This window comes from Microcaecilia unicolor, chromosome 2 (genome assembly GCF_901765095.1).
Source record: "Microcaecilia unicolor chromosome 2, aMicUni1.1, whole genome shotgun sequence".
NCBI lineage: Eukaryota > Metazoa > Chordata > Amphibia > Gymnophiona > Siphonopidae > Microcaecilia > Microcaecilia unicolor.
Window position 1 is genome coordinate 98,603,093 of NC_044032.1, and position 72,089 is coordinate 98,675,181.

The 72,089-nt window shown below is 44.8% G+C and overlaps 1 long non-coding RNA gene across 2 annotated transcripts; it reads right to left on the reverse strand.

Moving 5' to 3' along the window:
* Nucleotides 1-12,121: 12,121 nt before the first annotated feature.
* Nucleotides 12,122-45,736, reverse strand: LOC115462266. Of its 2 annotated transcripts, XR_003940796.1 has the most exons (4): nucleotides 45,671-45,736; nucleotides 44,827-44,867; nucleotides 21,286-21,356; nucleotides 12,122-12,536 (listed from the first exon to the last, which is right to left on the reverse strand). It is a non-coding gene; the product is annotated as an uncharacterized LOC115462266 (long non-coding RNA). The 2 variants fall into 2 exon arrangements; XR_003940797.1 differs by lacking the exon at nucleotides 44,827-44,867.
* Between the last annotated feature and the right edge of the window lie 26,353 nt (nucleotides 45,737-72,089).

Genomic DNA, 72,089 nt, shown 5'->3' on the forward strand with positions numbered 1-72,089 from the left:
GCAGATTAATACCTTTCGAATATTTGAATGTCTGTATCATATCACCCCTGTTTCTCCTTTACTCCAGGGTATAAATGTTCAGGTCAGTAAGTCTCTCCTCGTACATCTTGTAATGCAAATCCCATACCATTTTTGTAGCTTTTCTTTGCACCACTTCAAACATTTTACATCTTTAGCAAGATACGGCCTCCAACTCTGAACACAATACTCTAGATGGGGCCTCACCAAGAACTTATACGACTTGCCTTGGAAACTGTGGGGACAAGAATATGGACTGATGTTCCCAAGCTCCTGTTAGCCAGTCAATGGACATTTATTTTGATTTTGTTTCATTTTGACTTTTGTGGAATAAACGCTGGCATCTTGGAGCTGCACAATAGTGACTGTTTTACTGGAGCCACTGAATTGTGATCGCCTTAGTGAAGTATTGCCTTGGCCACTGCAGATATAACCCAACTTCTAATGAGCTGGCTGTGTTTTTTGTACCAGAAGTTTTTCTGTACCAGCGACAACTCTTCTACCTGGATCATTTTCTCTTTCCACACCACACTAGGCGTAACAATTTTCATTGTGGGTATCCTGAAAATCTGACTGCCTAGTTATGTCCTTAGCCACATGTCTTTTGGGTGATTCACTGAGAGTAGCTTGAAAGCAGGCCTAAACTAATTGGACAGTGGTGGTGGCACTGACTGCATTATTCATTATGGCTGGCTATGCTGCTTATTATAGAAGCACTATAATTGTTTCAGACATGCATAAACCAGCATTTATATGTTTATATTATATTAACTTCTAAATCTCAATTTTACAAAGCAGAGATACAGTATACATGTCTATAACTTTAAAATGTGCATCTGGCAAGGGGGTGTGTTTTGGTGGGACTAGGACTGGCCTAAAAAATAAACTTGTATTACCCACTTCAGGAAAAAATGAACGTCTATGTCCAAAAAGGTTTGGATTTACACCTAATTTCATCTTATTGAGCAGTGCTCCACTGAAAGAGGGAATTAGGAGAGGTTGCCTCCTTAACCTCCCAATGGTTGATGCCCCTTCCCTACTTCTCACCCACCCATATAGGACCCCTGGGCTACCATAATATCCCTAGTGGTCTAAGGGGTAGCAGGGTAGGAGCAAATCCTAGTCACTCCTGTCTATGCTGGCTTTGGTCGCAACACACACAAGGAGTAACATGGGCTGCACATACTGCAGCAGGACATGTTTATCCACTCCTACCCTAGCTGATATAATATTTAACCATCTCTCTGACCTCATGTGCATTAGTCACCTTACTTTCTAACTCCTCTTACTCTCTTACCTATCTATATGTTCCATCTTTGCTTATACCCTTCATTATCAATTAAAATGTTCTATTACGTATTGTGTTGACATTGTAAGTAGTATACTATCAGACTTATTTTTGAAAGAGAAGGGTGCCCATCTTCTGATACAAATCGGGAGATGGGCATCCTTCTCTCAGGGGCGCCCAAATCGGCATAATCGAAAGCCAATTTTGGGCGCCCTCAACTGCTTTCCGTCGCAGGGACGACCAAAGTTCATGGAGGTGTGTTGTCAGCGTAGTGAAGGCGGGACTGGGGCATGCCTAACGCATGGGCGTCCTCGGCCGATAATGGAAAAAAGAAGGGCATCCCTGACAAGCACTTGGACAACTTTACTTGGTCCATTTTTTCTTGCGACCAAGCCTCAAAAAGGTGCCTAAACTGACCAGATGACCACCGGAAGGAATCGGGGATGACCTCCTCTTACTCCCCCAGTGGTCACAAAAAAATTTATCCTTGCCATTTTCAGGGCACAGACCACAGACGTCTGTCCGGCACTGGCCTTATTCTCCAGCTACTGAAGCTGAATATGTTCAGCTTTGATCAGTGCAAAGACTATAGAAGTTTGCCCAGTACTGGCGTTGCTTCCCAATTACTGGTGTTGCCATCTAATCACTATTGAGCTTGTTTGGTTCCATGCTTTCTATACAGGCTTCCTTTGTGTTTATCACACGGATTTTTGAATTCCGTTACTGTTTGCATCTCCACCATTTCTCTCGGGAGGGCGTTCCAGGCCCTCTCCGTGAAAACGTTCTTCTGACATAATTTCTGAGTGTGCCCCTCTGCAACCTCAATTCATGTCCTCTAATTCTACCACCTTCCCGTCTCTGGTAAAGATTTGTTTGTAAATGAATACCTTTCATATATCTGAATGACTGCATCATATCACCTGTCTCTCCTTCCCTCCAGGGTATAAAATGCTGCTCTAAACACTGAAATCTCTTATACACTTAACTCCATTATGTTAAAAGTGTAGTCGATCAACATACTGTATATCCCAAATATGAAAGGAAAGGTACCTTTGTTCTACTCTCCTCTTTCCTATTGATAAATTACTCAGGCAAATGTAACAATTGTGTGAAAAAACCTATTTCTGAAAGAACACAATGAAGTTTTATAAATGGATTCTGAGACTGAAGGAAATGAGCTCACTGTTGGCTCATTCAGGCCTTGCTGGGTTTCAATAAAGCCTTGACATGAATAAAGAAGCACAGTATAGAATTAAGTAGCTTAGATCAGCTGAAGTTGATAGTAGAAATGATATTGAGCATAAGTTAAAATGTATAAAAGCAGTCAAATATGATGTTAAAGATTCATATCTTTTTGTTCATGTATCAGCAGGTTCAGTTTTCTACAGAGGTATACAAAACTGGAGTCTTATTTTCAAGGATTTCTCCTACCTTACAACTGTGGACTAAAGCCCATAAGGATTCTTGAGAGGAACAGTCAGAAATGTATTCTTTTTTACTTTTGGTACATAGAGGAACATTTTTGAAAGAACATTCAAGTCAGAATTGGGACATCCTGCTCATAAAGTCCAAAGAAACCCGTCCGTCTCACTGCCATTTTCAAAGAGGAAAAACATTTGGATTTCCTGTTTGAAAATACACGTGAAGGACGTTCTTGAGCTGAAGTCATCCAAAATGAACAGCCATTTTCTAAAATGAAATGTCCGAAATATGAATTCCAAAAAACCAGGCACAAAAACATGTCTGGCATCATTTGTTCAAAAATAGACACACTGACATCCCTGCACTGGTTTAGAATCATTGGTGGCTAGACCCAGACTGAAGGCTTTTGAAACTGTTTTAGACCTGTGGCAGTTTTTGACAATGTATGCATGTGTTGGAGGGGAGATATATATATATATATATATATTTATTTATTTTTTTTTTAGGGAGGAGGGTTGATAGAGATTTAAAAAATAGTTTTGGAAGTTTGAGAACTACATAGGGTCTGCAGTTAGATGGGTAAGCCAAAATGTGGCTGTGTCTGGTGATGCTAACATTCAGGTATTGATTTTACCTTCTATAAAAATTATCACCATACAGCTGTTACTTATGATTGTTTCAGCTCCGAGACTCTTTACAATTCTCTGACTTTTTCCTGTTGGTTTTGTTGGATTTTTCTTCTCTTTTGGGCTACAGTTTGGCAGTTCTGCATATAGCCATTTTTTGAAAGGCTATCATTTTCAGTGTCAGAAGATAGTTCCTTTGGCGCCCAACACAAGTAAAAGATTACAAAGGATGATAAATGATTGTTTTTTTTGTTGTTGTTTGATTTTAGAAAACTTATTTAACTGAGCAGAAAAAGAGAAATAGAGAGTATTTTTTTTACCTGAAAAAAATGTTTGAATTATAATAGGCAGTCTGCAGTATACTTTCAAAGATTGTTGTTCTGGGGTCTGATTGGCCCAGGAGCTCATTCTCATTTGGATTTTACTGGCTTTTCCCCCAGTCTTAGCCAGGAAGAGAAGAGAGTAGGATCTCTTTGCTGAGGCTCGGTGAATTATAAGTCCTGATCTTCCCAGGTACTTTTAGTACCTGGGAATGTTTAGATAGTTTTATAATTGATCCATATTTCAGTTACTTGTTATTGTTTGCAGATTGCACTTTTTTTTGTTCATTGTTCAATATTTTTAAGACAATAAACACTATTCAGTTTGTTGCCTTTGCTGTCTGGAATGATAAAGAAGCCTGGTGGTTTGTGTGTTGGGTCAGTAAGTGCTTCCTGGGAACTGTGGGACCACTGCAGTGTGGCCTCCAGTAACCTAGAAATCACTGGGGATAATTTGAGAGTGGGAGACTCACCTAGAGGTGGTTGTGACTCAGTTGGTGGGTACTAGTGTAGAGCACAAGCAGCAGGTGCAGGCGGACCTCAGCTTTACTGGAGATAGACCCTCTAACTGGCCGCGGGATAGCACCAGGCAGGTGACTAGACATTTTGTGACACTCCCCTTCACTTTGAGCCTCACAATACCAATTTTGCACTTCCTCCTATCACTTCCATTTGCATTTTTGCTTGCCTGATTATTTTACCAGCTGCTCTTAGCTTTTCCAGTTATTGTAGACTGCTATCTTCTTTCTCTGATCTCTTGTAGTTTATGAAGGCTAACCTCTTTTCCTTTACCCTTTCAACTACTACTTTTGGGAACCACCACTGCTTTTGTACTTCCCCCAGTTGTTCCCATCCAGCTAACAACTCTTTTAAATATTCCCCACATCTTGACAAAATTCTTTTATAGTCTAAAACCTTCAACTTTGTTTACCATGCCACCCAATTCTTTAGCAATGAAACTTAGTCATGCACACAAATAACCTTTTCTTAAATTACATACTGTCACAGAAGCGTCTAATAAATAATGTTTCTTACCTGTGCACAAATATCACCTAACTAAATCAAATACAACTTCTAAACATTTCTCATTACAAAAATTTGTCTCTTCGGTATATAAGTTACTTGGTGCTCATGTATTCATGTCTTTTTTTTGTATTAGAAGCTACTTGAAATTCAAGATGCTTTGTCCTTCAAAATACTAATCCTTAAGGCTTCCACCCCGGCCTGTGAACTCCGCTAAAATATGTTAAACTGTTCAATTTAATGATTTCACTTGATCTACATCTGATTGTTTTGCATTGGAAAAATAATCAGCTTGTTTCGCTTCATGAATGGTGGAACTTGCTGTGTTCATATAGGCGTTATGAGGAAATAGCTGCCGTAAAATTTGGTCATACTTCGTCCTTTCATAAAGCATGGTCACTGTTAGACAGCTATGTAGCTTTGTAAGATGGAATTAACTCCTTTGAAGTATACTGCATACACTGTTTTGCTTTACTTCTTACCAACCCACTGATATATTTATTTTTAGTTTGTTGTTTTCAGTTTAATGCTTTTTGTGTTTCACTTTAACATTGTATGTTGATGTATGTTCCTATAAGCACGTACTATTCTAAAATTAATAAATAAAGTTTGGCAAAAAAAGAAGTGAGTCCTATCGTTTTGCTCAGTCTTTGAAATTTTTTTTAAAAAATCTGTCTTCCCCAGCTTGATGCTTGCTTGCGTTGGCTAGCTCGCCTCACTCCCGGTGCAAGTGCATGTACTCTGCAGTCCTCCTCTTCACAGTGCTACTCCCTACCTTTAAATAACTTAAAAGGGAAGGAAACCCTAACATATGAATTCTGTAGTCACTAGATTATCACCAACTTCCCAATAATAATAATAATTTTTTTTAAATCAATAATTCAGTGTTCCAAAGCTAACCACCCACAATGATGCTGCCTGGTATTATCACTACTTCAGGTATTCTTGAGCACTGTTTCACTTTAGAAAGGGTATCGTAATTATTTACCCTTGAGTTCATTGCTAACAGTACTTTTTTGTTGTTTTTTTTTTTTTTTTTACAGCAGCAGCATTTCTTATTACTGAGGGTGAGAAGTGTTATTTTCCACTGCCATAACAACTCTCAGGCTATGTAGCTTGGAAGATTGCCTTCTGGAGGTTCTGTGGGCTGCCTCCTAGCTGGCAAAGAAATCTCTATCAAGCAGAGTAAACTGTCTTTAGCTAAACTTCCTGTAACGTGACTTAAGCTGCTCACAAGAGAAATAATAATTCAGCATTTTCAAACTGTTAATACTGAACATTTTTCCAGTCACCAGAGCTAATCTATTTTTAAACTGGCAGCTTAAGTTGGATTGAAACTGTTCCCTGCTAGTTAATTTAATAATTTCTAGCAGAAGTTGTTTTATATCAGTGTTTTTTTTTTTAAAGCACACACCTTTTCCCTGTAGAGCCTCCAAACAACTGCACTGGCTCTCTGACACCTAACTAATGCACCAACCTGCATTCAAACTCAGTCATACAACTGTCATTTTCTGATTTTCAGACACTTACCAGCTAACTAGGGGGCCCTTTTACTAAGCTGTGTAGGCACCTAGCACGTCAGTTTTGAGTTACTGCTCGGCTACCACGTGGCCCTTGTGGTAATTTCATTTTTGACACACTTCCACTATGCATGCTGGAAAATATTTTTATTTTCTGGTGTACGAGCGGTAATCGGCATTTTATGCGTGTAGACCATTACCACCCAGTTACCGCGTGAGACCTTACTGCTAGATCAATGGCTGGCAGTAAGGTCTCAGACCCAAAATGGACACGTGGCAATTTTCATTTTGTTGCATGTCCATTTTCGGCAAAATTTTTTAAAAAAAGGCATTTTCTATAGGTGCGCTGAAAAATGATTCTACGTATGCCCAAAACACGTGTCTACACTACCGCAGGCCATTTTTCAGCCGCCTTTGTAAAAGGGTCCCTAAAAATATTTTCATTAAAAATCATGACCAGCACAGACACACAGCAGATGTACACCCTACTTAACCAGGCTTACCCTCCCAACTGCCGCAACACTGTAGCTTGGAATCACATACTGTCATCCTGATGTTAGGTCCCAGGCTTTTACTAAGTGATATTGATATTTTCTCACGGGATTGATTCTTTATTTGTCACTGTTTTCATTTATCTCTCCCTTGTGGGTTATTTTTTTTTGTTTATCCTGATGACATCAACATCAGAATGTGTCCACATTAAAGCACAGTCACATTAAAGCCTAGCATTACCAAACTCCAGGTTACGTTTGAAAAAAATCCTATCAACGGATATCTTAATTTTGAACCATTCAGTGATCACTAGATGCCAAATAATCACCCACTGTAACATCAGAAACACTCTCCCCATTTGTAAGCATCAGGTCCAGTATGGCCCTATCTTGCATTATAGAGCAGAGAAGGAGTAGGGAAGATAGGGTCTTTCCAATCAGTGAGGGAGACGTATGGATGATAAAAAATTTATTGGATAACATCAAAAATGACTTGACACAGCTGCTGTGTTTTGGCGCCAAAGCACCTGCCTCAGGAGTTCTGGGCAAATGTAGTCAAAATCCTGGATTACCCCAGATTTTCCCTCCAGGCCAGGTCATCTTTTAATCCTGTGTCACCCCCACACTCCGCGTGGATTCGAGACAAAGCTTGTGCTGGGGAAAAGCCTCCATGTCTGCAGGAAACACACACATGCCACACACGAGGTGGGGGGAGGGGGCAGGCACTTTCTTTTTCACTTTTGCTGTGCATGGCAACTCTTGTTTCCTATATCCTTGGCCGACGACAAGCAACAGGAACGTAAAGGTGGGGGTGACACAGTTAACATGCATTTTTAATAAATAGGTCACACTTTAGCAAATCTAGCCTTACACGTGGTGCTACAATATAAATTTTGTTGGTCTTTACCACATTGTATTGAATCTCCAGTGAACACCTTTTTTTTTTTGTTACATTTGTACCCCGCGCTTTCCCACTCATGTCAGGCTCAATGCAGCTTACATATTATATTCAGGTACTTATTTGTACCTGGGGCAATGGAGGGTTAAGTGACTTGCCCAGAGTCACAAGGAGCTGCCTGTGCCTGAAGTGGGAAGTGGAATTCAACTTTAAAATATGGCGCCTGCTCAAATGTGTTTTTGCCTGGCAGTTTCCAGAAACTCTGGATGCTATGAATGTTTTCTTCTGACTTTGCTGCACCAGTACAAACATATTTCATAGTAAACAGTTTCAGTTGGATAATTGCTCAAAACAGGTTTCCAAGAAGCTGGTAAGCCACCTGTTCAAATACAGGTAGAAAACGTTTTGGGTCATGTTTCAGTATTATTGGCAATCAGCCTTACCTCTGGCTCTGCAGTAGAAATTCTGACAACTCTACACCTACACTGTTCTTTAAAATGTAATGTAGTCTCTGATTCATAAATTCAATATTCAGCACTACACTAAAGGGCTGCTTTTGTACTTATGAAAATGGTAGCGTCCCCTATAAGTTGGAATCAGAGATGTTTGATCACTGAGGCCAGCTTTAAAGAATCTCCGCTTCTTTTTTAAACCTCTAAATCCAGCACTAATCTGGGAATAATTCAAAGCATATCTTAGAGATGAGATAGACTTCACGTGTTTTGCAAAGTGCACAAACTAAAAACGCAATGCAAGGAAAAGTTAGAAAATAAGATTTCCATGTTTATGTTTTCATTAGGAAGATGTATATCCCTTAATTCTATTTATTTATTTATTTATGGCATTTGTAGCCCACATTATCCCACCTCTTTGCAGGCTCAATGTGGTTTACAATTCGTCATGGATACTGGAAAATAGCAGTGAAGATACATTTGGTTTACAGAGGGTTTTGTGTTACATGGTGGAGAAATACATGAAGGTGTCAAAGCAGAAAGACGTTATAAGACAGTCTGAAGTTTTAAAGATTATACAGTTACACATGTTAGATTATACCGTTACACAAGTTGATCTTTGTGATATATCTTGTCGAAGAGATAGGTTTTCAATAGTTTGCGGAAATCGGTCAGTTCATAGACCGTTTTCAGGTTACGTGGCAACGCATTCCAGAGCTGCGTGCTCGTATAGGAAAAGGTAGATGCATGCATTGATTTGTATTTCAGACCCTTGCACTTGGGAGGATGAAGATTAAGGAATGTGCGAGAGGATCTTTTTGCATTCCTGGGTGGTAGATCTATCAGGTCTGACATGTAGGCTGGGCCGTTACCATGGATGATTTTATGGACTAGGGTGCAAAGTTTGAACGTGATGCGTTCCTTTAGTGGGAGCCACTGTAGTTTTTCCCGCAGAGGTTTTGCGCTTTTGTATTTTGGTTTGCCGAATATTAGTCTGGCTGCTGTATTCTATAAACTTCTGCACTAATTTAATTGTTTATGTGGGTGCTAATTGGCATTGATAGCAAATAATGACTCTTACTTGGCATTAATTGGCACCTAGGGTTACCATATTTGCAGAGACAAAAAAAAAGAGGACACAAAAAATAAAAATGGTTGCTACCTTTGCTAAAGAAATATTTAATCATAGCAATTGTGTAAATGGCTTTTAGTTAATGAACACACATCAAACAGTGACTGACTTAGAGTACAGCAGTAGACAATAATCTACTGTTCAAAAACTTCTGGATTTGAGTTTGACCAAGTCTGAGCCCAAGTGTACTTATCAAAAGAGTGGATATTCCTCAACAACTTTGGCTGGCTTCTGAGATATGTGGCTTTGCATGACATATGCTTAAAGTCAGGGCCGCTGAGATGGGGGGGGGGGGGGGGACGACAAAATTCTCCGGGCCCGGGCCTCCAAGGGGGGCCCGGCGCCGGGGTCAGGCTGCTGGAGCTGCAGTCTTCGGTCTCACCTGCCTGCCTCCTCGGCTCCGGGCCCCCTGCATTCGAAGCGACAGTCACATATTGCCTCTCTTCTGGCCTTCCCTCCCTGTGTCCCGCCCTCACAGAAACCGGAAGTTACATCAGACGAGGGCGGGACACAGGGAGGGAAGGCCAGAAGAGAGGCAATCTGCGACTGCCACTTTGAATGCAGGGGGCCTGGAGCCGTGGAGGCAGGCAGGTGAGACTGGGGACTGCAGTGGCGGCGGTGCGACGGGGGCGGCAGCGGCGGGGGGAGCGACGGGGGTGGCAGTGGTGGTGGGGGGGGGGGGGGGGAGGCAGGGTGGCTTTGCCCCGGGCCCGGCCTAGTCTCTCGGCTGCCCTGCTTAAAGTTGTGCTACACAAACCAGCAGGGAAACAGAGTAGATCAGCAATGCCTTTCTCTCTCTCTTTAGTACCCCCACGTGTATAGACTGACTAATAGGCCAAAGATGGTTTCTCTCATTATGGGACACTTTTATTGAAGGGTTGGCGCGAAGCAACAGGCTTGCCGTGCGCCAATACAGAACTACCGCAGGAGCCCGGCAGTAGTTCTCTCCCCCAGTGCACACAGTGCACACTATTGGGTTAGCGTGGGAACCCTTACCGTCACACCAATGGGTGGCAGTAAATGCTCCCCCTGAAATGGCTGCACAGTAAGTGGTTCACTTACCGCACAGCCATTTCTTTGTGAGAAAAAAAACAGCCTCTTACCCATGCACCCTTTATAGAATTACTAGTGGAACCATGCCCATTTCTTCAACAATGAAACGGGCCCTAGGAAGGCTGTCATGCAAGCTTTTTTTTTTCTCTCTCCCCTGCCCTCCCCTCCATGTCCATCAATTCTTCCCTCCCCTCCCCTCCATGTCCAGTGATTCTCCTCTTCCCTGCCCTCCCATCCGTCCCGCAATTCTCTCCTCTACTGTCCTCCCATCCCATCCATGTCCATCAATTCTCCTCTCCTCTGCCCTGCCCTCCCCTTCCCCCCTCCCCTCGATGTCCCGCGATTCTCTCCTCCTCTCGATTTGTACCTGAACGTTCTCTGGCTGGCTGGCGCTGGCTTCCGTTCCGTTCGTAACATCCCTTCTGACGTCAGCTCGTCTCCAGCGTTCCCTTCCCTCTCACTGTTCCGCCCTTTGATATAATTATGTCTTGACACAAGGGCGTGACAGTGAGGGGGAATGGAACGCTGGAGGCTGGCTGACGTCAGGAGATGTTATGAACCCAGGCAGCCAGACATGGAACGTTGGAGGTGCAAATTATTATATAGGATGTTTAGCGCTGATTCCTGTGCCTAGCCTTGGCAGCTAGACTTACACCTGCTGAATCCTGGTGTAAATGCTGGTGCAGTATTCTGTAACAATGTGTGCAACTTTTCTGAATGTCCCTGATGCACCCATGGCCACGCCTTATTTGAGTTATGCACTATTAGAATTAAGCGCCATGCCTGATAAAATAGCATGCAGCGAGATACATGTGGAAATCGTAATTGATGCCAATAATTAATTGATTATTAGCGCTCAATTATTGCTGTTAATTGGCTCGTTAACCAATTAAGTTGCATGTGTATCTCAGGATCATACTCAAAATTTTGGTGCACAATTATGGGCGACCTTTATAGAATCTGGGAAGTTAATGATCTTTAGTAAAAAGGACCCTTAAAGAGTAGTTCAATAACTAGGTGTTCATGAGTGTGCACCTCTTTGTGCATGTATGTGCATGGAAAATAGTACTTTCAAGTGTAAGTACCCTAAGCACTATTCTATAAGGATACCTGTAAGTTCTATAGCATCCAACTGCAAGGGAGAATATAGTACACCTGGGTGTAGCATGGACAGGGCTCTGTTTTATATGAGTAACTTTTAGAATACTGTATATTCGTGTACCTTTTCTGCATTTAGGTGCCCACAGTTATGCCAGGTCTATTCCCATTAATACTGGGTTACATTATTCACTGTATATAGTAGGTATGACAGCTGCCACTATAGACCCAAAAATATTGGGATGCACTGGTATTCTATAATGGCATCTTGGCTTGCCATGTGCGGTAGCCCGTCAGTAGTTCCCACCTCCAGCGCACACCATTTCTGGTGCTACAAAAATATTTTCCATTTTTGTAGTGCCGGTGCTTACCTGGCACTAATCAGGCAGCACCACACACTGCCTGGTTACCACTGTGTTTGTGTGGGAGCGAGCCCTTACTGCCACCTCAATGGGTGATGGTAAGTGTTCCCCCTTTCCCCCTGAAATGGCCACACGGTAAGTGGTTTACTTACTGCACAGCTATTTTTTTTTTGTGAAAAAAAAGACAGCTTTTTACCCACTGTGGTAAAAGGGGACCTCAGCGCGTGATAAAAACACAAACAGTTTAGTAAAAGGACTCCTGAATCAGGGCGCTCACTTATAGAACTCCTGTTCCACAGGATCTTAGTGTTTAACATTTCATGTCTGAGATGTTAAACACTCGACTATTTTCATAATCATTTAAACAATATACATATCCACTTCTATATATCATAATTACTATTTATTGAATACCACATTCTCGCTCATAAACAATAGATCTCTCACATATACCATCAAACCTCCTGCAGTCTTCAATCATACGAACTGTGAAATACAAAAATGTCCCACAAAAAATGTAGTCCATAAGAACTCTTCTATATTACAACCCCACTGGTTGCTCGAACTGTGTGTTCTCTAGTATGTCTAATATCCACACGATGTATCAAAACTTCATAGTCCAATATCCATGCAATACAGTTCAGATGATGAAAACTCAAACAGTATAATGTTGTAATCACAATTGCAAACACCAGCATAAGTGAAATCTTCACCGATAAAATCGCAGCACAGCAAGGGGGCTTGTCTGGATTTGAATCACTCCTCTCAAGCAGGTTACAACCATCCATCTGGTCTCAACACAGGCCATGTTTCATTTTTCTTCTTCAGGAGACCTTTTACAAAACATCAACAATTACTCCTCATAACATACATCCAAAACCATCAAATAACATTTAATCAAATCAGTAACAATACCTTCAACAGCCTCATAGAACTGCCTGGTACACCACAGTTACCCTCTGTATACGGTATAGCCAACTCACACTAATCAGATGATCTTACATCTGATCTCCTTCCTCTTTTATAGCGTCATTAATAGTGGCCAATCAACCTCTTTATTCAAACCATACGGTTCCACAGTAGCCCAATTGTATATCATTCTTTGTTCTCTTCGAATGAGTTCCCGTTCAGAATTACTCCCATCACCTTTCCAGCATACTAATACCACAAATTTTAAATCCTCAACAGCATAATAGCCAGGCCCCCTGCAACCAGTCACAGAATCTATGACAAGGCAGAATTGGTGTGCAGAGCCTGAGCTCTTTCATTAAAACTCAGTACCCCCAAGTACCCCCTCAAAAAAGCCCTGCACTTAGGGGTCCTTTTACTAAGACACAGTAAAAAGTGACCTACAGTAGTGTGGGCACGTGTTTTTGGTGCGCATTGGGACATTTTTTACCTCAGTTGGGAAAACTTCTTTTTAATGGGGGACAGTAAATGGCCATGCGCTAGCATTAAAGGTAGCACACAGCTATTTACTGCCTGAGCCCTTACCGCCACCCATTGACCTAGCGGTAAGGGCTCACATGCTACATTTGCGGTACTCATGCAGCATGCACCAATGTGGCCGCATTGCTGATTACTGCTTGGAACGCCCCCTGCGGTAGAAAATAGAAAAATATTTTATACTGTGGGAAACAACCCGTGCCAACTTCGACATTACCACCAGGTGGTAGTGTTGATTTGGTGTGTGGTAGCCCCACTGCCGCTTTGAAAAGGGGCCCCTTAATCTTCCATTACCCCCAGGTACAAAAAAAAGGCAGAATATCAGATCCAAACCCCTTTACACTTTAATGGCACCACAGCCTCTTCAGTAGCTCGGCAGCCAGCGTCAGCTCTGCCTCTACAGATGATGTCACCAGCGGCGTACCAAGGGCAGGGTGGTGGGGGCGGTCTGCCCCGGGTGCACGCCGCTGGAGGGATGCAGAGAGCAGCCGCACGCCTGTTGGCTCCGCTGGTTCCCTGCTCCCTCTGTCCCAGAACAGGTTACTTCCTGTTCCGGGGCAGAGGGAGCAGGGAGCCAGCGGAGCCGAAATCCACATGGCTGCTCCCAGCAGCTAACAATGCACCCCGGGGGGGGGGGGGGGGGTGCGCATCGGCGATCCTCCCAGGGTGGCAGCCGACCTAGGATCGTCACTGGATGTCACTAAAACAAAAATAACTTTGTTAGAGAGGTGCATACAAGCTGAACTTACAACACAGTTTTTAAATATATACTTTTATATATAGTTGTTTCTGGGTTTCTGGGACTGCTTGGATGGAACGTTGTGGTGCACAGCCTCAAATGGAAACATCAATGGATTGAGTGACTGTTGCACATTAAATCATAACAAGTGTGAAAGCTTTCCATGAATTTCAATTACGTGTGAACACTAAAAGAATTATCTTTGCACATGTATAGTACATAGTTCATAGTAAATAGCACATTTTTGAAGACAACATGGTTTTACCAAAGGGAAATCGTGCCAAACGAATCTCATTGAATTCTCTGATTGGGTGAAAGGAGAATTGAATCAGGGACGAGCTATAGACGTAATCTACTTAGATTTCAGCAAAGCTTTTGACATGGTTCTCCACAGGAGGCTCTTAAATAAACTGGATGGGCTAAAGGTAGGACCCGAAATGGTGAACTGGATTAGGAACTGGTTGACGGACAGACGCCAGAGGGTGGTGGTTAATGGAATTCGCTCGGTGGAGGGAAAGGTGAATAGTGGAGTGCCTCAAGGATCGGTGCTGGGGCCGATTCTGTTCAATATATTTGTGAGTGACATTGCCGAAGGGTTAGAAGGTAAAGTTTGCCTATTTGCGGATGATACTAAGATCTGTAACAGAGTGGACACCCGGGAGGGAGTGGAAAACATGAAAAGGATCTGAGGAAGCTAGAAGAATGGTCTAAGGTTTGGCAAATATAATTCAATGTGAAGAAATGCAAAGTGATGCACTTAGGGAATAGAAATCCACGGGAGACGTATGTGTCAGGCGGGGAGAGTCTGATAGGTACGGACAGGGAGAGCGATCTTGGGGTGATAGTATCTGAGGATTTGAAGGCGACGAAACAGTGTGACAAGGCGGTGGCCGTAGCTAGAAGGTTGTTAGGCTGTATAGAGAGAGGTGTGACCAGCAGAAGAAAGGGGGCGTTGATGCCCCTGTATATGTCGTTGGTGAGGCCCCACCTGGAGTATTGTGTTCAGTTTTGTAGGCCGTATCTTGCTAAGGATGTAAAAAGAATCGAAGCGGTGCAAAGAAAAGCTACAAAAATGGTATGGGATTTGTGTTACAAGACGTATGAGGAGAGACTTGCTGACCTAAACATGTATACTCTGGAGGAAAGGAGAAACAGTGGTGATATGATACAGACGTTCAAATAGTTGAAAGGTATTAATCCGCGAACAAACCTTTTCCGGAGATGTGAAGGCGGTAGAACGAGAGGACATGAAATGAGATTGAAGGGGGGCAGACTCAAGAAAAATGTCAGGAAGTATTTTTTCATGGAGAGAGTAGTGGATGCTTGGAATGCCCTCCCGCGGGAGGTGGTGGAAAAGAAAATGGTAACGGAATTCAAACATGCGTGGGATAAACATAAAGGAATCCTGTTCAGAAGGAATGGATCTTCAGGAGCTTAGCCGAGATTGGGTGGCAGAGCCGATGGTGGGAGGCGGGGTTGGCGGTTGGGAGGCGGGAATAGTGCTGGGCAGACTTATACGGTCTGTGCCAGAGCCGGTGGTGGGAGGCGGGGCTGGTGGTTGGGAGGCGGGGATAGTGCTGGGCAGACTTATACGGTCTGTACCCTGAAGAGGACAGGTACAAATCAAGGTAGGGTATACACAAAAAGTAGCACATATGAGTTTATCTTGTTGGGCAGACTGGATGGACCGTGCAGGTCTTTTTCTGCCGTCATCTACTATGTTACTATCCAGCTCATTTTCGAATGTGATCGCCGGCCATTTTCCAACATAAATCAGGAGATGGCCGTCGATCTCGGAAAAGCGGCCAAATTGGTATAATTGAAAGCTGCTTTTTTGGCAACATCGCTGCTTTCCCGTATCGTTGCCGGCCAAAGTTCAAAGGGGGTGTCGGCGGCGAAGTGAACATGGGTGGGCATGGGCGTGGCTACCAGATGGCCGGCTTTCGGCGATAATGGAAAAAAAAACCCGGCGATAAGCAGTATATCACCGGGTTTACTTGGTCCTTTTATGTTCACGACCAAACCTCAAAAAGGTGCCCCAAATGACCAGAAGACCACTGGAGGGAATGGGGGATGACCTCCCCATACTCCCCCAGTGGTCACCAACCCCCTCCCATACTAAACAAATAAAACTAAAAACCTTTTTTGCCAGCCTGTATGCCAGCCTCAAATGCTGTACCCACCTCCATGACAGCAGAATGTGTTGTATCCTCCGACAGCCCTTCCCTGGTTGCGATGTGGCTCTCGGGTGAGTGTGACACCTTTTCTGTTAGGTGCCCTGCAGAGTCACATCAGCAATGCATTGTGGTGGGTGTAGGATACTGGGCTCTACTCCCACAGTGCTTTTTCCACCCTGCTAACTGGGTTCAGAGTGTGCCCTGTCTTGTTTCCGGTAGTCCATGAGGTAGTGGCCATTTTTGTAAACCAGTTTTAGATCCCTTTCATGTGTCACCCACGTTAGAGAACGTTATTACCTTGAATGTGGCTGAAAGAGGGAATTGTACACCATTCTGCCAGCTCTGACCTACTGCTAATCTCAGTACCAGGGAGTCTGTTTGCCAGTGGGGCACAACCTCTGATCTGCAGTTAACTGTGAGTAAACGTGCTTATTCAAATAAAGGACTTTTTCAAAGAGATTAGTCTTCAGGTGTCAACTGGTGTGCCAAGGTTATACAACAGCAACAAGTCCTAGAGGCCTGCATGTATGCAGGTCCCTGGAGCCCTTTTAGTGGGTACCGCAGTGCACTTAAGGCAGGCGGACCCAGGCCCATCCCCCCCACCTGTAACACTTGTGCTGGTAAATGGGAGGTCTCCAAAACCCACTGTACCCACATGTAGTTGCCCCCTTCACCCCTAAGAGCTTTGGTAGTGTTGTACATTTGTGGGTAGTGGGTTTGGGGGGGAGGGATTGGGGGGCTCAGCACCCAAAGTAATGGAGCTATGCATGTTGGAGGTTTTTCTGAAGTCCACTGCTCTGACCCCTAGGGTGCCGAGCTGGTGTCCTGGCATGTCAGGGGGACCAGTGCGCTACAAATGCTGGCTCCTCCCACGACCAAATGCCTTGGATTTCGCCGGGTTGGAGATAGCCGGCATTTTTTTCCATTATCACTGAAAAACAAACCCTGCGAACTCCAAGGCATTTGGCCGGGCTAAACCGTATTATCGAAAAAAAAAGATGGCCGGCCATCTTTTTCGATAACATGGTTCCGGCCAGCTGTAGCGCCGCCGCCAACATAGATCACCGGCTATCTATTTGGCCAGCGACGTTCGATTATGCCCCTCCACGTTACCCTGTGATTATAAAGTGAAATCTTAGCCTGAAATAGCATTTGACAGGTTATCTGCAGAGTAGGCGTGAATTTTGTTTCTGAGGGTTTCTCCTCACAGAGGGGCCCTTTTACTAAGCTGCTTAGGTGCCTATGCACGTCCCACGCACGTCAATTTGGAACTACCGCCCAGCTACCGCGTGGCCTGGGCGTCAATTCCATGTTTTACATGCGTCCGATACGTGCATCAGAAAATATTTTTTATTTTCCAATGCGCGGTACTAACCAGGCGGTAATCGGCAGTGTACGCGCTGATGATCACTGCCCGGTTAACGTTTGAGACATTACTGCTAAGTCAATGGGTGGCAGTAAGGTCTCGGACCCAAAATGGACGTGATCTAATTTTTATTTTGCCACATGTCCATTTTCGGCCCCCCCCCCCCCCCCCACAAAAGGCCTTTTTTACAGGCACGCTGAAAAATGGACCAGCGCATGTCCAAAACATGCGCCTACACTAGCGCAGGCCATTTTCCAGCGCACCTTAGTAAAAAGGCCCCATAATCTAATATAATAATTTGCTCCTCCAATATTCCAATGTGTCTCACTGGGATCGTAACAAAAAAACAGCACCACGGGCCTTTAAAAATGGAACACAGTTCTTTAATGAATGAGCCTTGACAAAAAGACCCGACACGGGCCGTGTTTCGGTGACTAGCACCTGCGTCAGGGGTCACAGTGATGACGTGGAAAACTTGGGGAATAACTCGAATATATTCCTCTACAATATATTATTCCTTACCCCACGTCTCATATAGTAAAAGCTACAAAGCACCAAGGCACTTTCACTTTCTGTATCCAAATGGATCATCCATTTGGATACAGAAAGTGAAAGTGCCTTGGTGCTTTGTAGCTTTTACTATATGAGACGTGGGATAAGGAATAATATATTGCAGAGGAATATATTTGAGTTATTCCCCAAGTTTTCCACGTCATCACTGTGACCCCTGACGCAGGTGCTAGTCACCGAAACACGGCCCGTGTCGGGTCTTTTTGTCAAGGCTCATTCATTAAAGAACTGTGTTCCATTTTTAAAGGCCCGTGGTGCTGTTTTTTTGTTTGGACTTTAGTTTGTACTTTGTTCCCTCTCTTTTGTTATATCCAAGTCACTGGGATCGTAACCACCTGTTGACATCACTCCTCCAACGTTCTCCTCCAACGTTCCAATGTGTGTCACTGGGATTGTAACCACCTGCTGACGTCACTCCTCCAACGTTCTCCGTCCCCCCTCCCTCACAGTTCCATGGGACCCTGGAACTGGGAGGGAGGGACGGAGAGACAGAGGGAGGAGGGTCCCTGGAAATGGGAGAGAGGGAGGGGGACACTGGAACTCGGAGGGGGGAGGGGGGCCTGGAACTCGGAGGGAGGTGGAGGGGGCAGGGGGCAGGGGAGAGATGCTGCACATGGATGGATGGAGGGGGCAGGGCACAGAGGACGTTGCTTGCATATGGATGAATGCAGGGGAGGGAGGGGACCCTGAGACTCGGAGGGAGGCAGGGAGGGGACGACCCTGGAACTCAGAGGCAGGGAGGGGATGACCCTGGAACTCGGAGGCAGGGAGGGAGGGAGAGGACGACCCTGGAACTCGGAGGGAGGGAGGGGGACAACAACCCTGGAACTCAGAGGGCGGGAGGGAGGGGGGACCCTGGCACGCACTCTCATGCTCACATACACACACTCTCTCTCTCACAGACACACTCACACCCAGTCTCACTCGCTCTCTGTCAGACACACACACTTGCACATTCACTCTCTCTCTCACACACAGTCACTCTCACACACACTCTCTCAAACATACACACTCCGAGGAAAACCTTGCTAGCGCCCGTTTCATTTGTGTCAGAAACGGGCCTTTTTTACTAGTTTATAATGTTTTGTGCTAAACATTTGAACAGGATTCTTCATTATATAATTAATGTTTCTGGCATTAGGCATTAGCAGGTCATGTTAAGCCTGTTAAGTATTAATACTAAGTATTGTATCCCATGTTAATGTCTAACAAAATAATTTAGCGGCAATGCTCAATGAAATAGAACAAATTAACATCCTTGATAAATATGCATTAGCATGTATTCATGCACATTTGTACATGGACAGATTTTAATCTTGATTTTTTTGATGTAATCTCAGCTATTTTTGAGGAGATGTGGTCACCCGGTACCTTCCCTATTGCTTTGCATTTTTCATAACACTGACATTCCCATCAAAATAAAAATAAGCCTCTGCGAAAATAAATCTCTGAAACTGTCTAGGCTGGCAGCCAGTTCTTAGTCAACAATATATGAATGATTTTCATATTATGTTTTTCTCAGAGTAGTTCTGAAGTAAACATGTGACTAATGAGGAAATAATTAATACGCAGAAGACCAATCATTCAGCCTAGGGAAACCTTATGTTAGAAAACAGAGTTTCCAACAATTAAGGGCAATGAAATTCAATTAACCATCCTAGAAATGAATAGTCTTTACAGCACTCAAGACCCCAGTCAGGCCTTTTTCTGCATGTGCACAGTTTCTCTATTTGGAAGTTTTATTATTAAAAAGATGAGAAATATTTGTTTTGTTTACTTAGCTGGGACCAATTAAAGTGCCACAGATGTTCCAGGTTCATAGACTATATTTTTGAACTTAATTTATTTGAATGTGTTTTGCTTTGTAGGAGAATATGAGGTCTATTTACAAAAGCACAACCAAATGCCTTTCAAAATGAGATTTAGAGAGCATTAATAGGGTGACATTATTCCGTCCGTGTGTAAAAGTATGGGTGCTAAAACCCCCCAGATAATGCGGTCTATGTTATGTTATATTTAGTTGTTTTATTGTACAGAAGGCTGACTTCTGCCTTCTCTATATACACACCGCCTGATATTCTAAGTGATTTAGGGGTCCTTTTACTAAGCCACGTAAGCTTCTAAATGTGCCTAACGCGTGCCAAAATGGAGTTACCGCCTGGCTACCATGTGGCTCTTGCGGTAATTTCATTTTTGATGTGCATCCTATATGCCCTATTTTCAGACACACGTATCGGATGCACGCCAAGTGGAATTTGATGCGCGTAGGTCATTACCGCCTGGTACCACGTGAGTCTTTACTGCTAGATCAATGGCTGGTGGTAAGGTCTCAGACCCAAAATGGATGCGTGCCAATTTTGATTTTGCTGCACGTCCATTTTCGGCAAAATTTTTAAAAAGGCGTTTTTTACAGGCGCGCTGAAAAATGCATATGCGTGAACCCAAAACACACGCCTACACTACCGCAGGCCATTTTTCAGAACACCTTAGTAAAAGGACCCCTTAAGCAGGTAGGTGAGGACACTGCCCGCGTAAATCGCTTGTGGCCACCTACCTGCTAATATTCAGCAGCACTTAACTGGGCAGTACCGTTGAATATCAGTGCAAAATGGCCATGTCAAAAGTGGGCAGGTCAGGGGCAGTAGGGAGGATCTGGCAGTTATGCAGGTGCCAGCAATATTCAGTGCCGGCACCTACTTAGCTAACTGGGCAAATTTAGGACAGCTTCAAAGCTGTCCTAAATTCACCAAGTTAGCTATGCAGGCCCCAGCACTGAATATCAACCAGGACTCGCATAACTAAAATGGTCCTGTGTCCTTCCGATCCTCCTTCCCTGCCCTCTGATGAGATCCCTAGATCCCAGGCTCTGATCCTCCCTGATTAGACAAGAAACCTCACCCTCCCACAGGTCCATAACCCCCTCTCATCCCTATTACTCATCCCCCACTCAACATAGGACCCCCTGGTCCTACCTGAAGTCTCTGGTAGTCCAGTGGGTGATGGGGGAAGGAGTAAACCCCACTTGCTCATGCCTCTAGTAGCTGCCTTTGCAAAATGGCTACCACAACCTCTAGAGGCAGCCTCATAGTACTTAATTAGACCTGCCATTGAATATCCTGGTCAAATTAAGCCTGTAGTTTTTAAACTTCTCACCACTGCTGGCTGAATATCAGGGGTCTAGTGGCTAGTATGATAGAGGGTAAGGAGGTAGAAAGTAATACTACTAGGGCAAAAAGCACTCGCAAATAGAGCAGGTAGTGAAAAGTATGAGGGATGCCCTTTACCTTTCATATTCCAGTCTATCCTCAGCTCTTGTTCCAGAAGAAGTAGTTCTCAAGGAAACAGAGAGGAGATCCTGTAAAGAAATCAAAGGTGTGAGGCATTTTGAGGATCAGCATTTTGCAGAAGGCCATCAATAAAGGTATGCCATGCTCCATCTCTGGCCCTATTCAAATCTAGGCTAAAAGTCCACCTTTCTGAGGCTGCTTTGAACTCTTAACCCCCTATCACTTATTCAATACTCATTTTGGTTTAACCATTCCCACAATAAAAAAATCCCTAATCCATTATTTGTCCTGTTTGTGTGTCTTGACTAGATTGTAAGCTCTGTTGAGCAGGGATTGTCTCTTATGTGTTTAGTGTACAGTGCTACATACATCTCGTAGCACTATGCAAATGACACATAGTAGTAGTAATAGTTATGGCATGCTTCATCATTTGCACAAACAGTCATTCAAGCTGGGATCAGGGGAAGGTGCTAATATTAGGCTAGTGACTCCAGTAGCAGCAGCAGAAAAGTTACAGAAAAGAGGAATTCAGACAATTGATGGGATTGGATAATTATATTCGGGTTTTGCTGCTGTATTGCCAGTTTAAAATATTTTATAGACAAATTTTGAAAGTTCCAGCTTATTCAACACAACCTTCAGTAGAGCTTATTATATTCTGGTTATAGCTCCAGTGGTCCTTCAGGGGATATAGAGGATGACAATCTGTTGTGGTGATTTCTTCTCCTTCACACAAGTGTAACTGCTTTGTTGGAGACATCAAAGGAAGAGATCTCTAAAAAGGAAGCTTTGTTAGTTTCTTACACTCTTGAGTCAGACAGGAATAGCACCTTGAGACTTTTCTTTAAGTACAGAGATACCACTTTTCTTGGCCAGAATCCTGATACTATAAAGCATTTCAATAGAGGGATAGATTATTTCTAGCTGAAAGGCAGAATGAGGTTGCTTTGGGTACCATTTTAAACTTAGAATTTGTTGTCTGCGTAAAATTACATACCAATGTGATTGTAATAATTTTTATTACCTGACCCAGCTTCAAAATTTTCTTCAGACTGCAGCTAATCAAGGGGTCCTTTTACTAAGCTGCAGTAAGCACTAATGGGTGGTTACCACAGTAAAAAAGGGCTGACCGCAAGCCACGCTGAGGTGTCCCTTGGTAATTTTTGCATGTGTGTATGCTGTCCACGTGATAAAAAAAAATAAAATTATTTTTTAGTGCTGGGATCAGAGAATGGGCATGTCCTGTACAGAAGAAAGCTTGTCTCTTCAACCAGGCCTTTAATGGAAGAAGCAGTGGTGTTCCTTGGTTGGCTGCCACCTGGGGCAGATTGCCACCGTGCACCCCCCTCCCCCGGTGCATCACCTTGAAACCCCCCCCCCCCAGGTGTACCATTCTTACCTCCTAGGGTGTTAGGAGCAGCCACGCGGCTGTCGGCTCCGCTGGTTCCCTGCTCTCTCTGCCGTGGAACAAGAAGTAACATCAGAGGGAGCAAGGAACCAGCGGAGCCGATAGCTGTGTGGCTGCTCCCTGCACCCCCCCCCCCTGCAGCATGCACCCGGGGTGGACTGCCCCCCCTGCCCTCGGTACACCGCTAGGAAGAAGTAAATGACACTGGCTGCACATACTATAGCAGAACATGTTTACCCACTCCTATCCTAGCTAAGATAATGTTCAAGCACCTTTCTGGCCTCATTTGCAACTTTCTTTAAATTAATCCTCTCATTTTCTTACTCCTGATAATCTATTATGTGTTCCATCTTTACTTATATTCTAGGCTATGAAAATGTTTTATCACGTATTGTGTTGATATTGTAATGTAGCATACTATAGGACTATTTTCAAAGTACTTAGGGCTTCTTTTACAAAGCCGCACTAGCGATTCCCACGTGGCAAATAAGAGGAAGCCCATAGGAACTGAATGGGCTTCCTCTCATTTGCCGCACCGAGAATCGGTAGAGCAGCTTTGTAAAAGAGGCCCTTAGACATACAAAATTCCATAGGTTACAACACGTAACTTTTAAAGTCTGAGTGCTTTGAAAACGAGCCTCCAAGCCATACTGCTGTAATTGTCTAATGCTTATGTTTGACTTATTCTTGCTGTACAGTGCCTTGAGTGAATTCCTTCAAAAAGGTGGTAAATAAATCCTAATAAATAAATATTCAGTTAGAGCTGCTACACTGCCATGCGCTAACCAATAATTTATTTATATTTTGCTCACATCTTTTTCAGTAGTAGCTCAAGGTGAGTTACATTCAGGTACTCTGGATATTTCTCTGTTTGTACCTGAGGCAAAGAAGGGCTAAGTAACTTGCCCAAGATCACAAGGAGTAGCAGTGGGATTTGAAGTGGCCACCTCTGGATTGCAAGACCAGTGCTCTAACCACTAGGCCACTCCTTCACTCTAGTTAGCTCATGAGCCCGTACCGCCTACATAATGGGTGGTGATAGGGGCTTCCACACTAATGGCCACATGTTAATGGCAGAATTAGCATATGTTATTCTAATACGTCAAAATATGATCCTAGCATTAAACTTGGTTGTTGTGGTTTTTAAATTATGGAAGAAAAGCCTCAATAGATATCGGGGCTACTCCATTGTGGACTGCTTTACCAGCTCCGTCAACCTTAAGGAGCCCCCTCACTCATCATGGGCATTAAAAACCTCCAGATTGAGCTAAACCTTAATGATAAGTCAGCTATGCCCTCCAAGACATGAGATGTACAAATTCAAATTTATCTTTGCAGCTGTTCAGTCTCGTGTACCCGCCCACGGCCGACTTTGGCCAAGGTTTCGGTTCCTGCATCAGGGTCTGTGGCGTACTTGACTGTTTCTACAAAAGAACATATTCAATCAGTGAACTATTCTTTACCAGTTTTCTTACCCCACAATCCTGTCTCAACACCTCACTTTTAGTGCTAAATTCTGTTCTCTCAGTCCGGAGAGAGATCCCACCGTAAAGGGGGATGTTTATAGTCCTGACATCACACGCCTTCAGCGCTGTCACTGTTTCTGATAGGTGAGACTTGGACTAAGCTCCACCTTCTTAAAGAGGTTTCCCATATGTTTTCTCAACACATTTTCTATTCAAAGCAATCACATACTAGAAAAATTGGTTCCATTCTATCCTCGTGTTTAATCCCTTAGGGTAAAGAGTACACAATTGGTAAATCCACCTCTGTTCCTGCTGCAACAGTATGAGTTTCCTGTCACCTCCTTTTATATGAAACTGCATTTGTTATAGTGCAACACATTTTAGAGGTGGTAAGTGCTCATGTGGTCATTTTTTTTAATGGCTGTGCTTTTATGGTAATATTAGTGTTGAAAACAATTGAAAAAAGGCATTTTTAAGGCTGTGGTAAAAATGGCCTCAGCACACAGGAAAGGCCAGTTCTTACTGCAGCTTAGTAGAAAGACCCCTGAATGTAATAGAGGAGTAGCCTAATGGTTAGTGCAGTGGGCTAAAAACCTGGGGAAAAGGGTTCAATTCCCACTGCAGCTCCTTGTGATTCTGGGCAAGTCATTTAACCCTCCCACTACCTCATTGCCCCAGATTAAAGAAAACAAGAGTGTGAGCCCCCTAGGGACAGAAAAAAGTGTTGGATTATTTGTAGTAAATAATTAGCAGATTTTAGTACACACAGCTTCAGCTTTAGAAATGTTAATTTCTTTCTTCATCTCTCTCTCATTCACCCCTGAATAATTCACTGCTGAGTCACTTTAAAGTTGAAGTAACAAAACATCTGTTTACTCACAGTTTGTAGTTAGATTATAATCAGACAGGCTTATATATACATATTACTATACATTTGTATTATCAGCTCCTTCCATGTGCTTAGATGGTAATGGATGCTCACACCACCATAGATCCTCTCAGGTTAGGAGAGATCATGAGCTCCATGTGCTCCATGTGCTGCATCTGCTGCATGTGCTGTGTCTAACCCCCACAGGAAGTTGCATAGCAGTGTGACCTCACTAAGTAATTCACATCAGAGGTCACAGAGTAATCACAGAGAAATAATAGGTGACAGGCAATGCATGTAAAATACAATTACATTCCAACAAACCCCTTCTCATGCATAACTGTCATGCAATTATTTATTCATACAAAGTCCAAGCTTTATACGCAGATTCACAAAATGTTCTCTGGGTAACGGTTTGGTCATGATGTCAGCTGTCATCTCACTGGTGTGACAATAGTGTAGACTGATGACCCCTTCTTTCGCCAACTCTCGCACGTTGTGGTATTTCGTTGCGATGTGCTTGGTGCGTGACTGAACCTTGTCATTCTGTGACAGTCGGATGCAGCTCTGATTATCTTCCATTATCTGGATTGGTCTCTTTTCAGCTATTCCGAAATCCAGCAAAAGTTTTTCAATCCACATCAGTTCTCTGCACGCTTCCGATACGGCCACGTATTCAGCTTCTGTAGAAGACAGACTCACAATACTTTGTTTATGACTGGCCCATGAAATTTGTACATTTCCATACATAAACACATATCCACTTGTGGATTTATAATTAGAATGATCCCCTGCCCAATCTGAATCACAGTAACATATTAGTTTTGGATTACTATTGGCTGAAATCTTTAATTTACAATCAATGGTACCCTTTAAATACCTTACCATCCTTTTAACTGCAGTCCAATCTGATTTGGTAGGTGAGCTGACCCTTCTGCTCAAAATTCCTACTGCATTTGCTATATCAGCCCTGTATGTGGTAGTTAGGTATAAAAGTTTACCTATGGCTGATCTATATTGGATGTTATCTGGTAAAGGTTCTCTTACTGTTTCATCCTTCAGAAAATCAGTGATCATGGGAGTGCTTACAACTTGGGCATCTTGCATACCTAAACTTTCAATAAGCTCATTTATTTTCTGCTTCTGGCTTAGAAGATAAGAACCATCATTTTGTTTCTCAATTTCTATACCAAGATAGTATGACACATTACCCAGTTCTTTTATCTCAACATTGAGGTTTAAACACTTTACAATGTCCTTGTACTCTTGCTCACTTTCGCTTGCAATGAGCAGATCATCAACAAAAGCTAAATGTATGCATATTGTCCATTTGTGCACCTAGTGTACAAGCATTTATCTGCTTCACCTTGCTTAAATCCTAAATTTGTCAATATTTCATGCAATTTTTCATTCCAACATTTTGCACTTTGCTTTAATCCATAAAGACCTTTGTTTAATTTACACACTAGCTGTCTTTGTTTTGTATTTATGAAACCTGTTGGCTGTTCCATGTACAAGTCTTCAGTTATATCTCCGTGAAGAAACGCTGTTTTCACATCAATGTGGTTGACTTGCATGCCTTTTGAGACTGCAATGCTCAGAAGTGTTCTTATTGTCGTGTGTTTCACTACAGGTGCAAACACTTCATCAAAATCTTCTCCATATTTTTGAAGATATCCCTTTGCGACTAATCTGGCTTTATACCTTTCCACTTTTCCTTGTGCATTCCTTTTTAACTTGAATACCCATTTGCATCCTATAGCTTTCTTGCCAGGAGGTAATTTTGTAAGAATCCAAGTATTATTTTTATCCAATGCATCAATTTCTTCTTGTGCAGCTTTATGCCATTCAGCAGCTTCTTCTGCTGGCATTTCTCAATCTCATCCCATGTTAAGGGCTCTTGAGCTTCTGCTGACTTTGTTAGGTAAGACAGTCTTGGGGGTGGAACACCTTTGTTTTCCCTGGATGAGCGTCTGACTACAGGTTGGTCTGACCTTTCCGCATCCTCTAAATCTGAGAGTTCTTCTCCAATTGATTCCCCTTCTCCAACTGTACTGTCTTCTTCAATGATCCTTTCTGTGTCTGCTTCCTCTGCCTGTTCCTCGTTAGATACAGATGAGTTGCTTTCAGACATCTGCCTTGGTATGGCATTTATATACACTGGCATGTCTATTATGGTTCTAGTTTCATATTCTGGATGATAAGGCTCATCTGGGATAATCCAGCCTTTATCAACCCTTTTGTTTTCATCAAAATATGTAACATGTCTTATGCCAACAATGCCAGTTTTCAGATTCAAAATTCTATATCCTTTGTGTCCTGGAGCATAGCCAACTAAAATGCCCCTTTCTGTTGTGGAATCCAGCTTATGCCTTCTTTGCTTTGGTATATGAGCATATGCTGTACTTCCAAATGTTCTTATGTGTGACAGGTTTGGCTTCCTACCATGCCATGTCTCATGTGGTGTGCGCTCAGCGCCTTTAGTTGGCATTCTGTTTTGTAGGTACACTGCTGTGAGAATGGCTCCCCCCATAGTCTTTTAGGGAGATTGCTATCTGACAGCATACATCTGGTCATTTCCACAATTGACCTAAATTTTCTCTCTGCAACAGAATTTTGCTCTGGTGTATAAGCTACTGTTGTGATATGTTGAATGCCTTCTTGTTCTAGAAATGTGCGCATGCTTTGTGAAGTGAACTCACCACCATTGTCGGTCTGAAGAACCTTTGGTTTTCTTTCAAATTTATTGCTCACCATGGCTACGTATTTCTTCAGCATGTCTGTGACTTGACTTTTTTCTTTCAGCAAATAGGCCACACAATATCTAGAGAAATCATCCAAGAATATTAGCATAAATCTGTTATTTCCCAATGATGGGATATTAAACGGTCCACATAAGTCACTGTGTATTAAGTCCAGCACTTTATTACTCCTATTTCCTGTGTATGCAGGAAATGAGGGTCTCACACCTTTTTGAGTAACACAGTCTATGCATTTCTCCATTTTACCAGCATCTGCACTTATCTGAATGCCGGTGGCCAGTTGCTTACTGTAAAGATCCTGGATCACCTTAGAATCACGATGTCCCAGGCGGCGATGCCAGATTTCCAGACTACTTTTACCATCATTCTTCCTTACTTGCGCCATATGTGAGGCTTCACCTGAAATGTTCAGCTTATAAACATCATTATGCATAAAAGCTTCAGCATACACTTCATCATTTTTAGAGATTGTGCACTTACTGTTTTCAAAATGAATCACAAATCCCTTCTTATCTAATGTAGATACACTAAGCATATTGCAAACTGCTTGGGGAATATACAAGACATCACTTACAGGAATTTCTTTAACTTCGTTAGACACTTTGCATTTTAAGAATCCAATACCTTTTGCTTGGATCTTAGCAGTCCCTGCGTTTGCAGTTTTAAGAATACCTTCCTCTGGACACATTTCCTGAAAGAAATCCTTAGAATTGGTTAAATGGCATGTGCTCCCCGAATCCAAAATCCAAGTACTTTCATTTGAATTATTATTTACCATAGTCAAAGATTTTTCTGCCATTAGAAAAGCCCTTGTGTTTATCTTTGTCCTTCATACATTTCCTGGTTTGAAAATTCTTTAGTTCCATTGGCTTAGGTGAGCTAGAGGGAGTGTTTTGTGTTTCCTTACACCATTTAGATACATGTCCCTCCTTTCCACATGAGTAGCAAATCAGCTTGCCCTTGGGTGGAGTTTTCCCATAGCTCCGCCTTCCTCTGTTCTTTGCCAAGAAATTTGTTTCATTTCTCTCTGACTTGCTTTGAGAACACATCTCCTCAGAATCATTTATTATGCATTCCTGCCTTAGTTTTGATGTTGCCTGTTCAAAAGATTGCCCTTCAATGGCCTCATTTACAGACCTAAAAACATCAAACTTCTTTGATAGTGAGGTAAAAAGAAATGCTCTTTTCAATGCATCACACATGGGAATTCCAGAAAGTTCTAACTTTTGAAATGAAGACATAAGATACATAATGTGATCATTACATTTACTTTTATCCCTTAATTTGGTTTCATTCAACTCTGCCAACCAAATTGGTTGCTGCTTTGCATATGTAGTTGCATACATAGTTCTCAGTTTATATAAAATGTCCTTTGGTGTATCTTTTCCCTCCACTAATATGGCTTGTTTCTCTGAGAGAGCTTCCAAAAGCATGCACTTCACATAATAGTTTGCATTGTCCCATTCAGCCATATTTTCAGCTGTTCTGTCTTGGTCTAAGCATATATTTAATCTTTTTGCTCGAAGGAGACATATGAATCTTAGTTCCCACTTCCGATAATTAAACTCAGTTAATTTAGGCACCTTGAGAGAATAGAACAATGGTGAATTTCTTCCCTCAGCCATTTTCTTAGCCTTCTGTCTGCTGTGTGGGGGGAGAGAGAGACAGACTGAATCTTTCCTTTAAAACTTAAGAGAAAAATGTGGCCTTTTTTTCTGCCTGGTAATATTTCTCTTCTTTTTCAATTCCTGGGCCCTGGGCCCTGGGCCCATAACCCTTTTGTTGGATTATTTGTAGTAAATAATTAGCAGATTTTAGTACACACAGCTTCAGCTTTAGAAATGTTAATTTCTTTCTTCATCTCTCTCTCATTCACCCCTGAATAATTCACTGCTGAGTCACTTTAAAGTTGAAGTAACAAAACATCTGTTTACTCACAGTTTGTAGTTAGATTATAATCAGACAGGCTTATATATACATATTACTATACATTTGTATTATCAGCTCCTTCCATGTGCTTAGATGGTAATGGATGCTCACACCACCATAGATCCTCTCAGGTTAGGAGAGATCATGAGCTCCATGTGCTCCATGTGCTGCATCTGCTGCATGTGCTGTGTCTAACCCCCACAGGAAGTTGCATAGCACACAGTGTGACCTCACTAAGTAATTCACATCAGAGGTCACAGAGTAATCACAGAGAAATAATAGGTGACAGGCAATGCATGTAAAATACAATTACATTCCAACAAAAAGTACCTGCATATGATAAATATAAGAACCCCCCCCCCCCCCCCCCCCCCAATATTCAGGCAGCAGCACTGACTCAGATATTCAATGCTGGCCACAACTGGTATTAAATATACAATTTCAGTTTTGACCGCTGCAACTTAACCGGCTAAGCAAATATTCATCACTAGCCAGTTAACTTAATAGCAGTTAAAGACAGACCAGCAGGCCTATCTAAACTGCTCTACTTAGTCAGTTTAGCACTAAATATTCGCACTTAGTCATCTAAGGGCCCCTTTTACCAAGCTGCGGCAAAAGGAGGCCTGCACTGGCATCAGCACGTGTATTTGACTCATGCCAAGGCCCCCTTTTACTGTAGCTGGTAAAAGGGTAGTCTTTTTTTTCTGCAGGACATGGCCATGCGGCACAGCTCTGGAACTCATTGCCAGAAGACATGGTAATAGCAGTTAGAGTATCTGGGTTTAAAAAAGATTTGCACAGGTTCCTGGAGGAAAAGTCTATAGTCTATTATTGAGATAGACATTGGAGAAGCCACTTCTTGCCCTGGGATTGGTAGCATGAAATGATGCTAGTAATTGGGTTTTTGTCACGTACTGGATTGGCATCTGCTGGAAGCAGGGTACCTAGCTAGATGGACCACTGGTCTGACCCAGTATGGCTATTCTTATGTTCTTATGCTATTTTATAATAGAAGGTGGCAAGAACATGATTAAAGCACTGAAGGGGAGAGAGGTGGTGGTTATTAGATCCAGTGCTTTGAACACTTGCTGCACCTGGTACTAAGAAAATCCCTGGGTCTGTGAATTAAGGAAAGTGGGAGTCCTGCCCTGAGACTACTGATCAATAAGTGAAGAAAAACAGCAGAGGACCACTCCAGTATCCAAAGGAGGTAAAACCAAGCACACACACCGAGTCATTATCTCATCAGTAGTCTACTGTAGTTTACTTCAATTCCTACACAGTCTGTCACAATTGTGTTCACACCTACTTAGAAGAACACATAATTATCATCCTTTTTAAAATTCAGCTATTTCCAACACACTTTCTATATACTGATAAAAATCCCTTTGTATCATGCAGTATTGTTTACAGTAACAAACTCTACACTGGTTGGCATTTTATTAGATAGAAGAATAATGTTCAGGAATGGTTTTCTGAATGCATCAAGAGAGCATAACAATATACTGTCCTCCTTTCAAAATGGCAGTGGTGGTGAAGGGGCAAAGGTGGAGGTCAATTTATGAAGTGCTGAAGGAACATAGTAACATAGTAGATGACGGCAGAAAAAGACCTGCACGGTCCATCCAGTCTGCTGAGGTGGAAGGAGGTGTTTCAGAGAGCTCTGCAGACTTCCAGTGGGAGGAGAGTGAGGCCTAACTCCCTCCCCAAGGATGTGGAGGGCCTCTGGGGAGCGTTCCCCAGGACAGGCCCAGGCCATGGGGCCTCTTGGGCTCAGGGACCAGAGGGTCAGGAAAAGCGGTCTCCTCCCTTGCAGTGCCGCAGGGAGGAGGGAAAGGAGCCCTGTGGATAGAAGAGGGCCAGACTCCAAGGGAGGAAGCCGGACTGGTACCCCCCTCGCGGCCGCACGACGTCCAGCAGGTGAGGGGGAGAGAGAGCTGGCGGAGACCCTAGAGAAGAGCTGGTCTGAGAAGGAAAGAGTGGTAATGGAGATCTGTCAAGAGGCCCTGCCGGAGGTGGAGGAGGAAAGCAGTGAGGATAGTGACGATCTAGAGGAGGAAGAGCTTGTGGACTACTGCCAGGATCCAGAGGACCCGGCCAGTGGCATAATTAAAGTGGTGAAGAGAATTAAAAGTACGGAGAAGGAGGTGGTGGACCTGGGGAAGCGAGTCAAAATGGCAAAAGCCCTGAGCAGGCTGGCCCCAGCAGAGCATCGCAAAACCTATATGAAAGAGGAAACCAGGCTGCTTAGGCTTCTCCAGAGAAAAGAACAGCTGCTGAGGGCCCTGAGGAAAGGCCCTGGAAATCCTCTGAGAGAACTCTATATCAACAGAGACAGGATGGCCTCGGGGGGACAGGCCCCGTCAGCCTCGGTACAGTGGAAGCAACAAACAGAGCAGGAAGGAATCAGCCCAGGCTTTGGACCCCAGAACATTGAAGCATCAGGGGAGCTGCCAGGAACTAGCACCCAAAATACATTGAAATTCATGCAATACCTTGCTAGTCAGTCAGGGCCTCTGCAGGCAGCTTCTGGAGTAAGCAGGACTGAAGGTGGGGCTGTGGAAGCCTCATTGAGAGCACCTGAGTGTGGGAGAACAGAACAGGAAAAAAACTTAAACACTAAGACTTTTCACATTGTTGAAACAGAGGCTGCAATTTCAGGAGAGAGACCTTTTTCCACAGAAGTGGTGGTGGAAGTTGAAACAGAGAACTTACCTGGAGAAGAGGAGGTTGTCCTGTTCCCATTGCCTGTAGTAAAAGCAGACGGCAAGGAAAAAATGCCTGGGAGGCCTCACCCACAAAGCTCTGAGGAGCAGGATGTTCCAGCCAATCAGCCTGCAGCAGGGCTAAGGACTGAAAGTGGAGATGTTCCAGCAGGGAGCTGCCTCTTAAAGGAGAATGCAGGAAGAAAGGCAGGTGAAGACAAGGAGTGGTTTTCCATAGAGAAAGCACAGGAGGCCACACAGTGTTCCCCACATAAAGGTTCAGAATGGCAAGGAACTGCGCTGCCGGGTGGCGGGATGCCATGCCCGCCCAGCACATTGGAGCAGGAGGCGCCAGCCAATCGGGCTGGAGGAGCAGGGATGGCCGCAGAGGAGAATGCTACAGCGCAGGAGGATTCCCATGTTTGGGAGAGCGAGTGGTGCTGGAGTGCGGGAAGCCACTCTTACTTTGCAAAACGGCAGAGCAGGAAGTCCCAACGAAGCAGGACGCCAGAGGGGAGACCAGTTCCCAGGAAAACAGCGGGCCCGCACAGGGAAAGCTGGAGCAGCACGTTGCAAGGAGGGACCCAGCACAGAGAGCAGGTTCCGGGGGGGAAGGAGGGGGGGAGGAGCGGGAGGTGTTTGCCTTGCAGTGTGCGCCAGAAGGAAACTTGACTGGTACCTTTGACTTTGCAGTTGGCCAGGCTGCGGGGGTGCGAGCCAGGGGGGAGTGTTCGGGCCGGGAGGGGAGGGTTGGCTCGGTGGGCGGGGGAGGGGGTCAGGGGCATTGGGAGGGGAACAAGTATTTAGGGGAACCTGCTCTCACTGTCTCTAGCGAACGTTTTGAAGGGGACAATGGCAGGTTTTTTGCTGCAGGGGAAATGGTACAGAAGCACACTGTGAAGGCAGGGGATGTGCAAAGTCTGCTGACAGAAGGGAGAGAAGGGAGGGAGGCTGAGAGGGGAGGCAAGAGAGAGAGGGGGGGGTACGGCGCAGCAGGAGCAGGGGGGGTCTCAGTGCAGGAGATGGAGGAGGGGGACGGTGGGGGGGTGCTCCATCCTTTGCGGCGGTAGTAGGTGGGAGGGGCGGGCGCAGGGGGAATGGGGGGGGCAGGAAGCATTGGGGAAGGATGGGGGGGAGGGTGGGGGGGCCAGGTTCCCAAAAGGAGGAATGTGATTCAGTTAAGGTGGGTGGGGGAGGGGGGGATGCCAAGTAGGGATGAGGCCCTGAAGTTGGTCTTGGGTTTAGGATTTCTCCCAGAGGACCTCTATGCCTGTATCCACCCGGTGAATATCCCAGAGTATGATGTTAGTTTTCTGACCCAGCGAGGCATAGAGGTCCTCTGGGAGAAATACGAGGGGGTAAGGGGGAAAGGGGATTGGAGAAACTTTAGGGCCGTACCGATCAGCAGACCTGACCTGGTGCAGGTAACCCTGCTGGTCCGAAATGAATCCATTTCAGGGGCGGACCTGGCCTTCTGGCTACAGCGGTACGCAGAATTGCGTACCCCCTTGTCCAAACTCCCTGACCCCAGTAGGGTGTGGGCGGGAGGATGGTGTGCGCAGGTTAGGCTGAAGCAGGCAGGACACGTGACCCAGCACATTCCCTCCGCGGCGTTCATTGGCAGGGATCGGATCCTCTGCTTTTACAAGGGGCAGCCGCGGCAATGTCACAAGTGCGGGTCATTCAGACATTTTAGTATGTCGTGCCCAGTACGGCAGTGTGGGAAGTGCGGGTCTAAGGAGCATCCTACGGAGTCTTGTGCATCTATCCGGTGTAATTTGTGTGGGGGTCTGGGGCATGCATTCAGAGCTTGCCCTTGGGCCTCCCATAACGGGGGAGAGGGAGGACATGGGAGGGGGCGGTCCAGTTCAGAGGGAGAGGGGGGGAGTGAATGTAGGGCGAGATCAGGTTCCCGGGGTGGGGGGGAAAGGAGCTGCGGAGGGACAGGGAGTGGGAGGTGGGGAAGGGTTGGGGGAAGGGCGGAAGCGGCAGGACGGGGCAGATGAGGGTTGGACGCGGGTGTCAAAAAAACAACGGAAGGTGACGGGGGTACGGGAGGAAGGGGGAGGGGAGGCAGGAATGGGGATAGAAGTAGAGAACAGATTTAGGGGATTGGAAGATGAGGAAGGGGGTGACGAACTGGCAGGAGAGGAAGGAGAGGATGGGATGAGCCGGCAGGATGGATTGGAAAGCATGGCAGACGCTGGAAAGGGAACAGCGGGTAAAAGGAAGAAGAAGAAGAGGGAGAAGGTTTTGAGGGACGAAGAGGAGGAAATGGTAGTGGAGGAGGTCGGGGAGGTGGGGGGCAGATTGGGGGGGGCTGAAGGGAGGGTGGGGGAGAAAAGGAGGGTAGGACAGGAGGCAGGGATGAAGGCAAGAGAGGAGAGGGAGGATGGGCTGGAGGCAGGATTGATGGAGGGGGTCGAAGAAGGGGCAGAAGGGGCGGGAGAGGAGGCAGGGGGGGGAGGGTCAGTGGACGACTCCCAAGAAGGGAGGGAGGTGGGCGAAGAAAAGAGGAAGAAGGGGAGGAAGAAAGTAAGGAAAGGGGGGGGGCTTTTTGAGCTAGGGGTCCGGGACTGGGCGGACGAGGAAGGGGAGGGTGAAGGGGAAGGGATCCCTGGAGGTAGTATGGAGCAGAGGGAAGGTAGCCAGGAGGGCGGGGGGTATGGAACGGCACAATGATGGCTGGACTGCTGTTAACATTCGCCACACTTAATGTGGCTAGTGTCGCCTCCCAGAGGGCGAGATGCTTGGCGTTCGATGGCCTCTCTGCCGTGGCGGTGGACTGTTTTCTTCTGCAGGAGACCAGGCTGCGAACGCTGGAGGAGGTTCGGCGGGCAAAGCAGGCCTGGAGATGGGGGCCCTCTATTTGGGGTCTGGCAGGGGAACGGTATGGGGGGATAGGCATCCTCTTCAAAACATTTAAAGTAGAGATCCAGAGGGTGGTGGAGCTGGGAATTGGGAGGTGTCTGGTGTTAGATGTGAGATTGCGGGGGGTGGCTTTGCGGGTGATTAACATCTACGGGCCGCAAAGCAAACGGGGAAGGGCAGCACTGTTTGGGAAAATTCGGCCGTACCTTTACACCTCACGGCAGCTAGTTTGGGGGGGGGATTTTAACACAGTCCTGAGGAAGGAGGATAGGGGGAGGAGGGCGGCGCAAGTAGGTTACGATGGGGTACGGCTAGCAGGGATCATGAAGGGAGCGGGATTGGTGGACGCGCACATAGAGTTTGGTGGTGGGACGCAGGGTTTCACTTTTGCCCGGGGCACTTGTAGAAGTAGAATCGACCGGTTTTTAGTTCGGGGAGGGGCGTGTGGGAAGGCACCAAGGGTGGTAGAGGTTGATTTCTCAGACCACAAGATGGTGCTGGTCGAGCTGGGGGGGAGGGGGGATTCACGGATTGGGGAAAGGATTGTGGCGTTTAAATCAGAAATGGTTGAGGGAGGGGGTGTTGTACCAGGAGTATCTGGAGTTTCTGGCAGACCAGGTATCCATTCAGGGTGTCTTCCCTTCCCTAGGGGACTGGTGGGAAGTTTTGAAACACCGCACCAGGGGGTTCTTTCTCCGTCAGGCGAGGAGGCAGGGGAGGGAGGTCACCCGGCTAGGAACTGCTCTGAGGAAGCGAAGGGACAATTTGATTTCCAGGGGAGGGAAGAGGGAGGACATTGAGGCCTTGCAGCAGGAGGTGGAACGGGTACAATACAATCGGTACTCTTCCCTCGTCTATGAGCGGGACTTCGGGAAGCTGCTCAGCCCGAACCCTTATGACTGCTGTAAGGAAAGAAGGGAGAGGAGGGTGGTAGAGGGGTTAAGGGATGAGGGGGGGACGCTCCAGCAGTCTAGGGAAGGTATCTTGCAGGTGGTGGGGACCCACTTTGGGCGGGCCTTTTTGGACCAACGGTTGGGGGAGGAGGCCATGGCGAGGTACATTGAGGAAACCCCAGGGGTGGGTAAGGGGGGGGCCTCATCTTCGGGCCTTGCTGCGGCCGTGGACGCTGCGGGAGGTACAGGAGGCCATTGGGGCCTTGCGGCGCAGGACGGCGCCGGGGCCAGACGGACTCCCGGCAGAGTTCTACCAGCAGTTTAGGGATCAGTTGGCGCCAGTCTTGTTGGCAATCTGGGAGGCGGCACGAACAGGGGGATCCTTGCCTGAGTCGATGGGGGGCATCAGCTTTGGTCCTTCTTAGCAAAGGCAAGGACCCCCAGGATGTGGCAAATTGGCGGCCGATTGCACTTCTGAACACCGACCGGAAGATCTTCGCTCACATGCTCCTTGCCCGCATGAGGAAGATCTCCGGGGAAGTGCTGGCAGCCCCGCAGGGGTGTGGGGTCCCGGGAAGGGGGGTGCTAGAGGCAGTGGCCTGGGTGAGGGAGGGCCTGGAACGTAGTCGGGTGGGAGAGGGCAGGCTGGTCGTGGCCTTGGACCAGGACAAGGCTTTCGACCGAGTGCAGTGGGGTTTTTTATGGAAGGTCCTAGACCACTATGGATTCCCGGGGGAATGGATCGCGCAACTTCAGTTATTGTATGCGGGGGCGCGATTCTTTCCCCTGGTGAATGGATGGAGGGGGGCGGAGGTGGGGATCTCGGCGGGGGTGCGGCAGGGGTGCCCGTTGAGCCCCCTGCTGTACGCTTTCGCCATTGATCCCCTGGTGAGGAGGCTGGAAGGGGGGGGGGAGGACGGGCTCAGAGGAGTGGAAGTAGGCAAAGGGAATGTGTTGCGAGTCATCGCCTATGCGGACGATATCACCGTCTGGGTGGCGGATCGCAGGGAGGGGAGGAGGCTGCAGGAGACCCTTGCAGCATACTCCCAGGCTTCGGGGTCTCGGGTAAACCTGGGCAAGAGCACCAGCTTGTGGGTGGGGCCAGAGGGACGGCGGTTTAATTTAGGTGGAGGGTTCCCGGATGGGATAGAGAAAATGAGGGTTTTGGGAGTGTATTTTGGGGGAGGGGATTACGGGCGGGAAAATTGGGAACAAAGGATAGCGGAGGCGAGGGAGAAGGTGGACCGCTGGAAGGGGTGGCGGATGCCCATGGAGGACCGGGTCCGGTTGCTGAAGAGCCAGGTGGTCCCCATGTTCCTGTTCCTGAGCTACATCTGTCTCCTGCCGGAACGCTGTTTCACGGCAATTTACAGCGTGTTCTTTCAACTCCTGTGGGGGAACAGGATGAACCCAGTTCGACGTAATTTCACTTACCGGTCGCGGGAGGAAGGGGGGGTGGGAATGGTAAACCCAGTCTTGCTATTCTCCTCCCTCTTCATCCAGTTTAACCTGGGGCGGGCGGGGGGTCTGAATGCCCCAGGATGGGTACACAGTGTTGTCCAGTGGTGGGAGGGATTTTGGGGTCCTTGGTTGGGGGGAGGTAGGGTGGGACGGTTGCGGAAAGGGTTCCCGGAGGGGGTAGGCTACTATAAATCTTTGGTAAAGCTGGTTCGGCTGTGGGACATTACATGGGAGGAAGTTAGGGCAGGACAGAGGGAGATCTGGGTGGAGCGGGTTCGCTCCCAACGCTTCTCCTCTCCCCTGGCTCTTAGGGATGCTCCGGAGCCCGTGCTGAGGCAGGGCCTGCGGTTTATTTCATCCAAACGCATCCCACACAAGTACAGGGACATTGCTTGGCTGTCCCTACATGGCAGGTTGTATGTTAGGGCAAACCTTCGGTGTAGGAACCAGCAGGACCGAGACTGCCCGAGGGGGGAGTGTGCTGGCCGGCTGGAGACCATGGACCACTTCCTGAAGGAGTGTCCATTCTCCATAGCGGTTTGCCGGAGAGTGGCTGCCTTGCTGGCCATCCCCAGCTTCACGTCCTACACCTATGCGGACTGGGTGTATGGGAGGCAGGGGGAGACGGGGCGGCTAGAGCCAGGTACCGCCTTTCTAATCTCAGTTATCATCAGATACTGCCTATGGATGGCTCGCTGCGGGGTGTCCCTGGGCCAGGAGTGCAGGTCTGCTGAGCAGGTCTCCTGGGACGTTGTCCGAGCTGTCCAGGAAGTGGCCCGATGGGAACGGGTGGAGGTGGGGGTAAAGACCTTTGGGGTTTGGTGGAAGCATGTACGCTTGAAGTTGAGTTGAATGTTTGGGGGGGGGTTGGGGGGGACGGTTTTTTGTGTAAAATTTGCATTTTTGTATAAAAGTATAGAGGGGCTGGCTTTATAACTGCACAGTGTAATGTATTGAAATTTGATTTTCCGCTTTCATTTAATAAAGGAATTCTCCAGTCTGCCCAACAAGATAACTCATATTTGCTGCTTTTTGTGTATACCCTACTTTGATTTGTACCTGTGCTCTTCAGGGCACAGACCGTATAAGTCTGCCCAGCACTATCCTCACCTCCCAACCACCAGCCCTGCCTCCTGATCTTGACTAAGCTCCTGAGGATCCATTCCTTCGGCACAGGATTCCTTTATGCTTATCCCACGCATGTTTGAATTCCGTTACCGTTTTCATTTCCACCACCTCCCGCGGGAGGGCATTCCATTAACAAAGGGGGTCCTTTTACTAAGCCTTGGTAAAATGTGGCCTGTGGTAGTGTAGGCGTGGGTTTGGGGCGCACGCAGAATTATTTTTCAGCGCACCTACAAAAAATGCCTTTTTAAAATTTTTGCCAAAAATTATAGTGCGACAAAATCAAAATTTGGCGCGCATCCATTTTGGTTCTGAGACCTTACTGCCAGCCATAGACCTAGCGGTAAAGAATTTGTGTGGTAATGACCTATGCACGCCAGATGCCACTTGGCACGTGTCTGCAAATAAAATTTTCAGACGCGCGAAGTGGACCCATGCCAAAAATGAAATTACTGCAAGAGGCACATGGTAGTCAGGTGGTAAGTCCATTTTGACACGCATTGGGCACACGTAGAGCCTTATGCGGCTTAGTAAAAGGGGCTCAAAGAGTCTTTCTTTCTAGAGTATCCATTATTTGTGCTGTCTATTTTGCAGGTAGGGGCACCACCAAGTCCTCATCTGCTGAACCTGCACCTCTGCTAGGCTACCCAATCAAGTACAGATGAGATATTGCAAGGGATTAAAAGCATTTTTTGTAAAGGAGGCCTTCAGTGATTGCATTTGAATGTTTAGCAATACTGTTTGGTTTGAATAAGGGAGGGCGGACTTTATAGGTTTGTGAATATATTTTCTTGTGCTGTTTAGTTTGTTTTGTAAACCACTGAGAGAAAGTTCTAACATGGATAAGTAGTATAACAAATGCAGTTTTTTTTTTAATGTTCAAAAACATTTAAAATAAAACACAGCAATATCATAAAATAACAAAACCTGCTGAACAGTAAGAGATACCCCTACTATCCCTCCCATCTGCCCCAATACCCCTACACAGAAAGCTTCCCATTAGGGGGCAACCGAAACTGGGGGCTTTCAGATTTGACCGGAATTTGCTGCTTGGTTTTGGCTGTAACCAAAGCCGAAACTGAAATTGTTGCTCCGCCTCCCCCTGAAGAAAGCACATGCCCCCAGGCCAGCCTCTGCCCCTACCAGTAAACCCATTCCCCTGGGCCACCTACCCACACAACCGTTCTGTGTTGCCATTCCACCACCTGTAGGCTCTCCCCAGTCGTACCTTCAAAGTCCTGGTGGTCTAATGGCCTCTTCGAGGAAGAAGCAATCCCATGTCACTTCTGCCCACACCAGCTCCGCAGTCAAAATGACTGTCTCAACTTTCCATTGCAGCCTTGCGAATCTGTCATGGGATGTCACAGCAGTCATTTTGAGACTGGAACTGACATTGGCAGTTTTGTCTGCCTCTAATTCCCATCATTATCATACCTGCTAATGATCCCTTATGTTCAAGAACTGATTAAGAGAAGCCCAGTTTTCTCTGCAATGAGAGCTTAAAATGTATATGTTAAACACAATGTGTTCCATTAGAATAAAGCATTACAGCAAACTGGTATGTTTCTAGCATTTCAGAATATCTTATAATGCACTAGCCATCATTATTTTGAATAGTATCCCATTTTTCTCCACTTCAGTAGGTGCGACCATGTAAGGCCAGAGTAAAATCAGTGTATATAACAAGAGACTGTGAATGCAGAACACGTGCAGACTCTTGTGCCACACTTGTCACCAGAAATCAAACAGTGTAGAACAGAAAAACAACATATGAACAAGAGTTCCTGGAGAAGAGGCACATGACCAACAGAGGTTAGATGTTGTGATGTCCAATTTTTGTAGTCGAACTGGAGTCCATAGAGGGGCATAATCGAACGCAAACGCCCATGTGTAAGAACATCCATCTCCGAGAACGGGTCCGTGAAGGGGTGGGCCGAATCGTATTTTCGAAAAAGATGGACGTTTATCTTTAGTTTTGCAAATACGGTTTGTGCCAGGCAAATGCATTGGATGTGGGCGTTTTTGAGATGTGGGCGTTTGTTTGAGCTGGGCGTTTTCGTTTTTCAGCGATAATCGAAACCGAAGCGTCCCAGCTCAAAAACGACCAAATCCAAGGCTTTGGGTCGTGGGAGGGGCCAGGATTCATAGTGCACTGGTCCCCCTCACATGCCAGGACACCAACCGGACACCCTAGGGGGCACTTTTAAAAAATAGGAAAAAACATTAAATTACCTCCCAGATGCATAGCTCCTTTACCTTGGGTGCTGAGACCCCCAAATCCCCCCCAAAACCCACTCCCCACAACTCTACACCATTACCATAGCACTTAATGGTGAAGGGGGGCACCTACATGTGGGTACAGTGGGTTTTGGGGGGGGGGGGGTTAGAGGGCTCCCATTTACCACTACAAGTGGTACAGGTAGGCGGGGATGGGCCTGGGTCTGCCTGCCTGAAGTGCACTGCATTACCCACTAAAAGTGCTCCAGGGTCAGGACTTGTTGCTGCTGTATGGCACAGCAGTTCACACCATAAGACTAATCTCGCTGAAAACATCCTTTATTTCAATAACCGTGTTTACTCACAGTTAACTGCAGATCAGAGGTTGTGCCCCACTGGCAACGAGTCTCCCTGGTACTAAGATTAGCAGTAGCTCAGAGCTAGCAGAATGGTGTACAATGCCCTCTTTCAACAACATTCAAGGTAAGAACTAAGTTCTGTAACGTGGCTAACACACGAAAGGGATATAAAACGGACTTACAAAAATGGCCACTACCTTGTGGACTACCGGAAACAAAACAGGGCACACTCTGACCCAGTAAGCAGAGGGAAAAGCACCAAGGGAGAAGAGCCTACCAACTACCAACACAAGCTAGTGAAATCACGGAGCCCAATACCCTACACCCACCACGATGCAATGCTGATGTGACCCTGCAGTGCACCTGAGAGCCACATCTGACCCAGGGAAAGGCTGTGAGAGGATTGAACACATTCTGCTGTCATGGAGGTGGGTACGGAATTTGAAGGTGGCATAGAGGCTGGGAAATAAGGTTTTTGCAAGTGGGGTTTTTTTTGGTGGAAGGGGGTTAGTGACCACTGGGGGAGTCAGGGTAGGTGATTCTCGATTCCCTCCGGTGGTCATCTGGTCATTTAGGGCACTTTTTTGGGACCCATTCGTGAGAAAAAAGGGTCCAAAAAAAGTGTCCTCAATTCTCACTAACAACACCTTTTTTTTCCATTATTGACCGAGTGTGCCCATCTCTGCTTGGCCAATAACCACGCCCCAGTCCCGCCTTCACCATGCCTCCGACAGTCCCCCCGTCAACTTTATTCGTTCCCGCGATGGAGTGCAGTTGAAAATGACCAAAATTGGCTTTCGATTATACCGATTTGGCCACCCACGGGAAATGGACGCCCATCTCCCGAACATGGGCGTTTTTCTCCTTTCGAAAATAAGCAGGATAGTGTTCTATGTGCGAAAAAGTACGATGCTTATATCAGTGATGCTGATGCAGAGCATTGAATATTGGAAGACCAGAAGGATTGCCACTGGAATTCAGAAAGTTGAATACCCATCTCAGTTTCCCAAATGCATTTCAAAGAACTGGAATGTTGATTCATACTGATATGATGCAGAAGCTTATATAGGATTAAAACCAAAATTGTAACTGTTCCGCTGAATTATGCCAATGTAAATCACCATATGCTGTGCTCCCTCACAAGAGTACTCGGGTATCTGCAGGGTAATGTGTACATAATCAGTACAACTCTTGCACAAGTTTAGTCAAAGCTGGTCAGCTAGGTTTTGAGCATCTAGGGCAGGGGTGGGCAACCTCGGTCCTCGAGGGCAGCAACCCAGTCAGGTTTTCAGGATTTCCCCAATGAATATGCATGAGCTCTATTTGCATACAATGGATGCAGTGCATGTAAGTAGACCTTATGCATATTCATTGGGGAAATCCTGAAAACCTGACTAGGTTGCAGCCCTCGAGGACCGAGGTTGTCCACCCCTGATCCAGGGCAAGGTATGTCTGATCTCAGGCAAGGTTTGTCTGAACTGACTGTCATGCTGCAAATTGGGATACCGTCAGTCAGTCCCTACACGACCACAAAAATTCATCTTCTCCATCTACCTTCATCACAGAGACATCCAGAAGCAGTCCCCATCCCAGAGGCATGTTCAAAGTGAAAAGACTTTAAGAAATCACACACCCTTACCACTGACCATTCAGAAAGGAGTGGAGGAGTGGGCTAGTGGTTAAAACAATAGGCTGAGCACCAACTGATGCTCCTCACGTGCAAACTTACAACCTGATATTCAAAGGGAAACATCCACCACATTTCCTTTAGCTGCTGGTCTCCATGGATATTCAGCAGCACTATCTTGATAATCCTTACAGACTTCCCTGACTGTCAGGGCCGCCGAGAGGGGGGGGGGCAAAATTCCCCGAGCCTGGCCTCCAAGAAGGTCCGGCACCAGGACCTGGGGTTTGTCTCTCTCCTGCTCCTATTGGGAACTGGTCCTGGTACACTAGAGCAGGTGAGAGACAGGCTACAGTGCCGGGCCCCCCTTGGAGGCTGGGAAGGAGCAGAATGCCCCTCACATCAGTGCGTCAGCTCCTCCCAGCCTCAAAGGGGGGCCTGGCGCTGGGATCTCTCATGGCAGCAGCACGGCTGTTTCCAGGTTAGGCTCGGTGGCTCAGGCTGCATCCTAACTGTGTGTGTGGGGGGGGGGGGCGTCGGCTGCGTCATGATTGGGGGGGCCCGGTGGCTGTGTCCCGAGTGGGAGGGGGTGGTGGCTGCATCCCAAGTGGGGGGGGAGCCCCAGGTGTGTCCCAAGTTGGGGGGGGGCGGCAGCGCCCCCCCCACCCCGAGCCTGGCTCTGACTCTCAGCGGCCCTGCTGACTGTCCAGATAGTGCCAGGATAGTGTGCAGACAACTCCAGGAGTTATCCAGAGAGCAGCAATATTGAGAGACCAGTATTCAGATAACATTAGGACAGCAAAAGAGCTGTCCTAAAACCATCTGGATAGTAGTGGCACTCTCCACTCTCTCCAGATATTGAGCACTAGCAACTGAATATTTTGATTATATTTTAAAAACCACCAACCACAGTGTCTAAATATTGACAGGGTGATACCTACTGTTCATGATTGAAACATGCCTTAGGCTACTATTAAAAAGGCATGAGCTAAACAAATATAAAACAATCAAAAGTGTTAGTTGAAGGATAAAGGGAAATCAATTGCAATACCATTGAACTCATATCTGGTGTCAGTCTGGTGGTGGCGGTGCAAGGGTATTGGGCACCCTAGGTGAACTTTCAGCCTTGTGTCTTCACTCCCCTCCTCCCACCCCCCCCAAAAAACTTTCAGGTCCCTAAAGATCAATATTTAAAAGTATGATATCCAATGATGAATTATCTATAGAATTACTGTAGGTTGATCACGATTGTAGAATTTACCAAAATCTTAGAGCTAGGGATTTGAAAATTAATTGAGGGGGAACGTAACCACAAGTATGTCTTACACATCCTCCTTCAAATTCTTCACCCAGGAAGTGGTGGCATGACATGTGTATGAAGGAAATAGAGAACAAAGATAACACAAAATAGAAGAAGCGAAGAAACCTTTTTTTTAATTAGTCAAACTAAATAATTATTTAGTGCTAGGCAAAAGATTGCTTAGGAAAAGGAATGTTGCCATGACTTGCTCTGTGTTTTTTGTTTGTTTGTTTATTTGTCATGGACCTGAAAACTTCAAACCACAGTTTGAAAACCACAAAAACAAATCTCAGAGTATGTTGTAAACTATGCTTAGTTTGAATGTGTCTGGGCTCAGGAGAAAGTCAGACACTAGTCAAGGTTTCAATCAGCCTCTCCCTACATTTAGATTTCAAAGTCTAAGGTTTCCCTAAGGCTATCATTCTAGTTCTAGAATCTGTTTTCAGTGCTCTGCCAATTTGTTTTGCATACTCAGATGCTTTTATTCTGGGAGACAACAACTTAAACATATGTATCATTTTTCTGAACAGCATTTTGATAATCTCCTTACCACAGCTGTCTGAAAGCGACAAACAGGGCAGCAATCGCCTCCTAAAATGAGGACAGGAATTGATGGAGAGAGGTGGAAAGAGACAAAGGGAGAAAAAAAAGCAAAATATGATTTCTTTTTGCAGAGAAGACCTTAAATTCTCTCTCTTGTGTGCAGATACAAAGAAGTGGGTGGGAGAGGAAATTTGGGGAAAAGATAAATGGGTTCAGAAGAATGGAAATTTTGATGCATCTGTGTTTAAAACTATTGTTAAATATAAAAATAATCATGTTTTTCACCAGTTTCATAACATCAACAGTATAGCTTCAGAATAAATAATTAAAAAAAATAAACAAGGATTCCATTTTTCTGTTCTTTTCTCCCTCATTCTCCCCATCTTTCTCTTCTTCCATTTCTCTTCCCTCTATTGGTCTCTCTACCTATTTCTCCATAGCATTTCTTTTAAAAACAAATATGAGGAAATATTTTTTCACTCAAAGAATAGTTAAACTCTGGAACTCATTGCCAGAGGATGTGGTAACAGCATGTGATACCGCGAGTGAGGGTTGAGGGTAGGCCTGCACAATAACCCTGCCGGACAAAGGTGTAAAACTGGAAATAAATACTTTATTAATAGAAAACCTGAAGTCTATTACATCACATGGCCAGGAACACAATGTGAAAAGTCTCTGTGGTTTAACGAATACAGTCTTATCCAGGGCCTGAGGCTGATAGGGCTCAAACACAAGCAGTTGGCTATCATGCCCCAAACACAGCCTATAAGCTTTTCTTTTTCTCTCTCTTCTCTCCCAGACCTCAGGGCAAGGCTTACAAATCTCAAATATTCTCATCAAAAGGGGCTTACCTCACCCAAGTTACTGTCACTAGACATGTTGTAGAGGCCTATGGTGGGCTTCAATTCTTCTTTTTCTGGGCCTCCTTAACCCCCGTCTGGCCCAACCTTTTATACTTCCTTTATCTTGTACCTTCAGCTCCCCCACTCCTACCTCATTTCCTCCCTGGGTGGGACTAATGGGTTTAAAGTGGCTCAGGCTATCCTTAAGGGTGCAGGGCAGTGTTCTATTTGCCACCTCACACAGCGGTTAGCATATCTGGGTTTGAAAAGGTTTAGATAATTTCCTGGAGGAAAAGTTCATAGTCTGCTATTGAGATAGACATGGGGAAGCCACTGTTTGCCCTGGGATTGGTAGCATGGAATGTTGCTACTATTTGGGTTTCTGTCAGGTACTTGTGACGTGGATTGGCCACTGTTGGAAACAGGATACTGGGCTAGATAGACCATTTGTCTGACCTGACCCAGTATGACTATTCTTATGGTCTCATATCTTTAAGTTCCCTCTATGTTATCCTTCTACTTCCTCAATTTATATCCTCCAAATCCCTTTCTTTATCTCTCATCATATCTGCCTCCTCATCCTCATTCTATTCTTCTGTCTTCATTTCTCCTCTTTAAGCTTTTTTTTTTTTCCTTTTTTGTCTCTTGCCTCTTCTGACTCTCCATTTCTCTTTTTTTATTCTCTGTTTCTTTACCCCACTTATGGAGCATCTGATCTAGGATGCATCTGATCTAGGATTCCTAACTCCTTCCCCAGCAGTTAATCCTCTACAGATTCTCAGTTTTCCCCTACTGTCTCAAATAATAAATTGAGGAGCAGGAGACTAACGTTCAGCTGCTGATTACAGTAGACATACTAAGGATGCCATTTTGACACCTGGAGCCAGACAGGGCAGGAACCATTCCATGATGCCACCAAGAATGGTCCTCAGGTGAGTCCTGGGAATAACTGAAGTATCTGGGAAAGTGGGGAGATTGTAATGATGTAATTGTAGGGGGTGGAGGGGGAAGATTGTAGTGATGTGATTGTGGAGGGGGGAATATTGGGGGGGATGGGGAGATTGCAGTGACATGATCAGAGAGAGAGGTACGGTAATTGTGGAGTCATTGCTGCGGGTGTGTGTAGTATTCAGCACTTCAACATCCATGGTCTAAAATTCCCACATAGATGTTGTAGTGCTGAACTTGACTCATCTATTTGGAAGGGTAGTCATCGATGTTATTGATGTCTGCATTTCTAAAATGGGTCTTCTCATGGGACATGACCACTGCAGGAACATTCATGATATCATGTATTTTAGAAAGGAATCCATGTTGGTAAACCTTTTTCTAAAATACTTGCAAAATGGAAGTAGAGAAGTAGTCTCATGGTTAGAGCACCAGCCTTGATATCCAGGGGTGCCCAGTTCCAATTCCACTGCTGCGGCTTGTGATCTTGGGCAAGTCACTTAACCCTCCATTGCCTCAGGTACAAAATTAGAGTTTGAGACCAATAGGGAAATATCTAGCGTACTTGAATGTCCTTGAGCTACTACTGAAAAAGGTGTGAGCAAATTTCAAATAAATAAATAAATAAAACTGCAGACATCCCAGACTGGACATCTCAATTCCAGTCTGTGTGTCCTTTCTAAAATTTGGCTGCACATCAACAGGATCACTTTTATTCATGCCTTCAAAAAACTGTAGCAAGATTTCCCTTGACTAAATCCATGTTGGCTTTTGTCCCATTAAACCAATGATTTTGAAGCCTGTCCTGGAGGCTCCCCAGCCAGTCAGGGTATCCAAAATGTATATTTATGAGACAGATTAGCATGTAGTAGAGGCAGTGCATGCAAAGCTCTCTCATGAATATTCATTGTGGATTTCCTGAAAACCTGACTAGCTGGGGAGCCCCCAGAATAAGCTTGGAAACCTTCATTAAACCCTGACTATGTGTTTAGTAATTTTGTTCTTTTTAACAGTTTCTATTTTGGTCAGCACAGATGTCAGACTCACTGGTCTGAAATTTCCCAAATCACCAAGTCTTTTTAAAAAATTGTGTTACATTGGCCACCCTCCAATCTTCAGGTTACAGATATTAGCAGGAGATCTGCAGTTTTATTTTTTATTATGTTCAGTACTCTGGAGTGAATACCATCCAGTTGAGGTGATTTGCTACTCCTTAATATGTTTATTCATCCTATTACATCTTCCAAGTTTACTGAAATGTTGCTTCTGATCCTCCAGATTATTCCTATTAAATGCCATTTCTGGCATGGATATCTTCTTTGTATCTTCCTCAGTAAAGACCACAACAAAGAATTCATGTGGATGGGCATTTTCAAAAGGACAACCAAGTCAGAATGTACAAAATGGACGACCATCTCAAATGAATTTTTGAACAGGATACAGCCTGTTCAAAAATACGTGAGATGGATGTCCATGTGCTGGAAATGCAAGAACATCCATTTTACAAGCTAAAATGTCCAAATTTTGGACAAGGAAAACAAGGGACATGAATGGCTGTACAGCAGCATTCTTAGAAATGGTCACATTCATAGCAGAGGGTTAGCTTAGTAGTTAGTGCAGTGGACTGTAAACCAAGGGACCCAAATTCAAATCGTACTTTAACTCTTTGTTTTTGTAATCGTGAGTCCTCCAGGAACAGAAAAATACCTACTGTATCTGAATATATACCACTTCAATAGTTTTTAGGCTTGCAGGTGTCATACATTTTTAGGTACAGTAGGTATTTTCCTGTTTCTTGAGGGCTCATAATTAAAAAAAAAAGAGTTAAAGTGGGATTTGGATCTGTGTCCTTTGGTTTAAAGACCACTTCACTAACTACTAGGCTACTCCTTAGACCTGCTTCCTGCTCTGTTAAACATGCCCATAATACTTGAAACTGTCAGAGCCTGGTATCCCCTTCCGGTTTCATTTTCAGGGGAGAGGGAAGGGGACAGAAATTATTGGAGGATTAAGGTGGTGTCATGACTTAATCTCTCCAGTGAACAGCTGATCAATCAGAGCACCTTTCTGTAATCTGGATGTTCCTGAAATAGGTCTAAATAAGGATGTCCTTCATTTTAGACATAGATGTTTCTTCCCCTTCGGTAATCACTGTTGGATGTCCAGATTTCAGGCCTTCCCTCGTCTCACCCAAAACACTCCAGAACACGCCCCCTTGTTATTTGGACATACTGCAGTGTTGGACATCCCTATCCTGCCTTTCCAAAACTGGGATTTAGATATTTCAAGCATATGGACATCCATTTTGGCCTTTTGAGACATCCATATGCTTTGAAAATGAGCACCTTGGTCTCTCAAATATGGCCTTGTCCTCCCTAAATACCCTTTTTACATTTTAATCATCTTAATGGTGCAACTGATTCTTTCACAAGCTCTTGAAGCATACTCAAATTGATTTTATTATGAGTTTTTGCCTTTACAGCAAGCTTTTTTCAAAGTCTCTTCATGCTTTTATTATTATTATTGTTATTATTATTGTCTTCATTTGGATTCTTTTTCCTTCATTTAAAAGATGTTCTTTTGTCTATAATAGCCTCTTTTACCTCACCTTTTAACCATGCTGCCTATCATTTGGCCTTCTTCCTTCCACCCTTTTTTAATACATGGAATACATCTGGTCTGGTCTTCCAAGATAGTATTTTTGAATAGTGTCAAAGCTTGATGTAAACTATTAATCTTTGCAGCTGCTCCTTTTAGTTTAGTTTTTTTTAACCATTTTTCCTATTTTATCATCATCTCCCCTTCGAAAGTTAAATTCCAGCACATTAGATTTCCTTAGTGTCCCTCTAGTTATTAAGTTAAATTTGATTATGTAATTTATCATTGTAAAGTAGCCCCACCACCATTACGTATTACACCAAATCCGGTGTTGTACTAAGAAGTAGGTCTAAAATAGTTCTTCCTCTTGGTTTCTGAACTATCTGCTCTATGAAACAGTCATTTATTTCATCTAGGAACATTTCATCCCTAGTATGTTCTGATATCATAGTTATCCAGTCAGTAACTGAAATCACCCATTATTGCTGTGTTGCCAATTTTGTTAGTGTCCCTAGCTTCTATTAACATTGCATAATCTGTTTGTTCATTCTAAATAGGTGGACAGTAGTATAATCCCATCGTTATTCTCTTCCCTTTCTACTTAGAATTTCTATCTATAAAGATTCCATAGTATGGTGTTTTCTGCAAAACTTTTATTCAGTTTAACTCAATACCCTCTTTAACATATAGGACCCTGTTTACTAAACCACGCTGTAGGCGTGCAAACTTTTTAGCACGTGCTAAAAACTAGCACGCGCTAATGATAGAGACACCCATGGGAATATAATGGGTGTCTCTATCATTAGCGCATGCCTACAGCGCAGCTTAATAAACATTGCCCTTAGCTTCACTCCTCTACCAATCTAATCCACCCTATCATTACTATACAATTTGTACCCTAGAATTACAGTGTCCAATTGGTTATTCTTCCCTCAGGTCTCTGAGATGTCTATTATATCTACTTCTTCATTCAGGGGACCTTTTACAAAGCTGCATGAGGACTAATGCGTGGGTAGCGTGCGCCAAATTGGCACTACCGCTGGGTTAGCGCATACGCCCGGTGGTAATTTTGATTTTGGTGTGCACCAAATCCAGTGTTAACAAATATTTTTCTATTTTCTATCATGGGGGGGCGTTCCCGGCAATAATTGGCAGTGCAGGCCACATTGGCGGATGCTGCATGGCTACTGCACAGATAGCACGTGAGCCCTTACCGCTAGGTCAATAGCTGGCAGTAAGGGCTCAGGCCATAAATAGGTGCAGTAGTTTTAATTTTTGCACATCCCCATTTCCCAGTCCATTAAAAAATGGCCTTTTCCCTGGCCATAGTAAAAAATGGTCCAGCGCATGCCGAAAAGATGCACCTACACTAACACAGGCCATTTGTTTTTACCACGGCTTTGTAAAAGGACTCCTTAGTGTAATATAATCTAACTCCCCCATCTTACATTTTAGCTTTCAATCATTTGTATACAGACATTTCAAAGTATGTTTTTTGTTTGTATTTACTTCTTAGCATTTAACACGGATAATTTGCAATGTTTCAAGTCTGACTGCTCTTTAGAAACAAGAAACATAGTCAAATGAAGGCAGATAAAGACCATATGGCCTATTCAGTCTGTCCGTCCATGCCATCTACTATCTCTTCCTTTCCCTTAGAGATCCTATATACCTGTCCCAAGCTTTCCTGAATTCAGATACAGTTTTCATCTCCACCAAGAGGCTATTCCATGAATTAACCACCCTTTCTGTGAAGAAGTATTTCCTCAGGTTACACTTTAACCATCATTATATGCCCTTCATTCTAGAGTTTCCTTTCAATTGAAAGAGACTCACCTCCTTTGCATTTATGCCACATAGGATTAAATGTCTCTATTATATCTTCCCTCTCCTGCCTTTCTTCCAAAGTATACATATTGAGCTCTTTAAGTATATCCCTATATGCTTTATTATAAAGACAACTGACCATTTTAGTAGCTACTCTCTGAACTAACCCCATCCTATTTATATCTTTTTGAAGGTATGGTCTCCATATTTTTTTTTGTTACATTTGTACCCCACGCTTTCCCACTCATGGCAGGTTCAATGCGGCTTACATGTTATATACAGGTACTTATTTGTACCTGGGGCAATGCAGGGTTAAGTGACTTGCCCAGAGTCACAAGGAGCTACCTGTGCCTGCAGTGGGAATCAAACCCAGTTCCCCAGGACCAAAGTCCATCACGCTAACCACTAGGCCATTCCTCCACTCCATTTTAAATGAAGTCTTACCAAAGTATTATACAGGGGCATCATCACCACATTTTTCCTACTGGCTATTCCTCTCCTTATGCACCCAAGCATCCTAATAGCTTTCACCACTGATTTTTCTACCTGTCTGGCCTCCTTAAGATCATTACATGTGATCACATCGAAGTCCTGCTCCTCTTTCATGCATACAAGTTCTTCACCCATAAATTGTACTGTTCCCTCAGGTTTTTGCAACCCAAATGCATGACCCTGTATTTTTTTTAGCATTAAATCTTTGCTGCCAAATTCTGGACCATTCTTCAAGTTCACTAGGACTCCTGGGCTGCTTTTTGCCTTTATTGCAACCTCTCTATTGTGATGCTTTATTTTCCCTTTTTTAATAATATCCTTCAAAGGATATTATCCAAATCATGTTCTAGTTTAAAAGCTAATATTGTTATGATTATTTCTTTATGTTTATAATCTGATTTCTATGAGTAGCTCTTGCTTGAGTGCTTACTGAATGACTTTATTTGTAAATTTGAAAAATATAAATAATAATAATAAAAAGTTATTTTATTTTCTTTTTATACATTAGTACCAGCAACATGGCTCTAGTACAGTTAAATGGAGAGTACTCTTTCAGGATAGTCTCTCACTACCTCAGAATGTTGCCTAGTTCCTAACAAATCAGCTTCAGTGAACCACAATTTTGAATGTATACACAATCAAGGATTTTTAATTGCTCGTCTCTGTTACGATTGGGGTCTGAACCCCTCTCAAACTTACCTCTTTCCTGGGGGTCAGCTTCTTAGCTGGCTTCTGTTTCTTTTCTCTGTCCTTTCTGAGCTGGCTCTGTCTCTCTGTGCTGGCAGCTTCCAGCAGCATGGCTCTAATTGTTTCACTATACTGCACCTGTGTGTGTGTTGCCTGAGTTGCTCTACCTCTCTTTGGGTGTACTGGCTTCAAGTGTTTCATGGTGTTGCATTGGTGTGGGTTGGGCCTCTATGGTTTTCAGTGTGCTCTCTGGGTTAGTGTGCTGTTGCCTGGGTCTAGGGAGTGTGACATCATCAGGGAGGGCCTTGATAAGGAAATGGGTTCTTTCCTTCAGGGCCTTCGCAACGTTTGCTTCTGGCTACTTGCTTTAGGTCCAGGTTAGTTTAGTGCAGTCAGTGTGCACTTGTGACTTGTGTGTTTGATTTCCCTGTCTTTCCCTTTGGCTCCTCTGCTTTCCCTTTTGCTATGGTGTGTAGCACTGCTGTTAGTGCAGTGCTGGAGTTTGGCGCTGGGAGCACCCTTGTTAGTAAGTGTTTAGGAAGCACCTTTTGTTGTTGGGGTATTTGGCTTTCCTGCTTGTTTCCTTGTGCTTGCCCCACTTTTCCTCATAACCTGTGTTTAGCTGCTGTAGCTGGGTGCTTAGGAAGCACCAGGGTGAGAACCCATGTTTAGCTGCTGCAGCTTGGTGCTTAGGAAGTACCAGTGTTAGGTCTGGCATTTGTCTTCCCTTCCTTTCCCCTTGTGGCTTCCCTGCACTTCTGTTTGTGTAGGGCGTAGGGGCACCCCTGTTAGTTTCTGTTAGGAGCACTGCTGTTAGTGGAGGGCTTAGGAGCTTTTCTGTTGGTGCTGGGCTTAGGAACACTTTTGGTCACTTTAGGAGTTAGGTGCACTTCAGTTACAGCTTGTTCTAGTCCTGGTCCCTGTGTCGTCCAGTAAGTCCTGCCGGCTACTCGAACCCATGAGCTCAACTCCTGGGGGGCTTAGTAGCTAAGTGCAGGTGAAGCTGTGTGGACCAGTCCAGTGTGCTCCAGTCCAGTGTTCCAGTCCTGTATCCTCCAGTCCGGGGGACCAGTCTAGTGTGCTCCAGTCCAGTGTGTTCCGGTCCGGTGTGTGTTCCAGTCCGGGGGATTGCAGTCCAGTGTTCCAGTCCTGTGTCCTCCAGTCCGGTGGATTCCAGTCCATGTGTTCCGGTTCGCTGGGCAGTGCCTGCAGTCCCTGCCGGTGTGCTTACCCAGTGTTGGTTGGTGGGTTTTGCCTGCTGCTGTCGCTCCTCGTCAGCAGCCCAAGGGCTCACGTTTGCTCCAGAGCCCAGCCCCGCGGGCTCTGTACCTGAGAACCTGACAGTCTCCTTTTTAGCACAAATTGTATATTGATTTTAGTTTCGGATTTTTGATGAAGGCACAAGTCAAAACACAGATCGTGTTAAGTCCACCTTCAAGTGAAGCTTGCTAATTTCCTTTGATGTGCTGCCTTCAAGCAAACGCTGGTGCATATGAGTAAAGGACTTGTGATTTTATCTTGACTCATCACATTGGTCAATTCCACCCCTTTTTTCCCCAGGGGAGATAACAGTGCCAGAAATAGTTTTCAATGCTGATGAGTCAGAGAAATTGAACATATCTCTGTAAACCAGGAAGATGTAATGGGGCAAGTTGATAAATTAAAGAGTAGCAAATCACCTGGACCAGATGGTATACACCCCAGGGTAATGATAGCACTGAAAAATGAACGTGCAGAGCTATTGTTAATAAAATGTAATTTATCTTTAAAATCAAACATGATACCAGAAGATTGGAGGGTGGCCAATGTAATGCCAATTTTTAAAAAGGGTTCCAGAGCTGATCCAGGAAATTATAGAACAGTGAGCCTGATGTTAGTGGCAATCAAAATGGTAGAGTCTATTATAGAGAACAAAATTACTAAGCAAATACATAGATATGGAAAGTGTCAGCCCCCCAAAACCCGCCTAAAACTTACTGTACCCACATAAGGGCTATTGTAGTGGTGTATAGTTGGGTATAGTAAGTTTTTGGTGGGTTTTGGCGGGGCTTACACTTTCCATCACAAGTGTAACAGTTAGAGTGGATTATGGGCCTGGGTCCCCTTCTCCAGAGTGCACTGCACTGACCACTAGGCTATTCCAGGGACCTGCTTGCTGTTCTAATAGGACTGGTCATAACATCTGAAACTGTCATAGAGGCTGGTATGTACTGATTCATTCATATCTTTTGGGGGTGGGGTGGGAAGAGGGTCAGTGACCACAGGGGAGTAAGGGGTGTCATTCTTTTATTCCTCCAGTTGTCATCTGGTCATTTAGGGCACTTTTTTTGTAGAACCTTTTCTATGAACTCCATCGCAGTGCCCCATAGGGTGTCCCACTGCTCTTCTGGGATGTATGTGTGGTCAGTCTACTAAGAATGTTGGCTCCTCCTACATCCCAATGGCTTGATTTTGTGCATTTTTACTTGTTTTTCTTTTTCTGAAAATGGTCCAAAAAGATAGATGCATTAAGCACAAAACATCTAGAAAACATCTAGGAAATGGCTATTTTTGAAACAAAAAGAGAAATGTTTTTCAGGTTCAAAAATGACTGTTTACCACTTGATTTTTGAATGATTTCAGCAAAACGGCCAAGTCAGATTTAGACAATATATCAAAAATGCCCATATATGTGACTTTGGAAGTCTATGTGCTTTGAAAAGGCATTTGACAAAGTACCTCATGAATGACTCCTGAAGAAATCAGAAACTCTTGAGATAGGATGCAGTGTTCTACTGTGGATTAAGAACTGGTTAAAAGATAGAAAACAGAGAATAGGGTTAAATGGCCAGTAATCTCAATGGAGAAGGGTAGATAGTGAGATTCCCCAGGGGTATGTGCTGGGACCACTGCTTTTTAAGATATTTATAAATGATCTAGAGATGGGAATAACTAGTGAGGTAATTAAATGTGCTGATGATATAGTTATTCAAAGTAGTTAAATCGCAAGAAGATTGTGAAAAATTGCAAGAGGCCCTACAAGACTGGGAGACTGGGCATCCAAATGGCAGATGACATTTAATGTAAGCAAGTGCAATGTGATGCATGTAGGAAAGAGGAACCCAAACTATAGCTACGTGATGCAAGGTTCTACACTAGGAGTCACCACTCAGGAAAAAGACCTAGGTGTCATTGTTGATAAAACGTTGAAACCCTCTGCTTAGTGTGCAGCAGCAGCTAAGAAAGCAAATAAAATGTTAGGAATTAATAGGTAAGGAATGGAAAACAAAAATAAGAAAATGATAATACCTTTGTATCATACCATGGTGTGACTTCACCTCGAATAATGCGTGCAATTCTGGTCAATACATCTCAAAAAAAGATGTAGCAAAATTAGCAAAGGTACAGAGAAGAGCAACGGAAATGATAAAGAGGTAGGACAACTTTCCTATGAGTAAAGGCTAAAGAGGCTAGGGCTCTTCAGCTTGGAGAAGAGATAGCCAAGGGGAGCAGAAACCCTTCTGTATTTACAATAGACAAAAACAGCCTCTTTAACTCCCTTCTTTGTCACTGATCCTTTTTATTATATGTGTCCATGAGGGGCATAATCGAAAGGGACGTCCACGTTTTGCTGAGGATGTCCTCGCAAAACGTCCCAGTGGAGGGGTGGGGAAACCCATATTATCGAAACAAGATGGACGTCCATCTTTCGTTTTGATAATACGGTCGGGGACGCCCAAATCTTGACATTTAGGTCATCCTTAGAGATGGTCATCCCTAGACTTGGTCGTTTCTGATTTTCAGCGATAGTGGAAACTAAGGATGCCCATCTCAGAAACAACCAAATCCAAGCCATTTGGTTGTGGGAGGAGCCAGCAGTTGTAGTGCACTGGTCCCCCTGACATGCCAAGACACCAACCGGGCACCCTAGGGGGCACTGCAGTGGACTTCAGAAATTGCTTCCAGTTTCATAGCTCCCTTACCTTGTGTGCTGAGCCCCCCAAATCCCCGCAAAATCCACTCCCCACAACTGTACACTACTACCTTAGCCCTAAGGGGTGAAGGGGGGCACCTACATGTGGGTACAGTGGGTTTCTGGTAGGTTTTAAAGGGCTCACATTCAGGGCCGTGCCTAGGGTCTCTGGCGCCCCCCTGCAGACTATCAGTTGGCGCCCCCCCCTGCAGACTATCAGTTGGCAGCGGCGGCCCTCCCCTCTCCCCCCCCCCCGTGAAAATGATCGCTCACCACTTACCACACTGACAGGAATTGTCAGCAATATTCTTAGAAACAAATTGCTATACATTGCAAAATAAGATAGCAGATGTAAATTCTCAAAGTGGACATATTCCAAACACTAAAATGAAAATAAAATGATTTTTTTCTACCTTTGTTGTCTGGTGACTTTCTTTTTCTGATCATGCTGGCCCAGTATCTGATTCTGCTGCTATCTGTCCTCTTAACTCCATTTCCAGGGCTTCCTTTCCATTTATTTCTTTCCTTTCCTCCTTTCTTCTTCATTTCTGGTCCTCAGCTTCTGCCTATTTTCTTCATCCATGTGCAGTTTTTCTCCTCTCTTCCTTTTCCCTCATTTCATCTCCTTCATCTCTCTTCCCTCCCCTCTATGTCCAGCAATTTCTCCTCTCTGAGCCCTGCCCTCCCATCCATGCCCATCCATGCTCCCCTGCCCCCTCCATTCATTCCTATCCAGCAATTCCCCTCTCTCCCTGAGCCCTGCCCTGCAATCCATATCCATCCATGCCCATCTGTCCCCTCCATTCATCCCTATCCAGCAATTCCCCTCTCTCCCTGAGCCCTGCCCTCCCAATCCATGCCCATCCATGCTCCTCTGTCCCTTGCCCCCTCCATTCATCCCTTTCCAGCAATTCCCCTCTCTCTCTCTCTCTCTCTCTCTCTCTGCCCTGCCCTGCCCTCCCATCCATGCTTCTCTGTCCCCTCCATTCATCCCTAATTCCCTATCCAGCAATTCCCCTCTCTCCCTGAGCCCTGCCCCTCCCATCCATGCTCCTCTGTCACCCTCCATTAATCCCTATCCAGCAATTCCCCTCTCTCCCTTCCATGACCCCCCCTCGCATCCATGCTCCTCTCTCCTCTGTCCTCCCGCTCCCATCATGTCCCAGTTGGCCTGGCCCGCCCTCTTCTCCCCTCCCCCTTCGCATCCATGCTTGTCTCTCCCCTGCCTTCCCGCTCCCATTGTTCAACTGCCCGCCCTCTTCTCTCCCCCCAAAATCCCTTTTCTTTTTTTTCTTTTTAAATTTACCTCCGTGGTGGTCCAGCAGCGCAGCGTCAGTGAAGGAGGCGGCGCTCCCGACGTCTCTAGCCTTCCCTTCGCTGTGTTCCGCCTTCTTCTGATGTCATTTCCTTGATGTCAGAAGAAGGCGGAACACAGCGAAGGGAAGGCTAGAGACGTTGGGAGTGCCGCCTCCTTCACTGATGCTGCACTGCTGGACCGCCACGGAGGTAAATTTAAAAAGAAAAAAAAGAAAAGGGATGTTGGGGGGGGGGGAGAGAAGAGGGCGGGCAGTTGAACAATGGGAGTGGGAGGGCGAGCGAGGAGAGCATGGTGCGGCGGCGCCCCCCAGAGGGAGGCGCCCCCCTGCCATGCTTACCCCGCTTACCGTGTTGGCACGGGCCTGCTCACATTTACCACCACAAGTGTAACAGGTAGGGGGGAATGGGCCTGGGTCTGCCTGCCTGAAGTGCACTGCACCCACTAAAACTGCTCCAGGGACCTGCATACTGCTGTGATGGAGCTGGGTATGATATTTGAGGCTGGCATAGAGGCTGGAAAAAATATTTAATTTTTTTTTTTTAGGGTGGGAGGGGGTTAGTGACCACTGGGGGAGGAAGGGGAGGTCATCCCCGATTCCCTCCAGTGGTCATCTGGTCAGTTCGGCCACCTTATTGTGGCTTGGTCGTAAGAAAAACAGGACCAGGTAAAGTCATCCAAGTGCTCGTCAGGGACACACTTTTTTTCCATTATGGGTCGAGGACGCCCATGTGTTAGGCACGCCCCTGTCCCGCCTTCGCTACACCTCCAACACGCCCCCGTGAACTTTGGTCATCCCCACGATGGAAAGCATTTGGGGACGCCCAAAATCGGCTTTCAATTATGCCGATTTGGGCGACCCTGTGAGAAGGACGCCCATCTTCTGATTTGTGCTGAAAGGTGGGCGTCCTTCTCTTTCAAAAATGAACCTGTTTGTGTTCTTCAATATTGCATAATCACAAAAAAAAAACTTATCTGGATTGCTGAAACTAAGGTGCTCTGAACAATGGCCTGCGGTAGTGAAAGTGCATGTTTTGGGCGCATGCAGCATCATTTTTCAGTGCACCTGCAAAAAATGCCATTTTGCTGAAAATGGATGTGTGGCAAAATGAAAATTGCCATGCGTCCATTTTGGGACTGAGACCTTACCGCCAGCCATTGACCTAGCGGTAAAGTCTCACATGGTAACCGGGCGGTAATGACCTACGCACGTCAAATGCCACTTGGCACACGTCCAATACATACATCCAAAGATAAAAAATATTTTTTGGCAACGTGTATTGGATGTGCACCAAAAATGAAATTACCACAAGAGCCACGCGGTAGCCGGGCAGTATCTCCATTTTGGCATGCGTTGGGCACGCATAGACGCTTACATGGCTTAGTAAAATGGCCCCAAAGTGCGATATTGTCAAAAAAGCAATTATAATCCAAAAGTGCCTGACACAGATGTGTTTCATGCCACCACTCTGCTTCAGGGATATTCTACTATTGTATTTAATAAAAACATTCCTGCTCCATATATTATTGCTGGAAGATCTCTGCGGACAGTGATTCATTCCAAGATTGATAGAGACTAGTAATTAATTGCATGTGTTGTTTGCATGTTTCATCTTTGTGAGTTTCACATGAGGCAGGGTTGAATTTTTGCTTTTTCTATTTAATAAAGGCAGCAAATGCACCTTTTTGCCTTTATGAAAGCTCCAGCACAAAACCATACCTGGTGTGAGTCAGGAGTAACTTATAAAATTATCTCCAAATGAATACATTATTTAAAATATGGTATCCTTTAAGGGCATAGGGCAAAGGCCTTGACTCCAGATTCTTGGCTCCCATCTCCTTTCCTTTACCAAGGACAAGGTTGAGTCTGGGCATGGGCTTTGTATCTCTTGTTGTGGCTGCTCCTGTTGCCATGGATCAGCCTGATCAAGGTGTTGTAACCACAGAGCATTCCATAAGCACAGCATCACATAGTTCAAACAGCTGAAGATCACTGCACTGTGAAGCATACTAGCAGAAAAGGAGGAAGAGTAGTGCCGGACCCATCCATTGCAAAAGGAGCAGCAGCAATAGGAGTTGCAGGTCTGGCAAAAAGGGAGAAAGGGGTGGGGGAGGAAAGAGACTAGAAGCTCTTAGAGCAGAGTGGAGGAAGGAAAGAGTGGAGACTCCAGATTAGTGAATGGGGAAGAGAGATTAGGGACTTATATTGGACTTGGAGAAAATAGGGACTCAGAGTCTGGGTGGCTAGAAGACTATGGACTAGAGGATATAGGGTGGGGTGGGGGGAGGCAAGGAAGGGAGGAAAGAGAAATCCTGGGGTTTATTGGGTGGAGGAAGAGTGGAGATTGGGTGGTAGAAGAAGGGCTTCAAGGATCATTTGACAAATGAGTGGGTAATGTTGGATTGGGTGTGTGAGATGAATAGTAAGAGAAGAAAGGGTCAAGAGATGGTGTGTTTAGGAGTAATTGAGGAGAAATGGAAAGGAATGAGAGGGAGTGAGAGACAGAAGAGAGAGGTGGGTCTGTATGGGGATGAGAAAGGTTGTAAATTAGGTTGGGAAGGAGATGAAGAAGTAATGGGAGGCTAGATAGGGGATAATTGACAGAAAAAAGGTGCTGGAAAGTAGAAATGGATGAGTGACAGAAGTAACTAGGACTGGTGAAAAACTGTAGATGAGAGCTGGAGAGGAGCTGAACACAGATGTCTAGAAAGTAGGTGAAAAGGGGAATAAAGAATGGGAAATGAAGGGGAGATATAAGGAAATAGGAAGGCTGGGGAGCACAGAAGGAAAGTCTGTTAGTGGGTAGTTGAAATGTTGAAAGAAAGAAACAGAGGATAAAAAAAGAAGCAAGAGCAAGGGATAGCTAGGAAGGCAGAACATAGAGAAGAAAGGCAAGAGTCAGCACTACAGACAAAGGGGAGGAAGTAAACAAAATAGGAGATGAGAGAAGAAACAGAAAATTGCAAACTAGATAACAAAGAAAAAGAAATACTGGCACCAATGTGATTAGAAAATAAAAAGTCCACACAGGCAGAAAAAAAATTGTTTTACAATTAGTGATTGGAATATGTCAGCTCTGTGAACTCTGACAACTTTATATTTTGCTCAGTATGGAAGGAAATACATTTTTGTTTCTGTTTCATTAGTGTTGCAGTTTATATAGAGTCTGATTTCTTCTTATTTATTAATACATACCTCTTCAATCAAACCCACCTAGCCCATCCCTATCTCCATCTACCCCCACCTCAACTACCTTTAAAAATTCAATTAACCCACCGGGTTACATTAAAAAATACATAAATAGCTACTAATAAAGTGATATCCTATACAACAGGTTTTGGGCCCTGTGATCTCTTGAGCTCCCTTGGTGGGACAAGCAACCTTGATGTTGAGGAGCAGAGCTCTTTCATCTCAAAAGCTCTGTGTTTCCTATATCCCGCATTCTGTGTAATGATCATGATTGTTAAATTTATCAAAATTTGGATGGAGGGGAGTTGCAGACTGGGGGCCTGAAAGTTAATTGGGGGGGGGGGGGGAATATAAGACTAAAGATTTAGCTAGGGAGTCCCCTATCCTTGCACTGGCTCTGTCCCCTTAGTAATGGCAATGCAAAGCTCTCCGCTGATAGGCATACAGTAAATAACACAAAACCCGACAAAAAGACACTCAAAACCTATAAACCAAAATTGCCATATCATAATAGAACCGATAGGATTCCAACAAAAGCAGCACTGCATACTTTGTTCTCCGCCTTGAACTTGATGGATAAGCGGATTATGAATGACAGAATCACGTTAAATTAAATATTTTATACTTGGCCTTGGAACACCAGTACATCTCGGATTAACTGTCACAGATCTCTACAGAGAAATCATATGCACATGCAAAACATGACCAGACCCTCACTAAATACTGATTAAGGGACTAAGAAATAGAGATGTGCAATCAACTGTTAATTTTAATATTTATATTGTAAACCACTTTGACTATTTAAGAAAGGTGGTATATCACGTCTCTTAAGCTATTAAACTATTATTTGGAAACCCCAAGAAGCCAGAATCTGCATTCAGAGCAACAGCAGCAAAAGAGAAATGGATTTCCTCCTTTTACTGTGCACAATGCAAAGACAGAAGAGAAGCAGCCTAGTGGTTGGAGTAGTGAGCTAAAAAAAAGGAAGCCAGGAGTCAAACACCATTTCCCCTACTGACACTGGGAAAGTCACTTAACACCAGTGGTGTGCTGGAGCAGGCTCTCACAGGCTCGCAAGAGCCGGTTGTTAAGTTTTTAAGAATTTTGGGAGCCGGTTGTTAAAGTAGGGCCATCCATGGGCCCCCTGCTGAATTCTCTTTTACTTTGATGCTGAGCCCTGCCAGCCAAGTAAATAGACTGCTGCTGCTCCCCACTCCTTGTTCCCAGCTCTGAGCAGCAGACTGGGACATCTCCAGCATGTGTGAGAAGTTTCAGCATACTGCTCAGAGCAAGACGTTGGGAGTGGTGGCAGTCCATTTATTGGCTGCCAGCAAAGGTATGCCTAGCATGCCCGCATGAAGGGGGGGGGGGGAGAAGAGAGAGGCAAGTGTTGCTCCCCCCCCCCCCCCCGGCCACCCCTGGCCCTTCCAACTGCAGAGCTGGCTACGTCTGGAGAAAGAGCCTGTTGTTACAAATTTACCAGCACACCCCTGCTTAACACTGAAATATACATAGAAACTTCACCAAAACCAGTGTTTGGATATTGAAGCTCAAATCAAACAGGGTGCTCGGAAGGAAAAGCCTCAAATTCTAACATTGGGCACTATATATTTATCATTGGCATAAAAAACTCCATTATTGGCATAAAAACCTCCATCATTGGTATAAAAACTTCCCAGCCAATATTCAGCTGGAGGCAGTCAGCATTTTTTAAAATATTGATCATCGATGGCTAAATTAGCCCCAGATATTCAGTGCTGGACCGTATCCAGGGCTATAACTACTACTTGTGTAGTACCATGAGGCCGCCGTGAGAGGTTGCAGCAGTCATTTTCAGGAGACAGTTGCAAGGGGCAGGAGTGAGTGGGTTTTGCTCCTGCCCCCATCACCCCCACTAGGGATACAGGTACACCCAAGTTGGCCTATATACAGCATGGAAGGGGGGAGGGATCACTCCAGGGGAAAGGAGGGTTTACAGTTTCATAGGGAAGGGGGGTAGGAAAGAGGGAGGCTTTTCATGGGCCAGGAGGGGGATCAGGGGGACTTAGGAATGACAACTTAGTTATGTGGGTCCTGGACAATATTTAGTGCTGGCGCCTGCATAGTTAGGCAGGTGTTACAGATTAGTCGCAGTTCCTATCTATGGACATCATTTATATGATTAATTATGGAAAAGACAATGTTGATTAAAAATCTGTTTGAATAGATTAGGAATAGAAACGTCTTATTTTTAGTGTAGGTTATATCCAGGAAGCTTTCACACTCTGCTTAGAAGCAATGAATCCTTTGAAGCCATTTCTGTGAAAGAAAAGGAAGGAACTACTTATTAACCGATTAATTACATTCACCTTAAAAGAACATTAGCCATGGCTATGAGCAGAAGCGAATAGCTTTTGTTTCAAGGTGATAGATTATTCTGTAAAGAAAAAGAATTATTCTGTAAAGAAAAAGAAGTATTAACACCATAGCAATCACCAACATCTTTTAAAAGCAGTCTCATTTGAAGGAATTCTCTCTCATCAGCTGGCTATATTCAATCTATGATCTTTTTCCATTATCGAGCCATCTGGATGCCCCAAAAGCTAGCAGTAGCAGGTCTTTCTCCTAATAACATGTGCTGGTCTTGGAAGACCAATCCAGGCACTTTGTTGCACTTGTTATATGAACGTCAGCAAACTTTTTTATTCTGGAATAATGTATAGAGCACTATTTCTTACTATTATTAAGTCTGTTCTCTCTAACTGGAAAATTTAGCTCTAAACTAGACGTTCATTTTTGGTTGCATACGACCCTACAAATGCATACATTTGAAATATCACTGGTTGATAAACTGGGAATGACAGTTCATGTCTCCAAAGTTTGGTCTTCAATGGATAACTATATTAAAAACTAACCTCCTCGAATCTCCTTCATCCTCAAACAAGACATTCCAATTCAAAGTGCAGATGATAGTTATGTTAAGATATGATTGGCCATCCACACAGTAATCCCTGACTTTATTGTTAATGATGCTTTGAATCAAGAATTCCTGATTCTTTGTTGTATTTTTCTACTGTTGTACTGTTTTATATTTAATAATAAAAATACTTGGACTAAAAAAAAAGGGAAGTATGAAGACCTGATCATCTCAGTAAAAGAAAATTCACACAGCTGTGCGCTCTAGGAACTCAGGCCCCGATGTATAAGAGAGGAGGTAGGATCTGTGTGTGACATGGGTAGAAGGAGGAGTGGCTGGCTATGACAGCTAGCTCATGGGTCATTACCATGCACTATCTGTCAGGAATGCTGATAGTGGATGCAAACCTTCCACCACCTCAACAGCTAGGGGTCATTGGTTGCCATTTCGGAATCAAGCGTCAACCCAGGCAGCAGCAAAAGAGGATCACTGTTGCCCAAGAACCACTGCCCCACAGATGCTGACTTGGATAAGTTCTGGGGGGGGGGGGGGGAAGCAGAGGGGTATACCAGGGGGTCGCTGGGTTATGCTAGAAGGGGGTAGGCTTGGCTGGGAATGTGGGGTTAGTGTTCAGGGAGCAGGATGAGGAGAGGGCTTCCTTCTTGTTGAATGGGGATGCATGATGGGTTCTTTTCTGATTGCCAGCATGGGGGGGGTGGGGGTCAGTGATGCTAATCAGAGGGGGTTGAGGTGGTTCAGTGATGCAGACCGGGGAGGGGGGGTTAAGGGAAGGTTTATGCAAAGTGATTGAGGTGTGGGATAGGAATAGGGTGCTTTATGAGATGGAATATATGACTGGAGGGATCAGGGGAGGGATGCTGAAGTGGGGGGGGGGGGGGGGGGTTGGAGCATCACTGCACTAGAACCAGTTATTTATTTATTTATTGTTGGCCCTGCTCAGTGTTTCATGTAGAACAGGTAGTGTGGTTGCTGCCGTGCTATCTGCGTCTGCATGCACTGCAGTGTCATACAGTGTAGTAAGCGTCTACCCTGTGTGGTTAATGCAGGGCAGATGCTGACCATGCTCCATGCATTTACTGCAATGGCTTTGCAGTTACTGCATATTAATTTTTGCATTAAATGTGTGGTAACTGCAAAACCTACTGGAAAAGGGCACCATACAACATAGTGGAAACATATAGATCAGGAAGCATTGTGAATGGGCTGCATTGCATTTATCATGCGGGAATCACTAGCGCAGTTTAGTAAAAGAGGCCCATATATTTTTTGAATAGAAAGAAATCAGTGGATGCAGAAGGACCCTTTAGTACACACATCACTGCTAAATTTTGCTATTGAAGTGGATGATTTCTTCTCCAGCCCATCCACATGACCATCCTTTTCTCAAATCATTGAGAGCTCAATTATTAAAAAGTACTATACCAATTTTGTGAAGACATATTTCAAAGATCCTCTCTAATAGCCGATTCAACTCAGTCCTTGGCACACACCCAGCCAATCTGGTATTCGTGATATCCACAATGAATATGCATGTGATAAAATTACATTATGAGGTAATTAATGCAAATCTATGTTATGCATATGTATCATGAATATCCTCAAAACCTAACTGACTGTGTGTGTCTCAAGGAATGGGTTGAGAGCCCCTGCACTAGAACAGTGTTTCCCAAGTCCAGTCCTGGAGTTCCCCTTGCCAGTCAGGTTTTCAGGACATCCACAATGAATATAAGTACATAAGTAATGCCACACTGTGAAAAGACCAAGGGTCCATCGAGCCCAGCATCCTGTCCACGACAGCGGCCAATCCAGGCCAAGGGCACCAGGTAAGCTTCCCAAACGTACAAACATCCTATACATGTTATTCCTAGAATTATGGATTTTTCCCAAGTCCATTTAGTAGCGGTTTATGGACTTGTCCTTTAGGAAACCGTCTAACCCCTTTTTAAACTCTGCCAAGCTAACTGCCTCCACCACGTTCTCCGGCAACGAATTCCAACGAATATGCATGAATGAATTCCAACGAATATGCATGAACTTGATTACATACACTGCCTCCATTATATTCAAATCTCTTTCATGCATATTTATTGTGGATATCCTGAAAACCTGACTGGCAAGAGGTACTCCAGGGCCGGACTTGGGGAAACACTGCTCTAGAACTTTGTCAAAAACTAGTCATTCAGGTTACCTCACTTTACATATTCATGGTAATGTTAGCTCATAAATAGAGGCTTAAGTTATTTTCGTATTGTACATGTAGCTCACCACTGAGATTAAATGCAGAGATGTGTGGGGACTTTTTATTCTATATTTCTGATTTAACATCCTCCTTATCCTGACCTATATTTTTTGTTTCTTCTTGTCATTTATTTCATCACTGTTCTTCTGATCAGTGAATCATGCACCTGGAATGGAGTTAGTTTGGTGCAGGAGAGAACACTCTGAACCAAACCCCTTACCCCAGGATATAACAAGATAGTATTTGATTCATAATGCAACCTGGGGATTGAATGGTTTTCCTGTGATGCCATGATTCAAATAGGTCAAGAAAAATCCTTACTTGAAATGCTCAGTGCATTTTTGAAAATACTGTTCCTTTTAGTAATTAAGGCATTATAACATGTTTCAAAGCTCTCCGTGCAAATATCTGGTGGCTGAAATAAAATTGTGAAGTGCTATACCTGAAAATGCAAATGAAATTCTTTCTGAGGGATTCCTGTTTAAAGTTTAAAGCATGGCACTTTTCTAATATGCGTATGAATAGTTTCTTTAGGCTGTAATCTAAAGTACCTGTAATCAAAATTGTAAAACTGCACAGCTGTTTCAGGGATCACTTGCGGTATATCAACTGGTGAAATAAAAATTAGAACATTAGATTAAAAGTAGGCTCATATTTTAGAAGCTCTACCATGTTTTTGGACACCTGAATACAGGTATATAGACATTCATATTACCAAACATGTAACTACCATACATGTACCTCATTCTACTACAATATCACTTTGTATTTATTCATACCATGTATTTGTTCAGACCGTAATCGGCTAACGCCATTAACGGTTATATGTAAGCCACATTGAGCTTGCAAAAGGTGGAAAAATGTGGGATACAAATGTAACAAATAATAATAATGGACATCCAAATCATGATTTTATAAAGCTAGGATATGAACATTTAAAACTGAAGGATATCTATACAGCAATGGACCAGGCGGGACTAGGGAAGGGCTAAAACATGGACATCCAACTCTGATTTCAGAAGGGAAAGGGACATCTAAAAAGATGGATATTGTTATTTAGACCTTGTACCCAGAACATCCAGGTTACGGAAAGATACTCCAATTGAGGGGTTAAGAGAACTCACTCCCTTAATCCCTTAGTAGTTGATGCCTCCCTCCCGAATGTGAAACTGGCAAAGGGATAGCTTCAGAACTATAAATGTTCATGGTACTAATTAAAAAAACAAACAACTTATTGACTTCCACATGGAGTGAAAGAGTGACTGAATGGTTGGGGGGGTGGGGGTGGGGGGGGGACTGAGAATCAGTGGACCCTGGTTCAAATCCCACATTATCTATTTATCATTTTTTGGAAATTGTGAGCCTTCCAGGAACAGAAAAATACCTACTGTAGCTGAATGTACAGTGCTTCAATAGCCTTTTGGGCTTGAAGGTTTCTTATATACCACCTGCAATCCTAAAGGCTATTGAAGCAGTGTACATTCAGCTACAATAGGTATTTTTCTATCACTGGAGGGCTCACAATTAAAAAAAAAAAACAAAAGCAAAAGATAAACAGCTGAAGTGGGATTTGAACCAGAGTCTCTTGCTTCTCAACCCACTGGTCTAATATAAGTATATAAGTACATAAGTATTGCAGTACTGGGCCAGACCAATGGTCCTTCAAGCCCAACATCCTTTTTTCCAACAGTGGCCAACCCAGGTTACAAGTACCTGGCAAAATCCCAAAACAGTAAAATACATTTTATGCTGCTTATCCTAGAAATAAGCAGTGGATTTTTCCCAACTCCATTTTAATAATGGCTTATGGACCTTTCTTTTATGAAGGTATCCAAACCTTTTTAAAATCACGCTAAGCTAACTGCTTTTATTACATTCTCTGGCGATGAATTCCAGAGTTTAATTACACATTGAGTGAAGAAATATTTTCTCCAATTTGTTTTAAATTTATTACTTTGTAGCTGCATTGCATGCCCCCTAGTCCTAGTATTTTTGGAAAGAGTAAATGAGAGATTCACTTCTACCCGTTCCACTCTACTCATTATTTTATAGACCTCTATCATATCTCCCATCAGCCGTCTTTTCTCCAAGCTGAAGAGCCCTAGCTGCTTTAGCCTTTCCTCATAGGGAAGTTGTCCTATACCCTTTATAGTAGCCCTTCTCTGTAACATAGTAACATACATGTTACTCTGTACCTTTCCTAATTCCACTATACCTTTTTTGAGATGCAGTGACCAGAACTGGTCACACCATGGAGCAATATAATGTCTTCATTTTTATTTTGTTTTGCATTCCTTTCCTAATAATACCAAACATTCTATTTGCTTTCTTAGCCGCTGCCGCACACTGTGCAGAGAATTTCAATGTATGATCAACGATGATGCCTAGATCCCTTTCCTAATCAGTGACTCCTAATGTGGAACCTTGCACTCCGTAACTATAGTTCGGGTTCCTCTTTCCCACAAGCATCACTTTGCACTAGCTCACATTAAACGTCATCTGCCATTTAGATGTCCAGTTTCCTAGTCTCGTAACAAGCTATTCTTCCACTCTGTATGGATGTCTATGTGGCCATTTTATAACATGGATGTTTCTATACTGCTACAATGACCTCCATGTCTCTTCTTTTGCTCTGTTCATAATTTGGACAGTTCAGTTTGTAAATGGGATGTTCATGCTGGATGTCAGTGCATGGACATCCATTTCTTATGTAGCTTAGAACATGCTGTGCATCTGAGTTGGACATCCTTTCTAAAATGCTGTTCTATATATCTTATTGTGCTTCCTTTAAGATGGTATAAAAAGATTTTGGAGTACTGTTTTTCAGTAAAACTACTAAGAACTACTAACCATTTCTATATTGCTACTAGATGTATGAAGCGCCGTATACATTGGAGCTGATACTCAGATACTCCAGTGCGGTTGGCACTAATGCTGGATGTTCAATACTGGGCCATTTCTGGTGACAGGCATTGAATATCTAGTTTATTTTTCACCGGTTTGAACTTAACCAGCCAAATCAATATTCGGCTGTTCAGGAAGACAGTTCTGAAGGTGGCCAGTCTCATAAGTACAGTGGTATGGTAGTAGTGTTAATCCTCTTTAAAAGGTAATAAATGGAAATAAATCAAAACATAGAAAATAAGTTGATAGCTTTTTTATTGGATTAATTAATATATTTTTATCAGAAATAAACAAATGTTGATAAATACCAGAATAAATAAGTGAAACACAAAAGCATTCCAATGACAGTCTCACAGGAAGAGGGTGGGATGGGTTAGGCGAGAAACAAGGAGAGCTGGGTGGATGAGAGATAGGGAGAGATGGATTGGTGATAAGAGAGTGACAACACAGTATAATGTTATGGTTTATATTGTGATAAAAAGAACAGATCTTTGTTAAGTCCTGTCTGGTGGGTGTCAAAATATTTTATCATTTTGACTTCAAAGGTCTTACATTCCTGGATTGTCTTAAAATTTCCTTGTATTACTCTTACCATAAGATCATTGATGCAGTGTTCTGGTTTTGTAAAGTGCTGTACTACTACTACTACTACTACTTAACATTTCTAGAGCGCTACTAGGGTTACGCAGCGCTGTACAGTTTAACAAAGAAGGACAGTCCCTGCTCAAAGGAGCTTACAATCTAAAGGACGAAATGTCAAGTTGGGGCAGTCAAGATTTCCTGAATAGAGGTGTAGTGGTTAGGTGCTGAAGGTGACATTGAAGAGGTGGGCTTTGAGCAAGGATTTGAAGATGGGCAGGGAGGGGGCCTGGCGAATGGGCTCAGGGAGTTTATTCCAAGCATGGGGTGAGGTGAGGCAGAAAGGGTGGAGCCTGGAGTTGGCGGTGGTGGAGAAGGGTACTGAGAGGAGGGATTTGTCTTGAGAGCGGAGGTTACGGGTAGGAACGTAGGGGGAGATGAGGGTAGAGAAGTAGGGAGGGGCTGCAGATCGAGTGCACTTGTAGGTTAGTAGGAGAAGCTTGAACTGTATGCGGTACCTAATTGGGAGCCAGTGCAGTGACTTGAGGAGAGGGGTGATATGAGTATATCTGTCCAGGCGGAAGATAAGACATGCAGCAGAGTTCTGAACGGACTGCAGGGGGGATAGATGGCTAAGTGGGAGGCCAGTGAGGAGTAGGTTGCAGTAGTCAAGGAGGTGACATCCTGGTTGGCATTGTCATGTTTCATATGATGTCTATCTAGATTAAAATTCATCTTTAGCATCTGGCTTGTTTCTCCAGTATGTCACCCTCCTTCACACTTTTTGCATTGAATGATTTATACAACATTTGAGGATGAGCATGTGAAAGATCCCCTTATGCTGAATGTTTTTTCCATGTGAGTGACTGTGGGATCCTGTGAGATGTATTGGTACAGTTTACAGCTAGGTATATTGTGTGACAATTGTGAGGGATTAGGCAGATCCAGGAGCCGGAACTCTGGATCGGGGGGGGGGGGGGGGGGGCGCTGGAGAGGCAGGTGTGAACAGTGGAGGGACTACCAATCCCAGCATCCTCGGGAAGGATCACCTGAATCCTCTAGAAAGGCTAACCAGCACTGCAATGCCCTTGACTCCCAAAGGAGGCCACTAGACTCCCTTAGAGAAGGTGAACCAGACTACAATTCCCAGGTTCCTAGGGGGGAGGAGGAGGAGGCTTTTGAGCAGGCTCATGATAAAGATTGGAAGAAGCTGGGGAGGGGGGAGAGACAGATAGAGCCTATGGAATGGATGCCAAAGGAGGTGATTACCGAGGCCAAAGAGGTTGGTGAAGGAATGCAGGTAGAGCCTATGGATATTTCTGCCTTAGCCCGGGTGGAAAAGGGGCAATCTCAGGGCCTGTTAGCAACCTTGATGAACCGGTTAATTCAATTCATTGAGAGGAAAGCAGCCCAGAGAAGTATCTGAGCGGGTTCCCTGGGGAAGTAGCTTCCACCTGGCCCTGGGCTCAAGCATGACCCTTGGGGAGGATACAAGGAGTTAATGACTGGTATGAATGGGAGGGGGTCCCCTTTCCTCAGGTTGCTCTAAGGTGAGGGTTTGCTAGGGTGAGTGTGAAGCGCGCAGCAGAACCTTTTTTGCTGAATGAACTTTGGGGAACTTCTGGGTGAAAGAACTTTGGGACTCTTTGCTGAATGGACTTTGGGAACCTTTTTACTGGGGAAAGTGCTAGAATTTTTGCCCAAGGATTAGTGGACTTGATGAACTCAGGGAGGGAAGGATTTGGACTGTGGGACTCAGGGCTGGGTTAATGCCTGTTGGAAAAGAGCTTGTTTTTTTGTTTTCCTTTTTGTTGCTGAGTTGAAGCTATGAGTGCTGGAGCTATGTACTAAGCAGGGGAGGCATATAGCCCCAGGGAAGAGACTATTCCTAATTAAATACAGGAAATTTCTGACTGGTTTGATATTGTTTGAACTGCCAAGTATCCAGAGTTACCTAGTAAACCTGGTGTGGAGTTGAGTCCAGGTCTGGGAAAGTCAAAGCATAGCCAAGCGGCGTCGGAAGTGTTTACAATTGTAGAGACATTTGCCATTCTCTTCTTTTTGAGATTGTATTGGGAGTTTGCTTTTTACTAATTTCCGTTTAAAGCCATTGCAGATGGAAATTGTGGTGTCTAGAAAGTAGACTTTTTCTGGAGAGTAGTCAATTTAGAATTTGATTGTAGGATGGTACATAGGCGCCGACTCCGTGGGTGCTGTGGGTGCTCAAGCACCCCCAATAATTTGGCAGTGGCATGTGGGCATAAAGTCCCTCCCAGTCCTGCTCCCTGCACCGTCCCGAGCCGAGACTCCCAACTCCCTGCCCCGCACCGCTGTCTGACTGTCGCTGTGCTGTCCGATGTCCATCCGCTCCTACCTCTGCTCCTTCAATCATGTTCCGGACTGGGACTGCCGATGCCGTCAGTGACTCTCCATGTCAGTGCAGCAGCCAGTAAGCACAGCACACTACCTTCTTCGATGGTCGGAAGCTTTCCCTCTGACTGGCTCGCACTGTTACAGTTTCCTGTCCCGCATAGGCAGGATGATGATCATGCTGTCTGCAACAGTCAGAACCAGAGGAGCTTCCGGAGCCGCTATTGCCTCTCTGGCTGGACGGTCCCGCACCTTCCTCCAGCAGCCTCCAGCCCAGTCAAGCTGTCACCACCACCGCTACTGCTTCTCATCCAGCAGACTAGCAGCAGACAGCGGTAGCGGTAAGCAAACGCTGGAAGATTGCATGGTCTGTAAGCTACCCGTGGCTGCCGATTCTGCCCCTTTGATGT